This window comes from Sceloporus occidentalis, unplaced genomic scaffold (assembly GCF_023333645.1).
Source record: "Sceloporus occidentalis isolate IW3139 unplaced genomic scaffold, rSceOcc1.0.p SCAF_126, whole genome shotgun sequence".
Classification (NCBI taxonomy): Eukaryota; Metazoa; Chordata; class Lepidosauria; order Squamata; family Phrynosomatidae; genus Sceloporus; species Sceloporus occidentalis.
The window spans coordinates 2,114,379-2,176,638 of NW_028317106.1; the positions used below are offsets into that span (position 1 = coordinate 2,114,379).

At 44.0% G+C, this 62,260-nt stretch overlaps 5 protein-coding genes across 5 annotated transcripts; 1 reads left to right on the forward strand and 4 right to left on the reverse strand.

Moving 5' to 3' along the window:
* The first annotated feature begins 2,373 nt into the window (after window positions 1-2,373).
* Window positions 2,374-18,859, forward strand: LOC149281947 (rho GTPase-activating protein 44-like). Its single transcript, XM_089498840.1, has 21 exons — window positions 2,374-2,433; window positions 2,586-2,690; window positions 2,906-2,982; window positions 3,089-3,200; window positions 3,290-3,366; window positions 4,152-4,269; window positions 4,448-4,516; window positions 5,400-5,481; window positions 6,534-6,661; window positions 7,757-7,868; window positions 8,266-8,347; window positions 8,747-8,827; window positions 9,025-9,138; window positions 9,654-9,745; window positions 9,886-10,066; window positions 11,386-11,403; window positions 11,773-11,988; window positions 14,241-14,663; window positions 15,442-15,575; window positions 15,704-16,054; window positions 18,726-18,859. The coding sequence occupies exons 1-21, from the start codon at window positions 2,374-2,376 to the stop codon at window positions 18,857-18,859; spliced, it is 2,766 nt and encodes a 921-aa protein (XP_089354966.1).
* Window positions 18,860-22,284: 3,425 nt separating this feature from the next.
* On the reverse strand, window positions 22,285-25,695 carry LOC149281948 (testis-expressed protein 47-like). Its single transcript, XM_089498841.1, has 7 exons — window positions 25,603-25,695; window positions 24,985-25,057; window positions 24,475-24,569; window positions 24,077-24,138; window positions 23,507-23,708; window positions 23,204-23,360; window positions 22,285-22,337 (listed from the first exon to the last, which is right to left on the reverse strand). Exons 1-7 carry the CDS (start codon window positions 25,693-25,695, stop codon window positions 22,285-22,287), a joined length of 735 nt encoding a protein of 244 aa, XP_089354967.1.
* A 1,938-nt stretch (window positions 25,696-27,633) lies between these two features.
* LOC149281949 (ubiquitin carboxyl-terminal hydrolase 43-like) lies at window positions 27,634-42,223 on the reverse strand. Its single transcript, XM_089498842.1, has 16 exons — window positions 41,606-42,223; window positions 37,271-37,408; window positions 34,045-34,145; window positions 33,351-33,443; window positions 32,571-32,706; window positions 32,000-32,147; window positions 31,556-31,712; window positions 31,322-31,433; window positions 30,953-31,056; window positions 30,548-30,625; window positions 30,065-30,191; window positions 29,481-29,814; window positions 29,233-29,391; window positions 28,856-29,008; window positions 28,298-28,669; window positions 27,634-27,731 (listed from the first exon to the last, which is right to left on the reverse strand). The coding sequence occupies exons 1-16, from the start codon at window positions 42,221-42,223 to the stop codon at window positions 27,634-27,636; spliced, it is 2,928 nt and encodes a 975-aa protein (XP_089354968.1).
* Window positions 42,224-45,303: 3,080 nt separating this feature from the next.
* LOC149281950 (cilia- and flagella-associated protein 52-like) lies at window positions 45,304-51,958 on the reverse strand. The gene is made up of 15 exons (XM_089498843.1): window positions 51,856-51,958; window positions 50,840-51,025; window positions 49,551-49,750; window positions 49,112-49,248; window positions 48,874-49,002; window positions 48,334-48,433; window positions 48,029-48,145; window positions 47,851-47,951; window positions 47,530-47,700; window positions 47,030-47,178; window positions 46,604-46,749; window positions 46,340-46,491; window positions 46,016-46,118; window positions 45,556-45,667; window positions 45,304-45,479 (listed from the first exon to the last, which is right to left on the reverse strand). The coding sequence occupies exons 1-15, from the start codon at window positions 51,956-51,958 to the stop codon at window positions 45,304-45,306; spliced, it is 2,082 nt and encodes a 693-aa protein (XP_089354969.1).
* A 24-nt stretch (window positions 51,959-51,982) lies between these two features.
* On the reverse strand, window positions 51,983-58,248 carry LOC149281951 (TBC1 domain family member 24-like). The gene is made up of 6 exons (XM_089498844.1): window positions 57,230-58,248; window positions 55,821-55,979; window positions 53,941-54,004; window positions 53,716-53,814; window positions 52,569-52,884; window positions 51,983-52,128 (listed from the first exon to the last, which is right to left on the reverse strand). Exons 1-6 carry the CDS (start codon window positions 58,246-58,248, stop codon window positions 51,983-51,985), a joined length of 1,803 nt encoding a protein of 600 aa, XP_089354970.1.
* Between the last annotated feature and the right edge of the window lie 4,012 nt (window positions 58,249-62,260).

Sequence of the window (62,260 nt, forward strand, 5' to 3'; positions counted from 1 at the left end):
AAATGTGATGGGAGAAAACAACCACTTAGCCCTTCTCACCTACATTTCGTGTCTCTCTGAGCCCAGACCCTTCGCCTTCCATATATATTCTGTATAGACTTACCACGATTCTGTCTTCAGTCCCACATCATGTTGGGCAATGGTGCATGAGAAATGTGACTCCATATTTATATATAGGGTCTTAAATTCGCAATGGGTTATAGGCTACATCTCCGTGAAAGAGCTGAGTGAATGCGGTGTGACATCGTGGCGTGGGTTCTGTAGACTATTTGCTGAAATATCTGACACTCGTACCCCTGGTAGGACCATCACCTCGCATATGTTCAACAGAAACGTAGTTCTTGGTTGACGGCAGGAGGTTATTTAGATGTTTCTCGTGGAATTCCTCTGTAAGTAGTTACAGATTATCCATGCTGCTATCTGGTGCTAAATGAAACGTCCCTTGGAGTTTTCACTGATGTCGAACTCGAATGATATAAACGGAATATTGTTAAAACCCCATTATAAATATTGGACTGGTTGCTCCCCCTTTGCTTCCAGATTTCCACTCAAAGCCTGAGATATTTCTGTGATGTTTCTAATTCATTGCATACCTCGGGAAAGACGCCGTCATTACATATAACGTGGGGTTCGTTCATCACCACCCTTTATATCCAGATGTTCTCATAAACCGATCAAGCAGACATCTAGAAATAATCTAGATCATGGGATCCAAGCCTAACATACGATACCGTGTCCCCGTAACAGCTACAGTAAGAGGAATGTCCTCATTCATTGCTGGAGGTGTAGGATCTCATGAAGTTAATCTCCTTTTTCTGTTTGCGATTCTAAAAGCCGAGCTGCTCTGTCCGGGGGCCAAAATCATCGTTTGTTCCCAGACTTTATGTAAGTGCGCGATGCTGAGCGGTAGGGAAATGTCCTCTGTCTTCTCTGCTCCATTGGAAGTGCTGTTTCCGACCGTGTGGGATTGATACATTATTGCAAATCATAATGAAAATATTTCCAGCCCGTGGGCAGCTGTTGTCTACAATGTGTCACGATGTCATTATCTTAACATATAAACAACCTAACGAAGGATAAATCGTTCTCTCTCACAGTTTGAAATAACATATTTGTAAGTTAATTGGTGCAAAACAATTCAAATACATATTAAGGAGCAGATAATGCTAAACATTGACTGCAAGTTATATAGCGTCACTGGCTTGCGTGTGGCATTGCTGGTCTTCAGTATCAGCCTTTTTGGCTGTTTGGGGAAAATGGAGGACATTTTAGGAAACATACACATATATCGTGGGATGTAACCTTTTTTTTTTGTTTGGGGTCATTTTTAGCCTGCCATACTTCTTAAACCAGGGATATTCAACCTGGAGGCCTCTAGATGTTGCTAGACTACAAGTCCTACGATCCCAGCCCACAGACAGCCTGCCGCAGTATCAGAGGTTCTGGGAGATGATCCCTGATTTAACCCTTGACTGGTCATACCCACTCTTTGATAGCAGGCCTAGGGTTGTGTGTCCAGCATTGCGTGCAGACTCGCCCCAGTCTGTGTGTTGGGGTTGTGTAACCTGCGAAAGAGCTGCGCCTCTCCCTGTTTTCGCTTTGCAGATTAATGCGATTTTTCCTTAGTGTTGTCCGTGTACGTTTCCACAGCTCTGGGAACAATTCCTGGAAATACTCAACTTCCCGTGTTTGGTGAGCTTGAGCCGCGTGGGGAAGCTGCTTCAGGCCAGAAAGGGCTGACCAATGGCGTTTTATTTTTGTAATCGCTTTAAACAAGTGGGGGATTCCTTTGCTTGCATATCAGCGGAGAACATGGGCAATTTGGTGTAATATTAAGCTTGTTTCTAAAAAAGTAATTTTTGTAAGAGCAACATTCTTGGAATAAACCAAATAAACCAAATATTTAGTTATATATTATAGTGACAATATAGTAAATTTTTACAATATTGTCCTTAACTTTTCTTAGCACAAGATGGGCGTAAATGCAGAAGTGAAACCTAGTGGCTGTATATTAGCCTCCCTCCTCTGACACATCCCTAGTCCAGTGGACCCGCCCCCGCAGTCCCAGTGCCCTCCCCTGCAGTCCCAGTGCCCTTCCCCTGCAGTCCCAGTGTCCTTCCTCTGCAGGCCAAGTGTCCAACCAACCTATTAATATTTCTCCAGCCCTGGCAGCTTGTTGCCTGTAGTGAAAAGCTCTCTAAGCCTCTCTGAAAATAATAAAAAATTGCAGAGTTTAGATGTTTAGCGTTGGCTCTGGTAGTAGCAATATGCATCCATCCTCTATGCACTGCGCAGGCTGAACCGGTCTTCGGAAATACCATGAAATTTGTAAATCTATTCCTCTGACATCAGCCGAATCTAATGACTGCATTAATGTCCTCTTCTATTTGCAGGGCGGAGAAGACTGAGGTTCTGAGTGACGATCTCTTGCAGGTACTGATTATATATATATATATATATATATATATTGCAGAACTTCCATTTTAAATAAACTGTGAAAAATGCTATAGAGCAACTATTTTATTTGTTATATCTGCTTTGTACTGTTTGTTGTATTAGACCTGCTTCTTGTCTGTCTCCGGCAGGTGGAAAAGCGTTTGGAGCTGGTGAAGCAGGTCACCCACAGCACTCATAAGAAGCTGACGGCCTGTCTGCAGGGACAGCAGGGGACGGACACCGACAAACGATCGGTAGGCTCACTAAGTGATTTTTTGCTTTTCATTGGCTGGAGGGAGAGTGAGAAATGTGGCACTTAGATTGCTGATTCCGGCGATCAATAACTCAAATGGATTAGTGATCCCGACTGCCGCAAGTGCAAGAAATAAATTGCATCATTCTGAATAAGTTATCATAAGACAGAAAACAACCATGTTTTTATAACACGTCTCTCCATCTGCGTCTCCAGAAAAAACTACCGTTAATAACGCTGGCTCAATGTCTGATGGAGGGGTCCGCGGTTCTGGGAGATGATTCTCTTCTCGGGTGAGAACACAGAGTTTGACTTACCCCGTATTACCCCTTATTTTGATGTTGCTGCATTGTTGAGAAGTTAATGCCTTCTTCTATCTCTTTCCTTATCCTGTTATAGGAAGATGCTGAAGTTGTGCGGAGAAGCCGAAGACAAACTTGCGCAGGAGCTGGTCCACTTTGAGCAGGAGGTGGAGAGGGATGTGGTTGACCCCCTGTTTGTGTTGGCAGAGGTACGAGTGACCTTCGGCAATGCTGCAGTTTAAGCAGAAGACTACGTTATTTATCTTGTCGTTTCTGAAGTCTGCCTCCTGTCTTTAAGGTGGAGATTCCAAATATCCAAAAGCAGAGGAAACACTTAGCGAAATTAGTCCTGGATATGGATTCATCTAGAGCAAGGTAGGTCAAACGTACTTGTAACTTCATGTTCCATCGCTAGAATCCAGAACCTTAAAACGCAACTATGACGTTCCCACAAGTCAAAAGACATCCAACCCCCTCATATAGAACTAAAAAATAATGTGGTACCCCACCCCGGCCAAGTATTTCCCATAAAATAATTAACCAGGTTAGAAGAAATGTGGCTGTAGTAAGTATGGCGGCTTCATTTTGGCTTCTTTCTGTGTTACTTTAATAAGGGCCAGTATCCCCTTCTCGTGTACTTATAGCCAGTGGTATTGGTAGGTCGTGTTTGTCTTCATGGTGATCACTGCTATACACTAAACAGTGCTTGTCCTCCCAGGGCCACCAATCACTCGTATATATGATAATCTGACAATCTTTAGGTCTCTAGATAAATCCAGAGCTGGGTGACTCAGAGGAGTTGTCTGCAGAGCTCCTCGCTTCATTAAACTGCCCAATGTATTGATGTTTCTAGGCTGACTCACTCGTCTCACAAGGAACAGCCGTGTTTGGTAAAGATAGAGCAATAAAAAAATAAAAGAATTCTAAAAACCATTAGAATGAATGGACAAAAGAGCAGAGAAATAATTTTGGGTGGGAGGAAAAAGAGACGATCAGAGACGAACAATGATTTAGGCAAATAATTACTTGATAGAAATTACGGATTTTAATAAGTGGAGTAAGTGGCGCAAGGAGCCCTGTGTATTTGGGGATTTGGCTTGTTTATAGTGTCTTTTCTGGTCTCGGCAAGGTATTAATGCTGTTGGTGGTTTTGTGAATAGGTGGCAGCAGTCTGCAAAGTCCTCTGGCATCTCCAGTAACCTGCAGCCCTCGGGGGCCAAGGCTGATGCACTCAGGGAAGAAATGGAGGAGGCAGCAAACCGTGTAGAGATCTGTAGGGTGGGTATTAATACCGAGATCTGTGACACCTGTGGCATCTGCTCCCTATTGTTGCTTCCTGTACCTATTACCCCTACCTGTAATTCCTCCCCTGACCTCAACCTATACATCCTTCACTGCCCTGTAGCCCTTGTGATGTGTTCTCATATTTACTTGACTTATTGCTCTGTCTTCCCAGGACCAGCTGTCGGCAGACATGTACAATTTTGTGGCCAAAGAAATAGACTATGCACACTACTTTCAGACGGTAAGCGCATTGGGCCCTTTGGACCCAATCCCCTGTGCCCCTCCATCCCTGCCCTGTCCTCCTGGTGACAATCACCCCCACCTTGGTTAATTGGGGAGCCTGTGGACCTCCATTTTGGTTTTTTGTATTTATTTTTTAAAAACACATTTAATAATGTGCTTTGTTATAACTGGAGGGAATTTCATTTTGCAAGTTACAGGTGAGGTCATGAGCGTTCATACTAAACATGCATGCCCTCGTATGAAAATCGCAAAATGTAAAATTGCAGGTGCTCGCATATCCTCACAAACAAGTCACAGATTAGTGAAGGCATCTGAGTTAATCCTAAACTAGACTGTCCACTTGACTTTTTAGCGGCGTGCACTGCTTTTAATTAGATAAATTCTTGGTGTATTTTCATTTTAACTAAAATCCCGTTTGTACAGAAAGGGTGCAGACTGCTGAATAATTTAATGGCCGATTCTTAGAAAAGCAGCGGAGGAATAAATGTTACTTTATACCCGAGTGATTTCATGTGTGACACCGAAATATATAACAGCATCTCTGAAAAATCAATATCCATCTCAGATCACAGCTCATCAATGATTTAAAGCAGAACGCACGCCAAGTCTACGCTAAAGCGTAACGAATACACATCGCACAAGATGGTAGACGTTCCCATTAACTAGGGATAATAACGAGGATGCTAATTAATGGAATCATCGCTCCATGTGTTAATTATCCAGCGGAGTATAGGATAGACACCCTTCTGTCTCTATTTAGTTGAATGCGCAGTGACTATGTGAATGCCATGTTTAGCACGGGGCCCACAAGGGCCTAAAAGCCCCCCGGGGCAATTCTAACAGTTACAATATAATCTCCCCAATTTCCTGTTTATACCCAGCTAATAGAAGTTCAGGCCGAATACCACAGGAAGTCTCTCGCTTTACTGCAGGCTGTGCTGCCACAGATCAAGGCTCAGCAAGGTGAGTCTTGAAAATAGTCCAACTGGGGTTTCCGGATGGGGATTGGTCACATCCACATACCTGGGAGCTTCTGGGGGAGTGGCTTCGTGGGGGGCAGGGCCAGCCACCAGACAGCATCGAGTTGACGGGGAGTAGGAGAGGTATCCGTCAGGAAGTGGGTGTGGCCAAAGGTCAAAGAAGCCAATCAGGAATAGCAGGTCATGTGCATGCTGGGATTTTTACGTTCTAAGCGCAAGGGGTTATATCAATGGAATCATAGATTTTTTTAAATTTGTAATCAATTTTTTTTAATTGATGTTTTAGCGTTGCCGTCAATTTTTATTGAAGTCTAATCTAAGCGTCGGTTTCTGGGCCCAAAAAGTGGACAGCAGTGTTAGTAATATCTGGAGTGCGCTGGCTTGCCGGTTAACATATGGCTGCCTATACATTGTAATTGGGAGCAGGCTTGGAGCATTTGACATTGATCAGTAAACGACCAGAAATCCCAAACGTCTTTGTTCCTGCTGGAGAATGCTCCCCCCCGGCCTGTCAAACCTGCCCCTCTACGCATGACATGTCCCTAGCTGGCTTCATACAACCATCATTGCCAATTTCTCATTGACCTTCTAACCCTTTCACCAGCAAGCTCGTTTACAGCTAAATTACCTGTCAGGTCAAGTCTCGTTATCAGTGATATTTTTGAAATGCCCCGTCGTCACCTGCCATCCTGTATTATAATATTGGGGGCTCCTTACCAGGGAAAAAGGGTTAATGTATCTGACCTCTGTCTGCACCAAGACATGTAAGCAAAGAGGGTAATGACTGTCTCTTTTATTCCGAGAGCCTGCCAGAATGTTCTATTTTATAGAATACCTTAAGTATCCTTAAGGTTGGATGACATATGTCAGGGGTGTCCAACCTGCGGCCCTCCAGCTGCTGCAGAACTACATTTCCCATAATGCTCTTTCAGTTCATGAGCTAAAGAGCTGAAAAGCACATAAATCCACATTTCTCCGTTACCCTCTCGGGGTTAAAAAGCTCTGCATCGGTTGTATTTTCTTCTGTTCTCCCAGAGGCCTGGATTGAAAAGCCATCCTACGGAAAGCCCCTGGAGGAGCACTTAGCAGTCAGCGGCCGGGAGATCGCCTTCCCCATCGAGGCGTGCGTCACCATGCTGCTGGAATGCGGGATGCAAGAGGAGGTACTATGGCGGAGAACGCGGCCGCGGTACAGGGTCACCAGCACCCAAATACAACATGAACATGAACACGTCAAGACATGCTGCTTACACGCTATTATTGAGTACCATTGGCAGGGCTGGGCAAGTTATTTGCATATGAGGGTAACTAGCCAAACCTACTTGCTTCTCATGTGGATGGGTAGCAGCGAAACATTTTTAGTTATGTTGCCACTTCTAACACGCCATAGTGCCATCTGTACCCCAAATTTTGTTTAACAAAAAAAGAAGTCCAATAATTTCCTTTACTGGAATTAAGGGGTAAGGGCGAATGTTCAGACACATATGAGCCCTTCTTCAGGGTCCTGGTGTGCAGTATCACCTAGGGCCAAACATGGGCCGTGTAACATACCTGCAGAAAACAGCATAGATCCCATAACGACTTTAAGAAGGTGCCGGAAGCTTCCGGTGTTACAGACCCCATAGAGTCTGACAACATGCCGGGTAGGAGGAAAGTTCATACAGGGAGCTGTTTGGTTATTCAGCGCATATACATTTCAACAGCGCCTGATACAGCAATTATTATTTCCGCCGGCGCGGATAGGAATTCACATTTCCCCCGGAGTTGGTAAAACTTCTGTTCAAGTTAATTTAAGGTCAAAATTTAAAATGGACAACAAAAAAAGCTGCTTTTCCCCTTTTAAACGAGACAGCTGGAAATCATTTCCACTTCCTGTGGGGCTTTAACAAACATTCCTCCCAAGCTTTCATCTAGCGGAGCTCGAATTCACCCCTCTCGGCATGTTGCGAAAGGCGTAAACCATAACTGCTTACATTGTTACCTAAAATTGATTTAGAGGAAGTCACGATGAAAAGGTCAAAAAAATGTCTACGCAGAAAGAAAAAAAAAAAAAAGCGCCTGGAAAGATATCCCAAAAATTGCTTATAAAAGAAATCCCGCAGGGTCTGGCACGCCACAAATTGACGTGAAGCTGGCTCACAATGCTGGTGAACGCAGCGTGTGAAAGGCAGCGTGTCCCTGCTTCCGTGTCCCTTCTATAACTCCAAATGTACGCCTGATATTTATGGGTAACCCTCGCCTTGTTGTTCTGTTCCCAGGGCCTCTTCCGAGTGGCTCCTTCTGCCTCGAAGCTGAAGAAGCTAAAAGCCGCGCTGGATTGCTGCGTCGTGGATGTGGCTGAATATTCCGCAGACCCCCATGCGATTGCAGGTTAGCTGGGCCTGATAAACACGGAGCTATCACTATTCGCCGTCACCCACCTCCTGGGCTCCACATGTTATGTCATTGCCGTCATGTTGACTCTTAATCAGTGTCTGGGTGGGTGTTCTACATTTAGATATGTATCATGGGGCTCACGTTCAGGCAATATCTCTTATTTTTCCATTCATGGGTTAATTAGATGACCTAAAGTGCTTCACTAGGGTTAACTCATTGGCAGATCTGGCCGTGCCACACTCTCAAAGTGATTGACATTCATCAGAAAGTCCTTCTGCTTTGGGGTCTTTTGATGGTCTAATGAAAACATTTTGTAAGAGACGGCTCTCTGTAACCTGCCGCCTTGACAGGATCTAGATTTACAGCCGTCAATAATCGGAGTCTCTTTTAGGGGCGTTAAAGTCTTATCTCCGAGAGCTTCCTGAGCCACTGATGACGTTTGAACTCTATGATGAATGGATCCAGGCTTCCAAGTGAGTTAAAGATTTGGTATGAAGTGTCATTTTGTCTTTAACAAATCTAACCAGAAATACACATCCCTGAGTTTATTATCCAGATCTCTACGGAACATTGTATTCCAGAAGCTGAAAAAACCCTAAAAGTTATATTATTTGTGTAATAGGACTGGGTGACCTTTCCAAGCATGTGGAATCCAGATTCTTTATATACGTAGGAGACCCATAGAGAAAATAAAATGATGTGTGTAACAAATAGATACGTGATAAATGACATGTATGTCTGCTAGATGAGGACGCACTGACACTTGACGTAGAACCAAGGAAGGTCCCACCATAATGTAGATTTTTTGTTCTGCTTCCAAAAGATCCAAAGATAATCTTTGGTGGATGGGTTTTTGTTTTTCTCCTCTCCAGTATCCAAGACCAGGACAAGAGGTTGCAAGGTTTGTGGAACGCGTGCGAGAAGCTTCCGAAAGCCAACTACAATAACTTCAAGTGAGTTCCAGAGAGCCCTTGGGAGGAGAGCCGCCGACTAGGCGCACAGTTTGACCAAACCTTTTATCTATGGTCATCTTTGGCAGCCCTATTTAATATGAGTTAACCTTTTGTATCCCATTTCAATATCACATAAGTACTTAGCATGATATAAACCTCAACCAGTCTCTCAGAAGGTGATTTTGATTTACTTGCAGGTACGTAATAAAATTTCTCGCCAAGTTAACAGAGTATCAAGATTCAAACAAGATGACTCCCAGTAACATGGCCATTGTGCTGGGACCCAATCTGCTCTGGCCGCAGGCCGAAGGGTGAGTGGCGATGAGTGAAGGGGGCGTGAGGAGGACCAGACAATGAAATCCTAACCTGGCCAAGGGAGTCTTCATCGTTATGTCCTCATTTTTCCATCACACACCATTGATGGCCAGGGATGGTGGAAACCGTATTTAAATACATAATATAAACTACAAGGGAATCCAGAGAAATTGAAAGAGTTCATCCTCCTCGGGTTTTTTTGTTTTAAATTCCTAGAGATTATTAAGAAAGAAGATAAAATTTGTGGGATGAAAAGGCTATGGGGAGCCTCAAAGACCTTGCTAGCTCTAGATGAGTGATAACGTTCTAGAACATCTGAAAAATTTTACATATTTTATCTAAACCAGATTAAGTCTAAACTCTCTGCGAGATGTGGAGATACATCAGCGTACGAGCACAGGTGGATATTTTAGGATTAGAAAGAGCCAAACATCTATGACATTTAGATTCCTTCCACATAAAGACAGATAGCTCGTTTTATGTAATGTCTGAAATGCTCTTGCTGCTGCAGGAACATCACGGAGATGATGACCACGGTATCCCTCCAGATCGTGGGAATTATTGAGCCCATAATTCAGAACGCAGACTGGTTCTTCCCAGGAGGTGAGTGTGCGCGCGGGCGCTGGTTTCCTTCTTCTCACTGGTTTCTGCTGACGTATAAGTTACCCGCAGTGGTGTCCGTCCGCTTCCATTGGGTCCTTGTTAATATTTCATAACCTGTTATCTTTGTGCTCGTGACGCAGACATCGAGTTTAACGTGACGGGTAACTACGGGAGTCCTGTGCACACCAACCATAATGCAAACTACAGCTCCATCCCTTCCCCGGACATGGAGCACTCGGACCGCAAGCAGCATGACCAAACCAGGAGACCGCTTAGCGTGGCCACAGACAACATGATGCTGGAGTTTTACAAGAAGGATGGGTATAAGAATTTACCTCTTTCTATGGGATTTCAGAAATGCAAAGACTTTAGCATTGGTGCGGGGGCAGAATCAGGGTCCTTTTGTTTCTAATCATTGTTATAGCTTGTGGTTAGAAGATGCCTTAAAGGGAATTTATACTCAATACGTCACTTTGCAATTATTCTGGGTTTTTTTTTGGTCTCTCGCTGCTATAAGTGACCAGGAATGGAAGTGATCCCCTATTTTTTAGGTCAATATACAAACATTATTGTAAAACCGGTCACTCGTAATAAGCGTTAACGAAAAGCTTGTGTCCCCCCCCCCCCAACAACGTTGTAAGGATCAGAGAGAGAGCTGAGTGATGGCAGTGGAGAGCCATTCCACCCCGTAACTGTAACTCTAGAAATGGTAACATACCACATTTAGGGAAAGAATTCCAATAAAACCTGTTCTTTTCTGTAGTTACACAGAATTATTAGGATATGGTTGAAAAAAATCTTTAACGTCACAGGTTAGTTGTTACCCCCTTGAAGGTGGAGGTGTAGCCCAGATGCTGGCTCATTAAAACCTTGATTTATGAGTCCGCCAGCCAGCAGGCGAGCCAAGCGTTCATTTTCTCCCCTCCGCACACTCCTGCCAAGTATTAAGCTGTTTTATTCTGCAATCATCCAATATCGGCTCACCTGCAGACCTCGCTGCATGAGGGCAAGCCCCGGGCGAGGGAACCATGCCTCGAATTTATCCATACAACACCCAACAGTGTCACCAAAATGTCCACCAAAAGGGAAAGACACACACTATAAATGTATTTGCTTTTTTACCCACGTTCTTGTCTCCATGTTTTCTCTGGACCGTCCTGTCTGCTTTTCATGTTTATTGTCAAATCCCAGCCCAATGTAGGTGCCGGAATTGCCCCTCAACCCAACATTAGGTTAAATGCCGACTGCCCTTCCAGAAGCCCTCACCAGGTAATGGGGGTATTGTCCAGCGGAGAATCGATCGACCCCAGGAATCAGTTTGAGGACTTTCCTCGAAAAAAAACTCTAATTAATAGAGCAAAACTGTGTATAGGCTGTAAGACATTTGAGAAATGGTTCTGCGTTTACAGAGTTAATAAATGTCTGCGTACTATTTCTTGAGTCCTGCTCCAGTTCATCAAATGGGAAAGAGATGGCCAACGAATAGTATAGACCATTTTTCCACCTTGAAACCGGTCCCACTTTAAATGGCAGATTGCCCTCTTGGTACCATGTTCTGCAGAGGACAGGACCCGTGTCGCCCCCGCCATCATGCTGACTTTAAATCCCCACTAATGATCTCTGTGTTTCTGTCAATGCAGCCTTAGGAAAATTCAAAGGTAAGGTGCACCCCCGAGAACTCCCTCCACGCTGTGCATTCTCTATTTTTTTGTTAATTTTCGTTCCTTGTCCGAACATCGGTAGGAATGTACTAAATATTTTTGTAATTTAAACAAAAAAAAATACTTTTAAAAAATGAGGTCTGCCGGTGCAGTACTCTGCATCACTGTATATGGCTGCGTGCCGCCGGACGTAGCGCTGTAAGGATATATGGCGTCAATGCTTTGTTTTAACCCTTTGTTTCTATTTGTTTGCTGCACCCTGTATTATGGGAGCCATATGTACAATGTTTCTGGTTTTGTGTCTCTCTGTCTCTCTAACCACCTCTGTAGAGATGGTAAGCAGATGTCTTTGTGTTCCCCCCATAGCATGGGCGTGAGGGTCATGGACACTTCTTGGGTGGCCCGCCGCGGCTCTTCCTTAGTCCGAAAAGGCCCCTCTACCCCGCCCGCCATGCAGCCCCCCGCTCCTCCTGGGCCCGATACCGCAGCTACACCTCAGTCACCAAATCCAGACCTGTCTGTAGACACCCCCTCCCCTACTCCTCCCAGTAGCGGCTCCCAGCCAGGTCCCGAGAGGACAAGGTAAGCCCGGAAAATTCTCCCTCCTTAGCTTTGCATCAAGCCACGTCGTCTCTTTACCCCCCCCATAACAACAATTCTCAGCAAAAGACCGCTTTTAGGTTTACCTTTTCCCCAAACCTAAAAAAAAAGCATCGCATGATTCCATTGTAGCAAGAGCCCCCAAACCTTTTAATAAAACCTTTTAATGCATCTTTTACAAAACTATCACTATATCAAGGGAAAAATAGAATCACGGACCCAATGCACACCTTTCACACCAGCCGTAAAATATAATTTCTTTACGTCTGACAAATGCGGAAAAAATAAATATTTTTTTATATAGAAAAAATAATCATCAGTGGTGAGAGGTGGAGGCAGCTTTTAAATTTTGGGAAATTCTAGTTTAATTTATTATTAATATGTGTATATTAATAATAATATATTAAAAATACTGTAATAATAAAATCCACGCTCTATCTTTTATAGACTTACAGTTATAAGTATCTTATATTTAGGAGATTTTGTGAAAACAAAGAACATTTTTGAGTATTCTATATAATAAACTAAAATGTGTAATGGAACCAAAATTAGATTGTAATAATGGATAATTGTGTCAGCCCGTACTATAGCGGGGTTTGGGTTCCACCTACGTTACGTGCAACATTCTGAGCGTATTCCTCTCCCCAGACACCGGGGGGCACCATTTCTTTATAGCTCATCTCTAGTTAAATATTATAAATAATACACTATTTATTATTATTATTATTATTAAAATATCTCGGGGGAAATGTAAAATAAACAGTTGGATAGTAAACATGGGGTAGTCGCTGGACCTACAGCTTAGCCCATCGTTCCTATCTGGGAGACCCTTTTCAGTAGCCCCCTAAAATTTGACGGCTGGGACTATTGACCCGTATAGGACATCACCTAAAAGCGGCCCTGCATGTACTTCTTAATATGACAACACACCCCTATTCTGCTCTGGCATGCGCATGAGTGCAACGGTTTCGCTTTCTTATCTCCTTCACATGTCCTCGCAAATCAAACCCGGCTGGTCCTCCCCAAATGTCTTCATATTTTGCTTTTCTTATCTCAATGCACATTTAATATTTCTTTTTCATAATTTTAGTAAATATTCTCGTAAGGCTCAGCTTATCCCCAAATGAGCCCCAGTACCTTGCTAAGCACCCCGTGACTTCATGGGCTAATTAGTTTACTTGCTCGTTTGTATTTCTTTTTTTTTTTTTTTATTGGATGTTTTATAGTATTATTTTATATAAAATCCCTCTTTTGTAGCACCCTTTTTCTTGTTTAGATTCCGTTATATATAATATTACTATATGTTTTCTATTTATTATCGCTAAGCCTAATTTTCATATTGTGCTGAAGAAAAAGACAAAAATAATTGATTTGAAACTAATTTATCAATCGGTGACTAACCAAATGATGCCAAATACAACTGGTAATCAGTCTCAAATAGATTTTTTTATATATTGTGTTTAATTATAATTATTAATTTTCAAATAAATGCCAAATCAGGAAATGGGAAACATTTGTCTATAGGACACAAGAAAATTTATCTCGGACAATTAAAATGTTTCCTTTTTGTGCTTGGTTTGGCTGCTGGTAAGCGATATTTGCTTGCCGTATAGGACTTCCCATAACATAGCATCTTAGACTTAAATTTACCCATTTGTAAAATGCTTAAATTATTTTTTTCCCCCAAAAAAATCACAAAAATGAAGTCAAGCTATTTGTTCAAAATCTGAAGTTTGTAGCTTTAGATGAATATGGTAAATTCATGAAAATCTCACCGAACATTTTTTTTTTATCTTGTCACCCAGTATACACACACACCAGACGTTAAACCTGCTTTGATTTTATCATTTTTAATACCTGAAGTCTAACGTTATTCTCCCAAAAATGTATTCAACAGCATTTTTACTTAAAATGCAATTTTTTGGGTCCATGAGCAGAGATTAGAGAATGTTGCACAACTGCATGTTTTGTGATTTTGTGTTGTTTAAGCTCCGTTTTCTACTTCTGCGTGTGTCCCACTTTGCGTGCCATCAACCACCATGAAACTGTGTCATGCTAACGAATGGCTTCTCGCAGTCTCTCGCTTTCCCCCGTTCTCGTTTTACACTTCATGCCGTGTCTCTTCTCTTTTGTTGGGTTCTTCCTTGTACAAATATTTTTTCTGTTCTTTTTTTTTTCTTTTTTTTTTTTTCTGTGTGCCTTTTTTTTCCTCCGCATCCCTCCATCGAGTGCAGCGGAGATGAGATTTCGCCCCAGTGGTCGGATTCCTGTTACAGCTATCCTTCCCCTGAAGAAGACAGACCCCTCTCGTACCCATGCTCACAGCACCCTACCCTTCATCCTCACCCTCCAAAAGCTCCGCCATCTTCGAGGCCTGATGCTTATCGGTGGACTGGGTACAGCCAAACTTTGCCACCTTCTCCACCTAAGCTTGACATAAACTCAAACCCCAAACCTTGCTTCTTACACCTTACTAAGCAGAGCTCTCTCACTGAACCCCACTCTTCCGAGCCTAATGTCTCCGCTTTGTACATCAAAACCCCACTTGTCCTAACCAAACCTGACCCACCTAGTACGCCTAACCTTCCCACAATGTCAGCCTCACCCCCATGGCTCAGCTGTTCCTGTGCTCGAGACAAGGGAACCAAGCTGACTAGGTAAATAAAAAGGTTTGCTGTGTGACTGTAAGATTGCCACGACAATGTTGAACAGCTTAGTTTGGAAGGGTTCGATAGGATGACCCAATGCTTATGGTGGCAGGTAACCAATATGGCACCTGTGATGAGTTCCACAGTATAACTACGGCCTTGTGATGAAGAGCCATTATCTTTTGGAGTTTATGGTGGCTGCATGGCTCATCCACACCAAAGTGAGTTAGTTGTCCATGTCTCTGCTTCCATTCGTGATGAGATGGAAGGGTTGAACGTGTGGTTGATGGGGGAAGAGCTGAAAGGGGAGTGAAAATTAATTATCGGACGTTAGGATTTTGAAATCAATGCTCTTGAAAGCTATTATTGAGGAAGAAAACATACCGACCCAGCTCGAATAAAGCACTGATGTCCAAGAGGCTAAATGGTCGCTTTATTTTTTTTGCCAAAAAAACCCTAAACATAACATTAAGTGGATACATTAGCAGCTGCATTCTCCACCAGAAAAATGTCACAGGGTCTTTCTCATTTTGAGGGTTTTTTTTTTATATATAAAACCTGATAATGTGATGTTGATGTTAGCGGTGGATGAGTTTAATCGACCTTTACCCTTTTCAAGCTCTTGTTTAAGCCAACAGAACTTGAGTGAAATAGTGTTTGCGACAGTGACATTTCATTAAATGAAAGGGTTATATGACTGAATGCAGAGTTTCATCCAAAAAAAGTTATAGACTAACCTTTCTGTTCTTGAGTGTTTTTTTACATAGGTTGTTTGATTTCCTTCTAGCACGTTGAAAGGCAAAGAACTTTCACCTGTTTCTGGACCAAAGGGGAGTCCAAGTGCTTGTCACATTGTGTCCGCCGGTGGCATGGGTCTCGCCCAACTCTCAACGGAACAAAGTCCTCATTCTCTTAGGAAAGGTACATGCTGAACTCGAGAGATTATCATTCACGTGGATTCAGAAATGAGGATTCTGTATAATTTTCCTCATTCTGTAAGAGAACCCATCTGCTCTTCTTATAATTTGTGATATCTTATCTTTTCACAGTCTCCAAGAAGCTAGCGCCAGTCCCTCCCAAGATTACATACAACCAGACAGGAACGGCATCCGATCAATCCACGGGTCAGCCTTCTCCCGTCAGCCTCTCCCCAACGCCACCTACCACCCCTTCGCCGTATGGACTTAGTTACCAAGGTTCTTTGGCTATTACCCCCAGTCTGTCCTCCCCCCCTCCACTGACCAGCACTTTAACCAAATCCCGTCCCACCCCAAAACCAAGACAGAGACCCTCGCTTCCTCCTCCTCAGCCTCCCACATCGAGTCAGTCTGCTTCCAGTCCCCAGTCTACCGAGAACAGCATCTTAGATGGCCTCTCTCCTGGGGAAAGCATGTCTACAGGTGAGTGACTCCTCGCCGTCCCTTTTTTCCGGAAAAAGATGCGCCTACCGTATCGTCCACTGGAGCAAAACAATATGCAACAAGGATTTTAGCTGCAAAGTGTAGGAAAAATGTTTACATGAAAACTTAATGGTCCAAAATTACCAACTCAACCCAGAATATGCAGACGTTTCATCCCTTTCCTTAAAAAAAAAAACATTTCTTAACGGATCATTTTTTTGCATGTAATAAATACACTTTTAAGTAAAAATAATTAGTTTTTCTTTAGGTCTGATAGAGGCATCATCAGTAGCACAACAAAAAAAACTCAAGGTAAATCATGATTATTTTGGAAGACGCACAACAACATTACAACTAGACACACAAATATTTATTAGGTTTTGTTTTTCAGACAAACAGAAGTTTATTAATGTTTTAGGGCAAGATTGATTCATTCATAGGGAAGATTTTATATATTTTTTTTAATTAACGTAAGTTTCACAAAGCGTTTGGCCAAGGACCTCATTCCTTCCCATATCGAAAACATATCAGGCTGTTCCTTTAGAGTAAAGATGGAGTCTCATCGAGACTTAAATGTATCCATTTCTTCACACCTCCCAAGTCCCACAATCAAAGAGCACTAAGAGTCTTTTGTTTCTTGTTATGTCCCCTCTGTCTACCCTCGTTCTCCGACCCCCTCTCCTCGCAGCCGTTTGACGTGAGTGGCGCTATGTTGGATATGTGTGAGGGGGAAGCCTGCTGGTAAGCCGGAGCCTTAAGCGTATCACCCTCACCTCGACCATACGCTCCAGTCTTGAGCAACCACTGATAATTAAAGCTGATTGACAGGTTACACCCAAGACGTCGGCATGACTTTTTAAAAATATCTACATGTAACCGCTACATCCCAACTGTACTTCGCTCTTGTTTTGGGGAGTCCTGTAAAGTTAGGTCAAAATCCTTAGGTAAAAATGTTTCTTGGGGCATTAACCGGCATTGCCTTGCATGTCTGCCTAGCAAGAAGAGAGTAAAAGAAGCAACGCTTGCCGAAGAGCTAGTCCTCTTCTGGTACTCTGCCTTGGGTTATATTTTATTCAGTCTCCTGGCATCGGGAGGCAAATTAGTGAGCGGAACGTCTGGTTGTTCTTTGATTCTTTCTAGAGGAAAGCATGCTGGCCCCTTTGGGTGTAATTTGTGGTCACCACCTATGGAGCTCATATTCGTCTTGGTTGCCCATCACTGCTACATTGTTACCTCTTTATTCCTTTGGCCTGACCTCCAACCACTGCTCCTGCGCGTAGCTGTCCAGGCCAGGACTCTGATGAAATTCTGATTTCTTGGCATTTAGACTCATGAAGGCAGCAGCTGATATTCAGAGCTAAATAACACATCGTTCAACTTTTATGTTGAATATCACGTCGCTTGACATAGAAACCAATGCTCAGGCTTACTGTGTATTGTTGTTATTTTTAACAAGTTTCCAAGACCTTGATGAGTCTTAGGGCCACTTTCAATTGGGGGACATGAATTGCCATCAACTGACCCCTGACAGCTATGTGCAGGACCCTGGCACTAATTCCTCCGGAGCTGTAGCCTTTGCATGAGGTTGCAGCAGAGACGCATGGCTTTAGCCTCTTCCCGCTTGGCAAGGTCCACCAGAGGCGGTAGGGTGTGGGATGTTGTACCCTGTGTTTTAACTGTCATTGTGTTAACCGTTAGAAGCGATTCTAGAACATTGTCCACTCTTTTGTAACAAAACCCTTTCTAAGTGATGCTTTGAAGACAATCTTGTCTCATTCGTTGACTGCATAATGTACATTTTTGAACTTTGTGTTCTTCTCATAAAACTGAGTTTGTGGACCATTTCTATGGCATCTCAGGATGAGTACAAGAGTCTCAGAAAAGAACGACATGTTCTTAAAGCCACAACATTTACCTGTTGCGTTAGATGGTGTTAACCCACAGTCGACATGTAACACCTACATAGTTACATCAGAAATGGCCAAAAAGTATGTATTTACACCCAGAATAATCGTGTGACATCACTGTGTCTAATAACCCTCGTGTCTGGTTGTTTGTCCCCTGTGCAGGGATGGCAGTACAAACTATATATTTTTAATGAGCTTGTAGAACTTTATGTAATATTAGCAGCCAGGCCTTTAAACCCTTGACCACAGGTTGCTTTACCCCCTTACAGAGAGGAAGGGTTTGGGGGTAAAGCATTGTGAAGCTGTCCCTGTATATAGAGTTTGATGGAGATAGGGACATGTGATAGGGGGAGAACAGATCAAAGGGTAGGGAGGTTCTTCTCATCCCAACCAACAGAGTCTCACCCCGCCTGGTGGTAGACGTGGAGCTTCCATGGAGCCGAGCCTGGCACTGAGTATCAATGTCTAGCACAAAGCTCAGCGGTTAAGTGAAGGAATGTATCCAAGACATCACTGTGGTTTTTTTTTAGAGATTGTAACGTAACATTACCGGAAAGGTCCCTTTGTTAACTTTTTTTGGGGGTAGATTCCTTTAAAGCCTAAAACTGCTGCTTCCTCCATTTGACTGCAACCTCCTCTCCTGGACCATCTCCGGCATTAAGTCATTAATCCTAACGCCTCTCCCTGCAGACACCTCTAACGGTTATACCTTGGTGCCCAGTGGCCACTTCCTAATCCGCTTATTCCCACCTCTTCCCTTTCAGGTATCATCCATTTTGACATCCCGTCTATTCTCATTGAGATCGATACCGCTTTGAAGCGAGATGCCATGAAGCAGAGGCTGTCTGCGGAGGGCAAAACGGAGTCGGACGAGGAGTCGGAGAGCACAGCCCTTTGACGTTAGTGGAATTACTCCCCATCCCTGCCAACCACACGCGACGAGCCGCCAAACCCGTGCCAAGCTCTCCGTCTGACCCTTCGTCGTGCGTCTCACCTGGGGTGCCATTAGCAAGGATTGTAAGGAGGGTGTCTTCTTCTGAACCCAAAGGCTTCAGACTAAGGTCCCTCCAAGAGAATTCTGTGAAGTTGGAGAAAAAAAGGGAACAAACATTTTGTATTTTGTGATTTTAACCCATTTCCTCCCAGTATGGCTGGTAATGGACAAGAAACAAAAAAAATGTTTCAGCTGTATATTGAGGCGAGCTTCCACCTTGCTGCTACCCAAGCTGACCGTTATCATGTGTTTTACTGGTGCGCGAACGTCCTCCTTTAAATGCTGCGGTATAGTGGTAAGAGGCATCTCAGTCCGTTCATTGCCAGTTGCCACAGGGGGTTATTCAGCGTTGGATAGGGTGGTCAGCCTGTGAGGACTACAACTCTCAATATCCACATTTACAGAGGGTAAAAAGCTGAGAATTCCAGAAAAGTTTCTTCTTCAACCAACCGCAAATAATATGTATGTGAGTGAACCTGTCTGTAGCAGGGGACGCTCGTGGAGGTTTGCGGGGTGCCCCGCCATGTTTTGTACCCCTTCTGGTCATTAATATATTGACCCTATTTTTGATTTAAGCAGGACCCGCGGTATGTGGGGTGAGATTCCCTATCTTTTTTCTTTTTTTTTTTGCCGCCCACCCTAGCTGTATATAGACAAGGCGATGATTTTCCAAATGCAGATTCAATTTTTATTTTTTTAATTTATAAATATATTTGTATTTATGCCTCCGGAAACCTTTTCAGTGTTAGAGAATGAATTCTATATATTTTATCCATGTAATTCTTTTGGTGCTTATGGTTATAAACCTTATCGTTTTGTTTTCGGTATTAAACCACAATTGAGTCCAAATGTACGTTTAACATAAAAAAGAACATTACACGTATTTTCTTGTGCGTTTCCACTGCTTGAGGGTTCTGTATTGCAAACGTTCGTCTCCAAAGAAGTTTGTGATGCCTTTTAGCGGATCAGCATTCGTAGAGTAAATTCCATTGAATTTTTTAAAAAAAAAACCTTTTTGACTTAATTTATCCTCAGTTCTGTTTTTGTTTCACTTGGGTTTCCAATATGATACCAGGGACAGGGTTAGCTGTTAAATTATTGGCTTTTACAGACGGTTTTCTGATGTGTCTTGTTGTTAACATGTTCATTTTTGTTAGCTTTCAACACAAAAGTGTTAAAATTCAAAATGGCCGCCATATTCCGATCTGTTACGCTAACCAATAGCAACGCCGTGATGTCACATTGCGGCTTCTTATTTAATATTTCCGTGAAGCTTTTCATTCTGCTTTTTTTTTTTTTTTTTTTGGAAACCCCCCGAGGGATCTCGGCTTCTAAGCAAGGCCCTTGGTTCCCATGGCAACGTGTTTCTGTCTCTCTCCTGGCCGCGGAGGGGTTTTTCAGCCGTCATTAGTGGCGTCCCGACATCAGTTCTAGCAAAGAAAGGTCACGTTCAAGCTTAGTGTCTCAAAATAATCACATCTCATTATTTTTCCAGGTGAGATTCCTAATGTGTCTGTGAATGCGTAGAGTGGTTCCTCAACAACAAAAAAATATTTTTAAAAAGAAAATGATATGTATATGTAAATATAATATATATATATATATAGCTATATCAGTGACGGTCAACTTTTTAAGGATTTTTGCTTATGTGTGTGCGTGTGTGGGGTCCAGGAACCATATAAACCATGTCTTTGGATGATGTACATATGTATTTGTTGAAACTACTACGAAATTCTAATGTATAATTGTAAAAAACGATTAAACTACTGCTATGCAGAGAGAGGAGGCTGTATTTTACATACGTTTCTTAACATTACGGCTGAGAAGTATTGTTCTTTGCCGTCCTCTCATCTGCCGCTCGAAATATTTATCTTCCCGTCTCAATGTACCTTTCTTTTTTTTTTTTTTGCATTCCCGATTTATTTTTGCCACATATTTGCAGTCGTAAATATACATAAATTCTGTTAACAAACAAGAACCGTGCAACTAAAATTATATTTGCACGTGAGCCAGAACTTGAGAATTTTGGAAATATAATGACCTTCCCACTTGTTCACTCAAGCAGGAAGTGGCTGAAAAACAAAACAGGAAGTAAAAAGCGCAACCGTAAAGTGTTTCCCCCAGCATGCCGGAAAACAATCTGTCATTTTATATATCAGAAGCTGTGTCAAGGTATGGATCTTCTACAAACATCTTCTTGATCGTTCTTTAATAACAACTTATAGTAATTTTTACATATTTTCTGAAAAAGTGCCAAAATTGATAATTGTTTTGCAGCATGTTTTTAGAACTGTTCCTAAGCCACAAGTTGACTGAATATCTCTGTATCGGTATTCAGTCAAAATGGGATATTTGTGGCAAGTGAAAATTCTGTTTTCATGAATAATTCTGAAAATAAACTATCAACAGTTTGCCCGTTCCTGGCGGAAAAGGTTTTGTGTTGCAGCCGTAGGACAAGTGTCGTTCTGTATTCACTATGGCTGATACGCAAGCCTCTTCCACCCACATCCAAGGGGCCGGGCTCCAAAAATTAGAGAAATAAAGTAAAATGTGTCTATGAACTCGTGATGTGCGTGTCTTGGAGAATAGAACATCCATCTTGTATACCAGCAGTCATACTGGATTATGATCGTTGAACGAGTGTACAGCTGACGCAAAATAATGCGTATGCCAATCTGTGTCACATGCGTCGTTCACTTCCAACGTCCGCCATCTTTGCTCTTGTATATCTTTCAACAAACCCGCGGTAACAGGAATATTTATTTCCTATGTCGACCTGTTATGGGGGTTCCTATGCACACCTCCCACCCCACCAGAGACCTTTTGTAAACCATTTTTATTTTTGCCAAACACCCGTCACTTATGCAAGTTGTCACCCAAGCCTTTGATACAATATAACCCAGACGACACCTACCACCGGACACCAAAGTCCATATGATTTCAATATGTCCGGAGATCTTAACAGCCAACGGATTTCACGCATGTTCACCCTGACTCTCTCTATCGTGTCTGAACATGTGATATCCTGACAATAAATATATTGTTTCCGTGTATACCTCTGTAATTAAATCAAATGTTCTGAACCATAGCTTCTCCCAAAAGCCAACACTCCTGAGATGTCTTTTTTTAATATAAGATGAAATAAAAATGAAGGAAGATAAAATGATTGCATCTTTGTTTTTTGGGTTTTTTTTTTGTTTTTTTGTTCATTTTTAAAAGTATTACAGTAACATTTTGCTCTTGAGGTGTCTGTGTTGGTAAATGGGGGTTTAACGTAAGTCTGCGTCTTCATCAAGATGGAACCAAAGAGAGATTAAGAGTCGATACAATCAGCTTGATGCCTGAATGGGTGTTAAGTGGACTGGAGTTGGCCAGACACGATCTAAAAAATTTAAGAATAAAAACATTATTAGTGATTAGTAATGATTTAGCTTACTAGAAAAATCAGACTTAAGACCCAATCGTGTCCATCCTAATGAGCTTTTAGGATACCTACGCACCAGATCTGGTCTGAGCATCTCCACAAATGTAACAAGAATACGGATGGCATTTAAAGGTGAACAAAAGGTAACGCCAATGCCAGCCGAGGAATATGTGTCGATGTGAAATATCAGCCTTGTCTTAGTTACCCCCTAAATACAACATTTACCCTTTACAGAGGTCACCGAATGAAAATGTGATGAGATCCTCCACGTTGCTAAAAGGAGCTAGATGATAGTGATGATTCTTGGTTATTCTTTGCATAAGATCTAGCCTTCCGTTGCTGTTGATGAGGGGATGTTAGGTTAACGCGCCATACAGTTAGCTTGGGGTGGTGAATAGCAGGGAGACTTGTGGACGTTGCCTTTGGCAGCGGAATGAAGGATGAGGAGAGTATTGGATGATGATGATGAAAAGTTGAAGCTACTACAGCGTCGTTTGATGCAATTGCTACTACATGCAGAGACTAAACTACATGAACGTTATACTGTACCTGCCCCCGGATCACGAGGGTCTACACCACAGTCTGGTTTATACTTCCAAATACATGTCCTTTAACCAAACAAATCATTTTCACCAAATTAGCCAAGTCTTAGCCTTTCTGTATGGGTTAGTTAGTATCTGTAGCCACTAGCAATGTTCATTGATCAGTCTGAGATATATGTGAAATTACTAGACGTTTTAGGAATGTATCGCTGGATATTATTTATTAATATCCCGTTTGGCTGCCAGTCTCCAGGCCAAAGCCTTTCATTGTAAAAGACGTACCGGAGTCCATGAGAATGTTCAGAGGAGAGTCGTAGGTCTCCAGGAACTGGTCGGGAGTCAGGAGGTCCTTACAATGCAAGAGGAAGGAGATGGAAGCTTGGGGAATGATTAAGTCTGGCACCTTCTCAAACGCAGAGTCTGGAATGTTCTTAGAACCCTGTAACAGAATGCATTATTACTAAAGTGTGTCGAAACCTGACGCATTTCGCCACCCCCTGTTTGACCCAATGTCAATGTCTCTTCACTACTTCCATATGTTCTATCTTTCCCCTCACCCCCAACCACTTATCTCCCATCACTCACCTTGGGATACTTGGTAAGGTGCTTCCCAATCTTCAGTATCTTAGTCAAACACTCGCTAATGATGTCATCAACAGTCTCGTTGGCATACTTATCTCCCAAGTGCTGTGCAGGAACGTGTAGGACTTTATAGCTCCACTGGCTGAAGAGACGACTGGGGATATCATGGGACATCACAACGATTCTGGGGTCCAGCACGAGAGCCCTGAAAAATGAGAGATATTGTAAAGCAGGTGGAAGAAATATCAGGTAATAGAGAACAAATCATAGACTAAGATGTTCTAAAAACCATGATGATGCTGTGATGCCAACACGTGAATTTAATATAACTTGGCAAAACCAAAAATTAACAGTTTGTTGTCATGAAGTAACAATATTTTAGTGCTTTAGTTAATATTTTGCTTTAACTTTTTGCTTTTTTTGATGTGTTAGACACAGTACAACCACAGGGGGGTGCTCTTGGCCTATTATAATTGCATCATTCAGTAGCTTGAAACAATGTAACTCGTTTGCTCTAAGAACATTATCAGTGTGCGTAGCGAGGGGGTTGATTAACCCTTTCACACCCACCACTTTCCTTGTTTCTTCATGTTCCTCAGCTCCCTCAGTACACAGTAGAGGACGTCACTGCTGGACTGAAACACAGAGTATGTCAGGATCTACTTTGACCTTTTTATTGTTGTAGATATATCACCCAAGTCAGGGTCAACTGGAGACCTGCAGAGTTCAGTCGTATCTGGATGAGACACCTAACCACATATTACTGCCTGTTAATGGTTAATGGGATTCAGCAGCATCAGGGAATTCAGTTAATAGAAGCAAAATAACCAATTTCATGTGGTTTTCAAAAAGTGGATCTTTTAAACTGACTCGGAGAAGTAAGTCCTTGAATTATTTTTTGACAATGTCTTTTATGTATAACATATTAACTGTAAACATATCAGAGACACGTGCGATAAATCTGTTCCTACCTCCAGAACATGGATAGTGTAGGAGGGATAAAGCAGCAGGAGTCCGCTGACATAGTCACCCTGGTTATAACCCTGAAAGGTCTTCTCCCAATATTCTGCATGGGGTGAGAATGACAATAACTTATCTCCAACAAAAACCATCAGATATTCAATGTAGAAGACCCTTAATAGCAACAAGGTCAACATCGGCACCAACTTCTCCTTCACTTAGCTGACCAGAGTTGTAGGAACCACAAAAACTGTAGATATTTATAATGCATTATCCCAGAATGTCATCTGCTCATGATATCTGCTATCTAGAGTCATCTGGAAGAAAGAAATGGTTACCCTAATCAACTATGTTGCCTAAGTCCATGCATATGACTTTGCCCTACCGTGGCTATTATTATTATATAATATAACCCCCGAATAATGTGTTATAGATGACATATATATATATATGAATTATCAGTTGGACACAATCCTAGTTGAGCAGATGATGGAGCCATAAGTGTCATGTTCTTCATGTACCTCCAAGATCTCTCTTATCTGCTAATTCCGATGAGATTTTGGACACAAAGATGAGCCGATGAAGAAGTGATTTCTAGAGAGCGAGAAATAAAAAATATTTTGATTTATTGAACATATATCTGCCTCCCAGCCCTAAAAGCGACCCCAGTAGACCAAGAGGTCTACACACGTATCTCTTCACCATAAAACTGGCCACGGCGATACCCCCTTATCCAAAATCTGCCTTCAATGAAATCATAAGATATGGCCGCTGATAAGTGTGTTATTAAACCCCCATCATTTTAGGGTGAAGTACCTCTAGCAGCCGCAATAATTTTTTTAAAGTAAGTGAGATGACCAAGAGTAAGATGACCAAGTGATCCCCGTTCAGTTGGGGTAATTACCGTAAAATATAGTCGTTTAAGACAAATGAACATTAAAACATCAAGTATTATCTAAGCATCAACAAACCAAATGAGATTATCATAAAAGAACCATAGAAATCACATTGCCGTTCTAAATACAAGATATGTTTCCTTATCCCTTTTAGGAATTAAGACAGTAGAGGGAACTAAGGACTGTATCCATAATTCCAGAACAGTTGGCAGGTATGACAGCATATCACTCTTATAGACTAACCGTATCGTCTCTGGCATTTAAAACCATCCTCTTGTTAAGAAGTTGCTGAAAGAAACTTTTCCCCCCCGTTTCCGCCGCCGACTGATTCTCCATATCTCGCTTTGTACTAAAAACTCTTCCGCTTCGAAATATTAGTGATTTCCAGGCAATATAAGGTTTTCGATAATAGTTTGGGACTATCCTTAAAAAAGTGCCTTTTAAGGAGAAATTGGAATTCTATTGTCTGCCAGATTTCAAGCAAAAATAAATTTTGCGGAAAAAAAGTCAAAAACTGGGAGAAATAAAAAGGTTGACATTTTTAAAAGAGAGTCAACGTAAGAAAGAAAAAGTTTTGTAAATAAAAATTCCAGAATAGTTCGGATCTATCCAGAAAGAGCGTGGCTGGTTTGTGTGCGTTTCCGAAAGCCCTGCTGTCTCTTAGTAACGGGATTTAACACAAGCTTTTCGGATTTAACGCTCCGGGTCTCTGTTTGCTCGACGGCTTTCTCTATTATTTGTAAGACGTAGAGCTGGTTGCCCGGCAACCTTTTAAGTAAACGCTAATTAGCGCCCATTTGAATGGAATCCATCGGACGCGATATAGTTTCCCTCAATAACCCCTTCCTAAAGCAGGTTTCCCCACCAAAAAAATGATTAACATTTATTTTTGGGGGGAACGCTACATAATTATAGTATTTATAGTACTTATAATATAATGACTGCAGGGTAGTAGGTTTACGGTCAGCGGCTGCAGCTCCTTGGACTTTACGTAAACTTTACGTTGGATATGAACTTGGTAACAGTGAAAATGCGTCGGTTATGTCTGTGCAAAATGCATTTTTAATTCAATATTCAAGGTGTAACTCATTGTGTTAGTGAATAAGCCACTGAGTACGTTAACAATACCTGGGAACTCTCAAGATTTTTGCCCCAATCTCAGCGTGAAGGGGCAGATTCTGTCCTACCCCCCCCCCCCTGATCATATAAAAGACTCCCAGTTGGTGCTTTTGCTCCCAGTATGTTATGGCTGATATCCCTGCTTGAATGCAGGTGACCCCATTGAGTGTATCTTTAAATAATGACAAATCAAGGTTTCCATGACAACCGGTATTAGAGCCATTTGCTTGACACATTTGGCAAGTCAAGTATGATGTTAACTGAAATATTTTCATGCAAAAAGAGTCAAAAAATGTCCATACATTTTTTTCTTAGATTTTAATTGTTGGCAACAAAATCCGATTTACCGGTAAACAATTAATCGTCTTGCATAGAACATCTGAAAATGTGACATTTTTACATTATCAAAATAGCTGCCTCCGTAAGGCCTTTGTAAATGTATTTTATATAAAATAATATAAATTCTTTTCTGACATATTTTATAAATACTTTCACTTTTTGTATTTTTTTATTTGCCCAAAAAAAGAGCTTTTGTGTTTCATTTTAGGACGTTAAAAAAAAAACTGCAGCACTTCACAAGTAGGGTGTCCCTTCCCACAATCCTTCAGGGAACCTTAACCCCTCGGTTACTGAGATATACCCACTGAACTGTATTTTTCAAGAGCACTTAGAAGGGGGGTATAAGTCTAGGAGAAGAAGTAAAAATAATGTCATTTCTTTCTAAAAATAGTCTGGCACCTGAGGGTTTTGAAGACCAAATGTGCGCGGAAAGAAAGCTTCCTTCTCCCGATCTCCAGACTTATATTACACACATATCGATAGACTTCTAAAGAAGCGAGCTACGGCCTGGGGATAAAGCAGACGTTCTAGAATCATCCCTTAGTTCTTTGTATCAAAAGAGTACATCTGTATACATGTGTTTATTTAAAGCGAGAACCAGCAAAAACCCTCTGTTCTTCATGTAGGAGAACGTCTTGTGGGTATCTCAAGGGGTTCTAGTGGAGCAAATCTAGAACCAGGTTAATTACATTTTTTTTTTGGAGATGTAATGGAACCCACTTCCGACGATTTAAACTCCAACAAGCACATGGAACGAAACCATCAGGTCGTGGAGAGCTTTGGTCCCTCTTTGTTGACATGCTCTAGAAGCTGGACTCAGGCACTGTTTTTTTCCTGCCCAAAGAAGATGTTTGGTATGTCATCCTTTGCACCGGGCTGGACGAAACCTTCTCTGGGGCACCCTGTCTGGAAGTCTGCGAGGAAACAGTCCCGTTTTTATACAGAGAAATCGACCTCTTCAGAGTCCAGTCTGCCTTACTCTGGACATTGGATGAGCTCTGCGCTCGTCTGATATCCGTTTTGGACTTGCCTGTGACATGGTCCTCTTTGTGATGATGTGACATGATACCATTAGTCCTCCCATCATCCTGAATCCTTTTCGGTAAAGAAGTCCTGGACAAAACACTAGGAAGCTCTGAAATTTGGGGGTTTTCGGGTCCATTGAGTTTCCTGGAGTCCTTCTTCACAAAGCTTGACTGCGATTTCATTGACTTTCCTTCTTGCTGTCCCTCTGACCCAGATGTTTTTGCCCGAGTATTGTCTACATCTTTGGGAACAGATTTTTGGTTATTTTCTTCCCTTTTCACTGATGGCGGTTTGTTGTGTTGAACATTATCAGCCGTTGATAGGTTTGCTCCAGATGGAAGATCTCCAGTTGACTTTTTGTCTCTAGTTTTTGATTGCACTGACCCATCTTTTCTTGCCGGGTGCATCGTACTCAACACATTTACCTGTTGGTTAACCTTCTCTTTCTGCCTACCTCTGATGTTGTCCACTTTTGATGAAGACGTTAGTGGCCCAGGGTGACTTCCTACAGAGTTCACTGAGGCACTAGCACCTTGGACTTTGGAATGACTTGGCTTGGTCTGAGGTCCTCCAGCTCCCTTGTCGCCTTTGCTAGTGTTGGCCATCCGTGGGACAATGGATTCATTGGTATACTTAGGTCGTCTTCCCGATTCCAAATACTCTACTAGTTCTCCAGTCTCACGCTTTGCCTTGTCCTTCGATCCAAACGACCAACGTAAAGGCATCGCTTTACTGATACTCAACTTGAGTTTTGAGGCAGACGACACCTTCATACTTGCACTGCGTCCTTTTACACCACGCGCAAATGGCTTTGAACCAGGGGCTCCTGGAGAAATCAGGAAGAATTGATTACAATTTTGTAACATAACCCCCCCCAATGGGACTAGCTTACATATCTGAAAACTCCTTAGTCTACATATTAGCACCTACTAAAGGGACAGAAATACTTGTGCAATCATTAGGATGCCTGTTTGGAAGAGGTATTTGCTTGAATCAAGGAATAAGAGAATACCTTTATCTGGGTGCGCCTCTTTTTCGACGAAGACAGGGGAATCCAGAATTTGCGGCAGAGCGATGCAGTTGGTGGCGCGGGAGACCAAGCTTTCTCTCTTGCTTCCGTTCAGTCTCAGGACCCAGTGGTCTGACAAAGAGGAGCTGGTGGAGCCTGCGGTGAAAAAGTGATAAAGATCAGTTAACCGGAGACCATCTTACTATGTTAACTTATTACCAAAGTCACTCGTTATCCTATATCAGCCAAGGACGGCAGTTATATGTCTGGGGCTTCTCACGTAAACATTTTCTGTACATTCCAGCTTTGGAATTCCCATAGTTTAGGCCAGAATCTATAGGTTCTTCTGTATCTGTCATCGCACTGGTCTCAGGACCTACCTCGGACCGAGCTGCTCGCAGACCAGGCGGGGATTGTGTTTCTTTTTTGGTAGAATAGGATGTAAGCTCCTCTGGTACACACCTCGTCCTCCTGGAGTTGCTCTACATTACTGTCGTCGTAACTGTACCAGCGAGTGTCCAGCGAGTTCCTGCAGTATGCTATGAACATAGATCATTTCCGTTTGTCATAAGTCTCTGTATGATCTTAGTTTTGTATAAAAACCATCCTTAATCTTTAAGGTTCTTACCGGTATAGTGCCCTCCCTGCAGACTGCCATGGTGATTGCACACAGCGTACAGGTCATACAGTACTCCCAGCTGGCTCAGTGACGGCTTTCGAGAGGACCATGGTCCTAATGTGCCCTTCTGCACCTGGCCTCTTTTGACAACATGGGGGCCCATATCCATGCCAGTGAGTGGGAACCTGACCAACGTGGACAGTTTGTTCCTCCGGCCTCCGACCTGGCGGAACCTCTTCAGGTGGATGATCAGGATGTCCGGCAGGGTCCACAGGCTGAGTTTTACTGTCCCCTGCTGCAACACCTTACAATGCGGGCACCTCCAGGCATCATCAGGCGCCAACTGGGAGATAAATGGTTAATATAGATTATTAAAGACCAGTCCTGATAGTGATTTATATCAGGATGCTAAAACCCCAACGAGCCAATGGCATTGGGTTAGGGTCTTTTGGCTTCAAGCTGTCCTACCATGACGGGGGGACACAAAGGCAACTTAGTTCGAGATCAGATGAGGGAGATGCTAGTTGTGGCTCAAAGGCTTGAAAGCGGATTTGGATATAAATATGATCAGCGTATATAAGGTGACCAGGTACCTGCTCCTCCTTAGTGTAGAGCTGAAAGCACTCATCCAGTGTACAACTCTGCTGCTGGTGCTCGAGCTGTTGGACCCTCACGGACTCTGCGTCCTGGACCACTTCCTCCTGTATACTTCCAAACAACCTGAAGACAGAAATATACATCGTCAAGAATCTACTCAGATCTCCTCCAATCTGCCCCATCTAAGCCACCAAACGTCTCCTGGACCCGGCCCTATCCTGCCCTAAATCCTTGATTTAACTCGTCCTGCCCCGATTCTGTGACTTGCTCCCCCAGTAACTCTCTGCAAGGCGAGATGACCTGCTTACTCCAAGACCATTGTTGTCTAAGTCATGCCCCCCAGGGTAGATTTTCACCAGACCGCTGAGCCTCTAGTTCAAGTACATTAGTGTCCATAGATGTCAAATGAGACAAACCCCTTAGACTGTAAGATCTGGGGGGTCGTTACATACGGTATATAGATTGATATTCACACTCACCGCTCCTTGGTCCTCGGGTCCCATTCAATGACCAGCTTAACATGGGGTGGTCCTCCTGCACCATTGAGTTGAAGAGCCCTGCCAGACAGATGTTAAAGGGATTTAAGACACCACCTTTAATGGGTAATGTCAGAAAATTCTACCTTACAGAAACGGTAGTAGATACATGGAGTAACCTCCAAGTAGTACAGAAATACTCAGTAACAGATACCAATAATAGCCACGAGGTGGCAGCTGCTGCAAGGACTGGGAATCATTAACCTATTTGGTGCAAGAATGCCTTCGGCTGAAAATGGTACTAGTCAAGTATAATTTGGTTAAAAAAACATTAATACTCCTTCATGGACCAAACACATCAAACCTTACAAAGCGGCCGGTGCGTTTCACAAGGTTCCTGGCACTCACCTGTCCACTGCCGGCAGCTGGAGAGGCCGCATATCCTTCGGCGAGAGGTAGCTGCCGTTTGTGGGATCTCCCGCTACGCGAAGACGGAAGACAGCTGATCCATTCTGGGGAAAATATACGCCGGATTTACTAAATAAATATAATTGCAGTGGAACTCTTATAAATCTTTTGTTGCCGCATTCTACAATTAGTTTATTGCCCTCTGTGCATTTTCTGGTGGGTGACCACAATTTTAATTGTGGGGAAAACACTAAAACATATATTAGAATTACGGAGATGCCGTTTCAGCAGGTTCCACCACTAGGAAGGCTTTATAGCAACTGTGGTTATTGCTCATAACGGGGCAAACCCGATATTAGCCGCACTTACGGGAGGCTGTGAGTCAGTCTTCATCAGGTAATGGATCTTTCTCATGATGCTTTGCTGCAACTGATCCCATGAGATTGTCCTGTCTTCTCTCATCAGCAAGGGTGGCCCAAACCTACTAAATAGTCGAAAAGGAATCTCAGTGACATACATGAAGAGCAACGCACGGAAGCGGAACCACAAGATCATTATATGATTTCATTATTATTGTCTTTAAATGAAGCAGCGATGAGTTACCTCTCAGTCTGGTGACTCGCCGACTCTACGTTACACAAAAGGAGCAGGATTTTTGAGCCATGAGCCAGGAACTCTGAAGACGTGGAGCCTCCCCCTGTTAGCCTCCGTGCTTCTGGGTCCAGGCGGCGTGGAGAGGGCGGAAGGCATTGAGGGTACCCTAGGTGGGGAAAACAGAAACAAGTTTACTTTGAAAACCATAGAATTCCCAAATGTCCTGCGTGCCCGACCTCAGAGGTGTGATGGACGCATGGAGTGCAACGAAAGGCAAGAGTTTATAAAGCGTTGATTGTGAGCTCTTATATCCAGCTGTTTCTCTGACTCTGAACTGTAACATTAAAGAATACCCAGAGGTGCCCGGAAACCAGGAGAAAGCCCCTCAGATGTAAAGAATCCTTGAGTTCAATAGAATGTTTAAAAATACATCTTTCAAGAAGAGGAACCTACCAGCGGGACGTGAGTTGCCTCCTGTCTTGGGTAAGGGCAACGGGACCTGGAAGGCATAGACCGGATCACCTTCTGCAATTATATTCAAGTCTTCATCATCATAGAAAGAGCGTTGGAAGCCACTGGTGTACAACTCAGCTAGAATCACCTGGAGACACAGTCAGACCAAGATACATAATTACTAAATAAGATACATAATTACTGAATAAGATACATAATTACTGAATAAGATGGAGCGTTCTCTATTCATACACTGATAGGAGATAGAAGAAGGTCGGTTTTAGGATACTCTGCGTCTGCTTTCTCTAGAAAAATTTCCAACTCTTCTTAAGATCTAACTAAATCCACCAAAATAACGAATGGATTCCGTATCTTAACTGCTCTTCCTGCCATAAATGAGTGTTACGCTGAGCCTCAAAGCTACTTTGCTGTAGACGTAGAGGGCATCTCTGTGGTCGCTGCTTGTGAAGAGACCCCGGAAGAATGCTAGAGCTTTAGAAGATCCACGTTAGTGATATCCAGGAGGTATCTCATATCAGGTCAAGCCGGAGAGAAGACACAAACGTATTACCTGATCTGGGGGGATGCTGCCCTCGTCTGCCACCATCTGCCTCAGCGATGCCACGGTCCCCAGCAGCGGAACGGCTAGACCGATTCGCAGAAAGCGCTGCTGCTTGGTTTGGAAGACGAGAATCACGTTCAGGGCTCTGGAAACAACACAGAAGAATTGTCTACATATAGAAAGACTTTCATGAACACGATGGCCGACTCAGCTGCCACTTGACCCAAAGCTAACCCCAAGTTGACAGAAGACTCGCAGAACACAGTATCTGGGGAACCGATAAGTTGCCATCAACCCAAATGACAGCTCGAACCTTAATCACCTGAGCGGCCCGACGGCACCTATATAACACGGGTCAGAACCCCGATTCCACGACAAATGGCAGAAATGTTGTTTCTAATTAGAGAACTCCCAGCCTGGTCACTTTATGAAATGTCTTTATCAGACACTTAACCCTTTCAGCCCCTTCCCTAAAGCTGTCTGTGTTAACGGGAAGTGTGTAGGAGTCCCCACGAGTCCCGCGTTATTACGGGAATCCTTATACTACAATTATCAGCTCAGCTTCCCCGACGTGTCCTGTGTAATTATCCCTGATTGAGCTATCTACAGCCCTTTGCTCCGTCTCTCTGCCTGCAGACGGGCCGCAGAGGCCAACGCTGTCTCCCGTTCGGCCACAAACACCGACCGTCCGGCACCTGACACATTTTATTCTGGTTCATGGTAAATTATAATAAACGCCCCATAAATAGAACCCTCAGAATGAAAGGGAAGGAGGGAGGAGAGCGTTACCTGGTCTGGCGCAGGGGGATAGGTAACGACACGCACAGGAAGGGGTCGAAGGTGTCGCTCTGCTTGTGGCAGTGGGGGCAGGTGAGCGAGGACCTGAAACAGAACACACAACACGTGATGGTGCTTATATCCAGTTTATTTATTCACAGATACGTCTTATCTATCTATATATAGAGGCCGATGAGCCCGGCGAGGGGTTCTGCGTTGAGTAATTGTTGGATGTCGGTTTGTGGCGGGGTGCTCTGGAATCCCGCGGCTGATAATACCCCGAGAGAGGGGCGCGTTCAGACCCCAGACTGCCCCAGCAGCCGGTGCAATGCCGAGTAAAGAGCCAGGATCTCTAAGCGCGGCTGTTACTGTAGGGGTCCCACCGGCCAAAGGCGCGGTCCCACCTACTCTGCGGAGTGTAACACTGTTGCAACTAAATGTAGCATTAGAAACATTGTTTTAATTGTACAAAATTGATATATATATTTTTTTGATGGGAACACTTAAATGTCATGTGACACAAAGGCAGGTGCTGATTGGTTATTCCCATAAAAAAATGAAAAGGCTTTTTTTTTTTGAGTTGTTTTTATGCGACTAAAAGAATTAAAATGACAGATCTGTTAATGATTTTCTGCTTAATATCCCAAATCTTCAACACACAGGTTACAACACGTATGACATATGTGGTTATATACGGTTCATGTACCTGTACTGTGCCTGGAAATGCTCCTGCACAAAGCTCCGGCCTCCGTCCGCGGGCGACGAGGCTGACGGGATCATCAGAGTGTGCTCAGCGCCAGGCGGAGGCTGCAAAGGTAAGGGAAGAAGAGATGGCAGCATTAACACAGAGGGGGTATTTCTGCCAAAGACCCTTCAACATCTCCACGTCCCAAAGGATTAGACTTTGATGACTTAAACTAACAGAACAATGATGTCAGAACTAAAAAGGTGAGATCCGCCACATCCAGAGCCACATTAACATGTCATGGGGTTACCATATGAACATCCGCGGGGTTCTTTGTATAACTAGGTAGATCTTAGCACCAGGAGTTTCTCGTCCACCCACCTCAGGGTTAAAATTGATAGTGGTGAAGGATACTGAGACGCTGCCAGTCTGTGGGTAACAAGACGCCTACCGGGAGATCTTGGCGGGGGGGGGCAGTATCTGGTATAATTACAGGGTTAGAGGCTCTTTCTGGAATGAGGTGAAATGTATGGGATACGAGAGGCACGCAGAATGGTTTTTTTCCCACACTCGACGGGAAAATGCGTTTACTGTGTGGTTACAGGGGAGCAATTAGTGAAGTCGCTGAATTAGCAGAGACCTCATTAGTTGATTATTTATTAAGGAACAGGCGGAATGAGAGTGCGGGTGCGCTTGTGCCAAGTGCCGGGGCTGGCACGCACTCAGAATATGCCGATTCTACACAGCGATCCAGTCCTGTCTCATGGCGTCCCAAGACCATTTAATGGCGGTTGAGTTGGGCGCTCTCCAGTTGGTCATTGGCTCTGCCGGTAGATCCAGAAGTTGAGTTGGTCCTGTTGAGTTTAACGGCGGTTTCTTTACTCCCCTTGAGTGAAGTTGATTTTGTTGAGTGACAAACTGAGGTTGAGCTGAGTCACGTTTCGCTCTCATTAATAGATAAGTTGCTCAATTCTAGGTTGACCGACTCGGCCCAGCTGTTGATACAAATCAAACCTTAGATGCCTTTGAGGATCAAAGTTATTCAAGCTGCTTTGTCCACTGAGGTTGCCAAATAACGTAAGGACACTATAAAAAAACTTGTTTCTATTTAGAGAACGGCCATTATCCTCTAGAACCTGATTCAATGTTCTAATTAAAGAACGGTCATGATCCTCTAGAACCCGATTGAATGTTCTTTCTATTTAGAGAACGTCCGTGATCCTCTAGAACCTGACTCAATGTTCTTTCTATTTAGAGAACGGCCTTGATCCTCTAGAACCTGTAATTAAAGTGCATGTTTCTACAGATCTGAATGCAACCCCTGGACTCCCGCCGCTCACGGGGTTAATGAATATTCTTATATTTTTATGAATAGGGATTTTTCTGAGCTCTCTTTCCGGCTCGCAGGAACCTGGAAGGATATTTTATTTGCCTTGTAAATAACCGTCCCGGAAACAGCTTCACCTGGCAAAGCCATAAAGATCGGGCCTGGTCTACTAAGTCGGGAAGACAGAGGTTTCACTTACGCCGTTGTGAGTAACAAAGGGAGAATTAGATTAAAATAATGTGATTTTTGGTTCTGAAGGGTTAAACCCCACAGCGTCTGTTTAGCTTCCGGCTCCGGCAATCGGATTACGAGGAAGTGACCTCCATCGAGGGGGCGACAGGAACGCGGCTCCGTGTTACACGCATGGGAGAATCACTATTAGTCTGATCCGCTGGTCTAATCCTGGGATGAGCCTGGCTGGAGGTGTGTGTGTGTGTGCGCGAGTCTGGCTACCGGGCTTAGTGTCACCGCACACGCACACACACACACACGGTTAGCGGAACCCCTCCACACAAAAGGTAAATGTAGCCCATGTCTACTCAGCAGTATTCACAGACCTGGGGTAAGACAGGCATATTTGGGGGGTATAGACTGATTTATAGGCTGGATGAGAGTTAAGCCACAATAATTCAGGGACACAGAGCTGGGAGGAGTGGGTAAGACCGAGCTTAAGGGTCTGGGGCATCAGGGGTTACATATAGTGGGTAAGTATGAAACGAGGGATCTGGGGATGTGGGGGTTAAAGATATGAAGCCAGTTGAGGCGGAGAACTGGAAGAGCGGGAGGAGCGGGAGGCCGGCGCCGAGAGGGGAGGCGATGCTGTTTGCATTGCTGCTCAGCAGAACTTTAAATAATTTACACTTTCCCTTTAAGTGTTAACTCTTTGTTTGCAGACGGAACGCATGGCTCGGCGCTGCATTTTTATAAGGGTCCCTGACTCCCTGCTAATGGGGGCATGTTGTATTTCTAATGATTTGTCTCGATAGACGTTCTAAATTCTGTCCTGAAATACGACTCGTTCCCATCATTTACAAAACTAGACCCCCCCCCCAACATGCGCTGCCTCTTAATTACTAGATTCGGCTGAATGGAATTAAAGGAGCCAATTAAGTAGGATCGAGCGTCTCCCGATTTATAATTAAGAAGGGATTAGAATTGTGGCAACTCCACTCATTTCAAGGCTGAGAAAAGCGGCGGAGTCTGTTTTCTGGGTTCAGAGAGAGAAAAACAGATGGATGGGGGGTTTAACCCTTCGCTCTGCCAGAACAGCCCGGAACGCAGTGGGAAGGTCGGACCCGCCGTTCCCTGGACTTTTTTTATACGGCCTGTGCTGGTTGAAGCTCCCGTTTTTCGGCAGGGGCTGAATCCTGATTCATTAGGAGGCGGCAGGAGGTCAGGGGGACCGTCTGTCGCCGCGTAGGTTTCCATGGGATTGAGCTCATCACCCGATGGCTGAAAGTAGGAACGCATGGCGCGCACGGCATTACCCTGTGCCAAAGACCATCTCATTTAATTAGGAGTGGCTCTTTAAGACTAGTATGTGACCTTCTAAGCCCCATTCAAGGTCACACATTCTGGTCATCAAGCCACTCAGTGATGTCGACGGATTTGCCACTGAGTTCAACTTAACTGTCGATTGGGTTGAGTGCAAGAGTCAGACTTGGTGCCCAAGTTGGGTAGCTCTACTGAATATAATGGGTTAACGCTCTAGTTTTAGCCAAATTTCTCGACTTTAGGTTCTATTTCGAGTCAACAGAAAACTTGGCCCAAAACATTGTGAATCGACCAATGGCGGCGCTTTTCGCAGCAGGTCTCTGGCAGCTGATTGGACCCCAAAAGGGACCTTTTATGGGATTTTTATCGACGGAGAGAGCGGTAAAGCGAGGACTCGCGGTGGAGAGGCCACCGGGGAGGACTGACCTTGGCCGCCGGTTTTGCTTTGTGGCCGCTGGGTGAGTTGAGATCTTCGTGGACTCGGTCCAACAACCAGAGCAGGAACTCCAGGGCGTCCTGCTGCGAATTCCCCCGGAACTGCGAGCCGTACTTGGAGACGACGTTCTGCAAGAGAAACGGGCCGATGAATTCACGTATTTACAGAGGCCGCTCCGGTGTGCCGAGGGTTAACTGCGAGGGATGAGGCAGACATTCCTCTGTCCGCCGACACGGCTCGGCCTATCAGGGTCGCCCCACCTGGATTTCCAAACATTATACAGAGAATCAAATCAACATTCCTCCGGGGAGCGAGAGCCGGACCCACCCGCCGTACCCAGAGAATAAACGCCGCTAATTGCTCTAAAAACACCAAGCCTCGTTATTGCTGCCCGGCGCGTTTCGCAGGCGAATTTCGGTTATGAAACAATGGGAAGGCGGCTGTGAAAACTCCCCGGAAACCTCATTCCCACTGCTGGGGCTTCTCTGGATTCATGCAGTGAGCATATAGCGTACCTGCCAATGGCCCCTAAGGTGTCCTTTTTTGGTCCCTAAATCCCTGATGCCCCTCTCTCCTCCCCTGATGCCCCTCTCTCCTCCCCCGATGCACCTCTTTTCTAGGGTATGAGGGTTTAGCAGGGTTCTACAGTCCTAAAAGCCCCGATAATGTGTATAGAAACAGCAGGAAACGGCTTTATAAATTAAACGGGGTAAATAAACCCCATTATTCTTCTAAATGCCCCACTCGCTTACACAAATACCCCGCAGTGGGGCACAAAGTCGTCTGCCAGCGGGTTCTGGCTTTCTTTGTGTAAAACATTCGTAGACGATCTATATTTATTTAAGCCTCACAGAGAATACTGATTTTTTTCTGCCCCGGAACTCGTAATGGACCTTTAACCCGTCGCAGATGCCCTTTGACCCGGACGCCCCGCCGTTGTTGGCGTTATTTTAAGGCTTGCTGGTCGGGCTGGTTTTCTGTGCCAGAGTATCGAGGAGATTCCTGCGATCCCCGCACCGGCCGGTCCTGTTTGGTCACATCGCTCTTTTGTACGAGGGAAACCGGTTTGTCTTCTCACCATTAACCCCTGGGCTGCTGGATCAGCTTTGATCAGCTCTGGGCGGCTCATAACAGACAGGAGAGGGGCGGCGTTGGTCACTGATACAAAGTATCACGTAAATCCCATCATTCATAAAATCTCGACAGGATTACGCCCCCCCAGAGGCAAGTAAAACCAAGTTGGCAGTTGCAGAGGGAGCATCCTGGATCTGTTTCCCAGCAGGGGTGGTAATGATTTAAGTACTGGATGCAAATTAAAATCCACCTGGGGAAAAACAGGATATCTTCATAATTTCGGGACTCTATGTCTATATTTTATCTCTGTGTCCCAACCCACACCCGGTAATGCTGGACTACAACACCTAAAACTCTCAGCCACGAGCTCCTAGTATGATAACTTTACACAGTTCCGTGGGGGGCTCGTCAACCCCATGGTGGCAGAAACGGAAGACGGAGGATCAGGAAACGTCTGCAAATACCAAAAAATCCATAAACTTCAATCTACCCCGAATGATGCGGAATTTGCCCCGCTATATGGAATTACCACAGGACTGGCCCTTCTGTGGAGCTCCATTCCGGGTGACACTTAAATTCTGTATTAAAGGGAGGGGACGTTCCTCACATATCAGCCTTTAACCCCATAGTAGCTCTTTGCCCCGAGGGTATTTTGGGCTGTGCGTGCCAATGGAGGGGGGGCTCGTGCTGTGGTTGTTGTCTGGTACAAGGAGCCATTGTGTGATTATGGCCCCCAGCGTATACCCAGAGCCAAGCGTTCCCATAACGCAGAAGCAGGCTGGGCCCCCAGTATCACCAGTATACCCGGTCCTCAGGTGTGCCATAGAGTGGCAGGTGGAGCCGTTTCGTGGATCTCTCTCCCTCCAAGCTCATGCGCAGGACACGGCATATAAATGACTTCTAAACCGCCCCCGGGGTCTTCTCCACATTATATGTTCTACGCCATAGACCCCCCCCCCACCACATTTAAAGGGACAGCCTTTTCGGCCCCTCCTCGGACTCCTCTCTCCACGTTGTTTGCTCTGAACGCTTTTAATTGTTCCGTAGCTTAGAAACTCGGTTCAAAGGTCACTGTCAATGAGACTGTCCGTAAACACAGACACTCACTCCGGATGAGTGCGAGGAACGGCCCGAGGCGTCACTCAACTTCAACCGAAGTCCGCCACGCCTACCAGATAATACGCACCGCGTGGCCGTCAACATGTGAGTGTCATACCACGGGATCATACCTTCTACGTGAGAGGACCCCGAGACCCCCTCAAATAATAACCCTCTAATGTGCTTCACCAGTGGTGGTAGCCAACCATGACTGGTCAGGAGGTACAGATATTCTCACCTGTATTCTAGCAGGGATTCCAGCTGTGGTAAAGCAGGGAGAAAAGCACCAATTGGGATGCTCGGATATCATTAAATCAGAGGAGAGTATGAAGGAGTCGGCACCTGACTGTGTGAGACCGTCGGAGACAAAAAATATTGTAACAAACCAAACTATGATATCATCAGAAGCCTTCTTTTTGGCCATGCCAAGCACTATGACATCATCGAAGAGCAAGATTTTCATAGCCCCCCCCCCCAGTTATGATAAAGGGGGCCGTTCAGCTTTTCCGCGTGTACCGGGTCACTGGGGTGAGAAATCACCTTTTGGTTTGTTTGTCTTTCCAGCCTCTTTATGGAAACGGCTGCGGTTGGTTTGCGGAGGATGAGGTCAGCGCCGTTTGGCTGGCGCCCTGTTATATATATTATAACGGGGGGTAATCGTAATACGAGACGTTCGTTATTTTAGCCAGGAATTCCTGTCCACGCTCACAATGGTAATTCCAGAGCGTATCTGACTAGATTAGGGGGAATCATGTAAATTGCCCTATTACCACCATTAAGGGTAACTGGATCTGCCGGAATTAAAGGTAACCTAATCCTGGGTGTTCGTTAACAGAAGATGACCGGGAAACCTCCGGGAACGTATCGCTTGGACCCGTGTTATACATATATATATACATATATATATATATATATATATATATATATATATATATAAAGGGCTGGGCATCTCAAACATTATGGAGGAAGAACTGAGAAGCCAAAAATCTAGACACCCACAGTCTGGCCTGGACTGGCCACCTCGGTGGCCCGCTGGCCGACGGAGCCCCACACACTCAACTGATCTGCCATTACAGCTGTCACATTGCTGTCATCAGGTGGCCACTGGCCTTAAATCGCCATCGCCAGTCCGGACCTGGGCCATGGCTCACCTTTTCTACTCTGGCAGACGTTGGAGAACCAAAGGTTGACCACCATAAGTCCATTAGACCCCTAAAAGATTGTTCAGCCCGACAGAGACGACATATCTAATAACCCAGAACCACATCTACTAAAATAGAAGCTATCATTGTGAATTAATAACCCCGGTTTGGGGGGGGGGGTCATTTTAAAACGTTATTTGGGGATTGATAATGTCTTCTGGATTTTTATCCCTTTCTACTGTAAAAAACGCAACCTTGTCCCTCGCCTTCCCTGCCTCATTTATTTACTTTTTAGAACATTAAAAATCATCATTGCTGGAATCCAAAAATTCTATTTTGTAATTAAGTATCCGATATTTTTCCACTTAAACGTAGTATTTTAACACGGAAAGGTCATATATAAGTTATATATATATAAATATATAGATACATCATCCTCCTTAGGGATCAAATGCAAGTCTCCAGCCTCATATTCATCAATAAAATAACCTTTTCAACTCATTAAAAAAAGTAAAAAAAATAAAAATCAGTAAATTCTTTTTTTTTGGTTGCCTAGGAAACGATTTACACACAAAATAAAAGATACAATATGATTTTCTTCTTGAATGTGGATTCGTGTTGGCCTGGAGCCCTTTCTGGAAGTTGAAGGGGTTAAGCAGACGTGTAGAGCGCGTCTCGGCCAACTCACGTCTCTCGCAAATAATATGGAAGCGCGAACGGCAAAATCTCGCGGGGCAATAACTCGTTCCCCTGGAAAAACTGGGCGCTTTTAATTGAATTGTGCGAATATAGTGATCTGATATTCTCCTTCTACGACTATGAGTTGGGGACCTGGGAGCCGTCAACGTGCGCAGATAACTTGTGAGTGCTGTGTGTGGTCACGTGGCACTAAGGCACCCACGGCTACCACCTACAAACTCAGGGGGTAGATAAGGAACCCCACTTCTGCGGGACGGAGACCAACCCGGCTGCTTCCAGCTGATTCAAACTTTATTTAAAATGACCTCTTACCTTGAACTCCACGGACAGGTGCGGGGTGTATTCCAAGGTCCAGAGACCCCTGACCAGAATGGCCAGGGTCTCAGTGACTTCCCCCCTGGCCGTTGAAGGCGGTTCGTCCGCTGATCGCCTTGTCGCCTCGCCATTCGTTTTTATTTTCTCTAGCTCCGCTCGGTACTGGCCCATTCCCAAGAATTCGGCCAACAGGTCCGTGTTACTCAAACACTGCACCACAGCGTTCATGAAGCAGGTGTTTCCATGGTTCTTCATACCTTGGACCCCAGGAACCTTGTCATCTGAGCTCCAGGACAGCCTGTCCTGGCACCTGGCTGGCACCGGAGTTTTACCCAAGTTATTGTTACTGTCACCTCCATGAATGAGTCTTAAATCCTCCTGCGAGGACCCTTTCTTCTCTCCTTGGTGGGGTTTCGGCTTAAACCCCCCTTCATCATCTTCTAAATCCAAGGTGCACCTGTCGCCATCTCCCAGGTGGGACAAACTGCTTAAAGTCCGCAGTATCCTTTGCATAAAATTCCCCACGGATCTCAGGGACCTGCTCCTGAAGAGCTTCCGGGACCCTTGGCTCTTCTCCTTGGAGGTCTTCTCCTTGTCCACCTTGTGCTCCTCCATGTTTACCTGCTGCTGTGATCTACCTGCTATGGTATGCACGATCTTCCTGGTGCAACTTGACCAGGAAGAAAAAAAAAAAATATTTGGGATGGCAATTCCCAGCCTCCCTTTCCAAATTCACAACAACGCCAGCCTTCCCATTTCAGGGAGGCAGCCCGGCTGCCCCCATAACGTGTCCTGCTGCAGAGCCAGAGAGCTCTTCCTACCTGACCGGGAGAGGTGTGTGGTGGAAACCCATTCTGTGTCTCTCGCCGAGGCTTCTGTACGAGCTCTCGTGGCTGCCGTGCGTGTAATTCTGTTTGCTCTTCTTAGTACACAGCTCCACCTCCAGCCTCTTGAATCTTATTAGCCCGTTTTACTTTGAAAGAAGACAAGAGAAGACGGGGAGAGAGAACAGACGACGAGGGACAGGTTTATGCCGGGGGGGGGGACCTCTGCTGCTACCTCTGGTCACAATTGGCCAAGACAGTTAAAAAAAATGTAAAAAATTCTATACACCCTCTGTGATCCGTACCTCCGCCGGCAGGTGATCCGGTCGCTGAGAACGACTCTACAACTCGACAGGTGCCGGGCAACTTATCATCTTATTCGGATTCCGTTTTCAAACCGACAGTTACATTGTTGCAAGTTTTTGATACATTGGTAGATATTTTTTTGTTCGTTTGTTTTTAAGAATACACCGTGTTTAATGTTCTTGCTAACGGCTAAGCTTTATCTTACTGCGTCGAATAAATAAAAATAACATAGAATTGTAAATTACCAGGCAAGTAATATATAGAATGTTTTTTTAAATTATTTTTTAAATTAATTATTTATTTAATTAATTATAATTAATTATTATTATTTTTTTTTTTAAATAGCAGCTGGGACAGTTGAAGTCGGGGGGGCTGGGAGGGTTGCTGGAAAAATTCTAATTTGCTAACAAATATAACTTTCTGGGAAAAAGGATTTTTTCTACAAAAAGAAAATGCGAGGTGAGGAATAGCTTCAACTATTTTTAAAGTTAGTGCTTGTTCGTCAATAACCGGAGTTAATATATGGTGTATTTTGTTATCTGGCCCTCCGGCCCCTTTAAATGCTGCTTTGATTGAGGTAGAAAGGGCCTCCAAGGTCAGCCCTGTACCTGCAGCTGCCGCATGCCCTCGCCTGTTACTCAATGGCCCATTGTTATGTCGTTGGTCACATTCATCCTCCACTTCCCAGATCTGCTGCGTGAGCAAAGCGTGATTGTCGGTGACATCATCAGGAAATCGCTGCTAATTGTTTTGAGGGATTAACGGAAAAAATCTTTTACAAAAGAATCTTCTATTACCATTAACCTGCGGAGCGCCAGAGAGCTGGGCTTCGGGTCACAAAGATTAGTAGTGAATTCTGAACCAGTCATTAAAGTGACGCTCCAGCCATCATATAGACTTTAACGCAGTCCCTTAAAATTTTCATCGCATGCCCCTTTCCCTGCCCCCAACTATTTGCCCGACAGGAGATGCGATTGGCTGAACGCAATTCTTGTTGGGGCTGCAGCTTCTCCTTAAGATATTTTATATATTGTTGTTTCTTTTGCAGGTTTATTTACTACATAGTACCTACAAAGTACTTAAATATGGATGATTTTTCAGGGGACTGCTGGGGTTATAATTATCTTCACATGCAGTATGACTTACTTACTAATTTTATTAATAATAATAATTAATATTTGCAGTGAGCTGGCTACATTTGTATCATTACGTCGGGTGGTTTCAGTGTGTGGGGGGGAGGTATTCACTTATGTCTCAGAAAAGTGCAGAAATGTGGCTCCTATGGAGGGTTTCTAAAATTCTTACCTTTATTTTCTAGGATCATGTCCTAAAATTGTTTGAGCATCAATGAAAAGTTTCGCTGACACCGATGGTCTCGTTCACATTCCCAAATCCCGATTTGACAGTAAGTGTTGGGCTGAGGGTCTGGAAAGAGGTTTAAGATGTCACCGATATCTCCTGGGAAGGTCAGATTGGAAAGCTTGGGGCAGATACAGTTTTGATGGCCTTAAAATCTGTTCTGTTACCTCCCCATAAGACACTGCGGGAGGCTTTGTAACAAAATTATTTTCGTACTGTATACCAAAACTCGTTTTTTAAATAATAGAACCATAGACTTTATGCGCCATCTAGTGGCCAACCTTTAGAATGCATTCTTTACACCAGAGACACCAGAGCTTTACATAAAGCTGGTCTTCACTGGGGTCTCTGGTTTTTAGGTGGATCTAAAAGGAATTCAGCAGTGGCACAACTGATCTTTGAAGTTACCTTGGCCTGCACGCTAAACCCAGCCCTAACTACTATCTTCATGTGCAAAGATCAGGAGACGTCTAATCTGCTTCACCTTAGTGAGTATCAGGTTTGTATTGTTACATTTTCACCTGACAATTATCTGTTTCACCCAGAACTCTCTGATCATCTTGAAGTGTCATTTATTTTAAAAGTATTGGAAACAATACATCGTTTTTTATAACCTGTTAAAAGCAAGGTCGCCAATATTTTTTCACATGGGGAAGCAGTTTTGCTACGTACAGTCAACAAAAAGGTACTGTATGATACAACAGGAAGTGCATAGTGCAACGCAAAATTGCTTCCCCGATCCTTCTTTAAGATATTTACCATTTCCCCTGTCATGGGAACTCTTATATGTACTGTGTATCTATGTAGGTGTATCTAAATTTCTTTAATAGCAAATGTATTTTAAGAAGAATTAAAAACAAAACACAAACCCAGTGAAATAAATTTCTTGTTTTATTAACATTTTAAACATTGAGCTGGAACATTTATTTTCTTTGTTCATTTGGGATCTTTGTGTTGAAAGAATAAAAATTATAGTTTTTAGTGAGGGCTTTAATCTTTCTTTAACTAAACAAACTGCATGTTTGTTTTTTTTATAGCACTAATTACAAAAAATTTACACAGGGTCAGCATTTGAAAGTCACAATGTCACCCTTCACACGTGACATTCTAACCTTCTGTTGACATCTGAACTATAAATAGGGCCTACAGATACATCCAAACTTCATTTTGCGTGTTAATATACACTGTTATTACGTTAAGATGATGTTATATTGGGTGGGGGTATTTCCAGCGTAGAATTGCCCCATCGGTGCTGACACTGATGATGCACTTGGAGAAGGGACAGATCTTCAGCTGGCTGATGCTGCTGCTATGTCCGATACCAACGTGAGTCACGTCCCCCTCGCTGTAATCCCAGACTTTTAACAGCCTGTCATCTCCACCTGGGGCAGAAAAAACAGTCAGCCGGGGTAAAGACTGGGACAAGTGAGAGATGAGATATCATTGCTGTATTATTACCGGTAACAAAGTGGGCTCCGTCATTACTGATGTCCATCGCGTTGATGGCCCCAGACATGGATCCATCGAGTTCTCTAATGGCAGAACCGTCAAATACCTCCCAGTAACCAATCTGCAATGGATCGAAAAAGGTTAAAAGCCTTAACCAACAGCAGGTGAATGCTGGCCGCTGAAGCCGCACCGATACATAAAGTAAAGTAAGGAGGTACTCGGGGCTTCCCTCATCATAGACTATTACTGAGCCATTTAGATGGTAAACTCTGCAATGGGTTGGGTAACTACTACACCACCAATAATATGGCCTGTATAGCATTGTTAATATTCAGAAGGGATATTCTAAGTGATAGCATCGCGACTCATAATGGACTTTAAAAGCATGCATCACACACGATCCAGGGCTATCCATGAATGATATAAAAAGGCGGACATTCTGGAGCTGTTATTGGCTTATCAAGCAAACCTTTCTGTCGGTGCCGCTGGTGATAAACTGGAACTCCTCGGGGTGATAAGACACGCAGCGGAACAACGTATTGGCCAAGATCATCTGCTTCCGTACAAAGCGACTAAAAAGATAGAAAAAATGAGTTACTGGGATGAAATCCACCGCTAAAAACCATTAACTTCTTCCTGTCACATGAATGGACGGATTACAGAGTGCCGGGGTGTGCGTCTATTACGTGTTTTACACTCTATTAATACAATATATTTTTACGTGACTGCAGCATTGGTCTAAAGCCTCTCTTATATCTGCGAAGAGTCACGAGTCCCCTGACCAGGTCCTTACACAATGTCCCAGATGATACAGGTCCCGTCGGAGCTCGCTGTAAGACATTCCCGATTGTTGCTCTTCACCTTGATGCAGGTCACAGCGGACTTATGCTCCTTCATTGATTCCACCAGACGGCACCGGTCTTTACCGACTTCCCAGACTCTCATCTAGAAAGCAGAAATTTAACCAAGTTAACTCACCGTTTAATAGATAAACAACAACAAAATGACGTACAGCCGGCAGGAAAGAAGACCCCGGGGGTTAGGATGAACCACAAACCTGTCCCTCTCCTCCTCCACTTATAATCCTCTTGCAGTCGTTGGTTGGAGCGATGGCCGTCACTCCCATGCTGTGTGCGTTTTCTATCGTGTACATAAGACGTCCGCTTTCGGGTGTGAAGGCTCTAATTTTCCCATCGTTCCAAGCTGTAAAAATCAGATGACGCTTTGCTTCTTTATTTTAATGCTATTTGGATTTTTATCGCCATATTTATAATAACATTGGAGCGCAGGACATTACCATATGGTTATGGATCTATTTTCTAAACGCATTCCTGAGTTCTGAGTTAATTACTGAATTTTTAATGACCAGATGAACATTTATTAATTATCAGCCTGATTGTTCTCTTACGTGGGCTCTTCTTCAGTTCTTAGACTCGGCACAGATCCACTATAGAACCCAATGTGACGTGGTAGAAACGCTTACCTGATATTATGCTTTTCCCGTCTCTCGTGAACTCGATGGCGAGGCATGTCATGTTGGGCACGGTGATTCTGAGGAGCTCCTTCTGGCTGGTGTTGTGCCAGACCCGAATATCATTTTTGGAGCACGTGGCAAACAGCTCAGAGGTTCCACTGGGAAAAGGGGGGAAATTAGACACCATTGAGGGTAATGCTAATCTGTGCATTAAAAACCCCTCAAGTACACATAATGGTGCCACAACCACTTGACCTTAGAAGAAATGACTTGTCCTGTACTTCTGATTCCTTGATTCCAGTTCAGTTCTTAGCTTCAGCTCCTGTTTTCTTTATAAGACTGGAATCAAGGAATCAGACGTACAGGACCGAGCATAAGGAAATCCAGGAATGGATTACAGCAAAGGTGGAACTGTAGCGAGACAGGGGAACTGTAGCGAGACAGCAGCTCTGCAGCCTGAATGGAGCCTGACAAGCCGGGATGGCGCCGGGATCTGCCTCTCTACTTACAAGGGGAACACAATGTCATTGATGGCCTCGCTGTGGCAGGTGAAGATGAGTTCCTCTTTGAATTCGGGATACGTAAAACGGTATAACTGTGACTGGGCAGTGCCAACGAAGAACTGATGACCCTGTCCTCGCAGAGAGATCGAGCTCACCGACCCTTGGAGCTGAACGGACCTAGAAAGTAATATAAGGCTGCTTATTAAAAGTCAGCTGCCAGCCCTATGATTTCTAGACGGATGAAAATGGTGGCAACGCGGCAACAAAGTTTATCAATTTGTGAAGCGCTAGGCCGGTACAACCAGCGGCACAGATCTGGTCACTCACTTAATAGCTTTGAAGTTGGGTCCCTTGCACAGCGACAGTTTGCCGTCCCCAGATCCGACAAGAAACTCTCCTGTCTTGAGGAGCGTCAGAGCAGTCGCACCCTGGCAAGGAACGAATTCATTAGTTTCTTTAAGTAGAAACAAACGCAGGGTATGAAGAGCAGGGCTCAGTGGCTCACCAAGCTGAACCTGTCCTTCTGAGGGCCGTAGCTGTTCAGAAGTTTGGTTTTCGTGTTCATTTTCAGGATGTCTCCGGTGGAGGTTCCGCAGTAGAAACAGCTGTCATCTTCTGCCACCTAGGAGAATACGTAAACGTCAATGAACCAGCGTAAGGTGTGATGGGGTGGAGATGGGAGACGGCTCCTAGAACGGAACTGACAGAGGTCTCCAGAGGTCCCATCAACTTGCCCATGTACTGTTGGTTTAATTGGGTGGAGGGTTCAGATCAGAGAAAGAGGCGGTGAATGGCCGATCATGTACTTACGACCAGGCAGGTGACCACTCTCTTCAGCTGCCCCATCTGACATTCGGTGGGGCGCAGTTTTCTGTTTGGGAGGTCCAGCTCCCAGACACGTAAGGTCGCACTGGAGAGCGAGAGAAGGGGAAAGGTCAGACTCTATTCTCTGTACAGACGGCGGCTTCATTTGCTATCTGAGTAAATTGTGTTTTGTGTGGTGTTGCCAACGTAAAGTTTTCCTGAAACCCAACATTCTATTATCTGCTTTATGGCAAACAATGTGACTCCTTTCACCCAGCACTTCGTTATCTAAAAGGTCCTACTGGAGATTGAGTCTCAGGCATTCTATTATTTACTCCAAGGTAGTATGATTAGGATTCCAATGAATGGAATAATCTAAGAACTTTATAGAAAAAGTAATCAGAGAAAAAAGTGTAATTCAAGAAAACTAGCATTAAATGAGCGCTGCACTTCGACACGCTTGAAATACTTTTTTTTTAGTTTAACGTTAATTAAGATGCTAGCTCAATAGACGAGAGAGGCCACACTGTGGCTCCGCCGACTTACTTCCCACCGATCATGAAGATGTCATCGCTATTGTTGGAGAAGGCGATGGTTAAAGCGTGTCCAGAGCTGAGCGCTGCAACCGGGCTGCCGCAGATGGCTTCTCTCTTTGCCACGTCCCACAAGACAACGCTGTGAGAAGAAAATGTAAGCGCTTTCCACAGACAACCCACTCCAAAGAGAAGGACGTGGAAATCCACGGGGACTCCATGCTACCCACTGCTCCTCTAACGTCACATACCTTCCATCATCTTGTCCTCCGAGTGACACCAGGTAGCGCTCTGACGGAGAGAAAGCTAGAGCTTCCACTTTCACCTTGTGAAGCGTCAGCTTGGCGCAGGCCTCTTTCTTGATGTAATCCCACAAGATGATGTCCGCCTGCAACAAGGGGGAGGTTCAGATGGGGTGAAGGACACCATATAGACCTTCTCATCAAAGCTGCTCAGATGAGGTCCTCAAGAACCCACCCCGACAGTGAGGGATTTCTGCTCCAGCGGGCACGGACGGCTCTTAAATCAGCACAGACACCGTTAAAATGAGCCATCCTGAGACCGTTACTAGAATTGGAGGACCGACAACGAGACGCTCCGTGTGACGAGACTCCGAACTCGCTTATTAAACTACATTCTCTAACAGCCACCATTGTGTTCTGCAAGAGGATCACCGGAAGCGTTCCTTACCTTGAAGCCCATGTAGGTGACCTGCCCCGAGGCCAGGTACTTGCCGCTTTTGGAGACGGCCACGCAGGACACGTTGTTGGTGTGGCCCTGGAGGAAATGCTGCTTACGTTTTTGGACGCTCTCGATAATGACCGTGCACCCCAGGGGGTAGATGAGATGCTCCCTGTCGGGGTGACTTATCAGGCCAGACGATATGTGTCCTAAAGGGATGCAGATGAGATATTCAGACGGAATAGATGAGAATGGTGTTTTTTTTGTTTTTTTCTGGATTTTTGCACATTTTGCACTCGTGGTACGTTCAGGAAACGGCGTCCTGTGGCGCATTCTGCCCGAGATCACGGACATTATCTCCTAAACACTGCGAGTCTCGGCACAGAAGACAGGCTCCCCTCCCCACAGATCTCTAGAAATAATCCGTCCCTGAGACCCCCGACCATTAATAGTAACTCCCCCCAGGGAGGTGATCGGAAACCACGCGCTCGGTTTCACTCCTTTAATGAATTTATTGGCGGATGTGCCCCGGAGGATGATGGGGCAGCGTTAACTAAATGATACTAATAATACTAATAATGCTGCAAGTGCTTAAAGCCTCACGGATCGGAGCATTCCAACGGATCATGTGAGGGGGTTCATTTATTCAGTGGAAACATAGAATCTTCCCACAGATCGGCCCCATCCGGCCCCTGCATAGTCGCTGTTTCTCCTACTGTAAAGACTCAAACCTTAATCAGTCGTTGGTCTCGTCTTGGGTTCAGGAGCCGTATGTCTATCCCATGCATGTTTAATCCCCTCACTGTATTACCCTCTACCACCTCTGCTGGGAGGCTGTTCCCATCTTAGCCTCTGACCCTCTAGTGTTAGATTCTGGGCTCTTGTTGTAATTTTTCTCCTCCTTTGCAATAAACTCCCCTCCTGGACTTTGTTAAATCGTTTTATGTATTTAAATATTTCCATCACATCTCCTCTCTCTGTATATATTGCCCAGAATGCCCTTATGGCAGAGAGCAGAACTGGGCCCCCAGGGGCCAATAGATATTCCATCCACTAAAGGAATGAAACCCCATGATACTGAGCCAGTATTTGACAAAACACAGACAAGCTCGGGTTTGGGGGGTCCGGCTAAGGATTGTGAGAGTTATAGTTGAAGAAGAGGAATAGTTAACCCCTGGCTCATCAGCTTATAAGGAATACAACTCCTACAACGCCAGCCATCCACTACAGCAGCTGCAGTGCTGGGGCTCCGGGAACTGCCTCTCCCACCCCGCTGCCCCCTGCCCCGCCGCCCTCACCGTTAAAGCCGATGATGGATTCCAGTTCCAGCTGGTTTTCCTGGTCCAGGTTCTGGGACTCCATGACTGTGTCCCGGTACTCAGCAGAGCAACTACTGCACCGAGCTTCCTCCCGTCTCCTGGCAACCGAAACTCGGTCTGTTTGCCCGTCGCTATGGAGACAACGGGACCGCACCGCCCCTCGCTCTGTAGCAGCACGCGCACGCCCCGTAGGCTATCAAAAGGGCTCCAACGGCGCATGCGCACAATCTCCTCAGCAGTGTTTACTAACAGAAGGCTAATGTGTGTGTTCTGTATAATAATAATAACAATTATAATTATAATAATAACAACAATAAACTCTGTACAGTCAGGAATATGAATGATTCACAAACGTTTAGACTTTATTAAAAATATTTTTATAAACAATTATATTGTACATGAATAATGAATATAATTATGTACACGGGGCAGGCTAGGCCATACATCACTCAAAACATACATTTTATACCAGAATATCTAGAGATTGAAGCGTACATTTTACAAAGAATTTTTGGGGAGAGTATACATACTCGTGTGCGTATATCATTCTATATACATTTTATATATATATATATATATATATATATATATATATATATATATATATATATAGACAGAGAAATACAATGATTTTGAATAAATCTGAACAATGATTAAACTAGATTTGTGTTAAAGCATTAATGAAATCAATTATTTGTGTCTGTGACCTCAAAATTTGTGTGTTTTTCATAGAAAAATAAAAATAAGCCAGTAGAAACCAGCTGTTTGGGCCTTGGAGGCGGCTCGGGTAATACCTGTCTCCTTGGAGTATTACTGGGTAACAGCGTCGTTAAAAAGCCCTTTAATAACCCCCCCCCAGGCCATGTTATAGCCTTTCGATAGCAGGGGTCTGCCTGTGTTTGTTAAGGGCCACAAGTATAATGTTATGTTTTAGGTCTTGGGGTACAGCGTTCCCTCAACGTATTTAAAGTACATCAGGATGCCGGACGAGGCACCGGAACACAACGCGCCCATCGTCCGCTCCTGCCGACTTCTACGAAGACGTTTCCTCTCGGTGTTGTTGGCTTCGGTGATAAAGGGGCCGGCGATCGGACTCATCCAGGAAGACCCTCTTCTTTTAGCTCAGGAGTTTTGGAAGCCCCACACCTCCAGGTGCTGAACGTGGAAGTTTTCCTCGCAAAGTGGGGGATTGTCGAATGTTTCGCAGTGTTCAGTTCTCCCGATGTTCAGGTCGGCATCGATGTTCAGCGCTTGACCTCCTCCACCACCTGAAAAACCATAAAAGCATACTTTAAAATACTCACAGTGATGTCATCTTGGGCCAATATTTTAGGAACAGAAGTTTTGACTTCAGCTATTAAATACCCATCACAGAGAAACTTTTTAGGATCCCAAAATATGTCCAGTCGTGGGATTCACAACAACCCGAAAGGCCTCCTCAAACTAGTCCTATCTAAACGTCCTTCAAAAACCTGAAAGTTCCTCATTATCTTCTGATACAATCCACAGGTTCCTCGACACCCATTCTGTTTTAGAGTCTACAACTCTTGCCTCCATTTTGGTTAAGTAGTCTTTAACCTTCATCTTGAGTTGTCTTGGTAACGAGTAGATTGGCCCTTTAAATCCCCACCCACCGGTCACCCAACCACTAACTGTGAGATGGATATGGGAAGGTTCTATTTGTATAAGGATATTGCGAAATCTTTACCAATTATGATGCCTTGATTGTTCCCAGACATAAACATGGATGCCGTTTTAGACGGTAGCTGGAAGTGTCGGACCGACAGGAACGGGGAGAGCCGTCCAGGTTGCACTTCTCCCGGGACAGACAGGAAGTTTGACAGTTGGGATGGACTGCTAGGGGCAGAGGACATCGTCGGCGAGGATGGGCACTTAGGGGAAGGCGAGAGGCGCGATCCGTGGGAATACGAACGAGGTCGGGACCGAGGTGATGGTGGGGCAGCCTTTCCCATCTCTGGCTTCTTCACCACCACCCACTCATACCTCTCCATTTCCGGAAGAACCTGCGAGGAAAATAAAGTAAAAGCATTGAAATAAACCCTATATCCGTGCTTATATATAAATATATCTAAATTAAACGTTCAGGATAGGCATAGATAACTTTGATCACCTTTTCCTCTTACTATGGAATGTCGGCTTATGAAATCCGTACCCAATAAGGCCTGGTCATGGATTTTTAAGATGCCTACAATAGACAAACTTGTTCTGATTCCATTCTGTCTATGGAAGCGTACCTGCCTTAGCCGTAACGGTAACTAAAAAGCAACATTGTACTTAACTACTGATCAAAGGGACCTCCAACTCGAGTCGATGGAGAGGTCCGTGGACATATTTCCTCAAAACAAAAAATAACGTAACAAACCTTGATTTTCCTTTTTTTTTAACATACAGGAGGTCAAATCCTTCAGATGTTTTATTAAACAACCTGTTATTTTTACTTTAAGGATCGAAACGTACGTTCCATTTAGAAGTTGGAGATGAACCCATTACGAGGAGCCTTGTTTTTGCCCCATGAGATGCTGTTGAAACAAGTTCGAACTAACTTAAAGTTAAGTATAAACTTCCAAATGTTCTTCAGACTAATTTACCGTTTATTTTCTGTATAGGCCAGTTTATTCTGCTTTCTGCCTCCACAACACGGGGGGCTGCACAATACGAGATGGGATATAAGACTTAAACATGTATCAAGCGAGCCAATAATGAAACTTTATAGAAAGAAATGGATACGTATGATATAGTTCATTGTACAGCGTAATGAAATAGGATGGCGGTATATAAAAAATAAATAATAATAACGGGTTCCTTGGAATCCTGAAATGGATATTAGGACTTACAGTGAAGACAAAGCACTCTCCCGTGCCGAAAAATGTGGCCACTTGCCCGCAACTTTTCTTCCTTTCGCTCCAGTCCGTAGAGAGGAAAGCCCCGCAGACCTGCAAAGAGATGGGACGTCAACGTATAGGAAGCTCACCACCATGGCATGGACCACCCTACCATGGAAATGCCCCCAGCTAGGACTAGCGGGGGTTAAAATGTATTCCTGGGAACGCGGCATGTACCTCATTTGCTGTAGTCTTGATCAGCAAGATGGTCGGCTCTGATCCTTCACAATGTGAATAAAACCTGCCGGCGGGAGCGTATTATTAGCGTGTGACCGCGGAACATTGTGTTATTTTAAAAGGGACACAATTATAACAATGAATGCCACCAAAACTGGGGTTAATTTAGTAATAGAGAGGGCTATATGGCTCAAGGGCAGGGTTCTTAACCCCTGATGTGTCTCTCTGCATTAATGTGTATATTTGTTATGTAAGAGTTAACTGCCCCAATTATATTGTACAGCGCCACGTAATTTGTTGGCGCTTAATAAATAATATAATAATAATTAGACTTGGGCACCAGGGGGCTCTTCGTGTTCGTCTTCGTGCTCGTCTTCGGCAAAAAAAAAAACTTCGTATTCCGCGAATATTCGCCTGGTCCTGTCTTCTCTTCGGGCGAATATTCGCGGACATTCTTCGTGTTCGGGTTTTCTTCGTTTTCCCCGGTTAAGGTGTTAAAGCCGCTCTGGCGCCAGGAGTTTAAATGTCCGTATGAGCAACGCTATTGGTCGTCAGCAGGGGGCTCGTCTGCCATTGGTTGATGGCAGACGAGCCCCCTGCTGGCGACCAATAGGGTCGCTCGTTCAGACTGTTAAACTCCTGGTGCCGTAATTGTCCAGCAGATCCCGCTGGTCGCCCTGTTCTATCATTTATTAACTGATAGAACAGGGAGACCAGTGGGATCTGCCGGGTAAGTTGCAGCATTGGGGTTTTAAAAGTCTGCACGAGCCACTCTGTTGGTCGCTCGTGCAGACTTTTAAAACCCAAATGCTGCAACTTACCCGGCACATCCCACTGGTCTCCCTCCTTGTTCAATTAATTAAATGTCCGTACGAGCGAATAAAGTCGCTCGTACGGACATTTAACTAATTGAACAGGGAGGGAGATCAATGGCATCGGCAGGGTAAGTTGCAGTATTGGGGTTTTAAAACCTCAATGCTGCAACTTACCCGGCAGATCCCACTGGTCTCCCTCCCTGTTCAATTAGTTAGGGGGTTAACTTTATTTTTTAAAGGGTTAAGGGGCCGTGCAAGTGAGCCTATTGGTCGCTTGCACGGCCCTTTAACCTATGGATTTCCGCTCCCGTTAACCCCTTCGATGCTGTGTTAGATAACGCAGCATCGAAGGGGTTAAAGGGAGCGGAAATCCATAGGTTCACTGTCAGGGGTTACAAAGACCGTGCGAGTGAGCCTATTGGTCACCTGCAGGGTCTTCCTCTGGCATCAACCAATTGGTTGATGCCAGAGGAGGTCCCTGTAGGCGACCAATAAGCTCATTCGCACTGCCCTGTAACCCGTGACGGCGAACCTGCGGATTTCCACTTCCGGGAACTGCCGCGAAGCCGCGAAGACAAGGTAAGTTAGAAGAGGGGGGGGGAATGGTAGACGAAGACGAAGACAATCACGAAGATCTTCGTGGTGTGTGTCTTCGTCTTCGCCTACGTTTTACCGCCGCCGTCTTCTCTTCGGCGTGTCTTCGGAACGAACACGAAAACGCACTCTTCGTGTTCGTTTCCATGTTCGCCCGAAGACGAATGCACAAGTCTAATAATAATAATTATTATTATTTATCTGGAATAGTTTCTTTCCAACTGGCCGTAGACATCACAACCCTTGAAATCACCATCTCTATGACATGAGAGCTTTTCCATGACTTCGGGGTCCTCTCTGGCAAATAATGTGGCCCTTTCTTTGGCTCTTGGCATAGATTAAGCAGACATGGGTTACACAGTTAGCCGAATAGCAAATACAACATAATATAGAATCCCAAAATACTATTTTTTTTCACACCAGTTCTGCGTCGACGTAAAGTATCAACAAAATCACATCCGTAGCATCTACCTCTGTAGGCTGTATCCGTGCTCCAGGGTAGAAAACAAAAGGGCCGGAGGATACAAGGAAAATCTCTCGGGAATCCAGGACCAAAGCACCCTCATCTCCTGGGCCGTGATGATCTCGGAGTTAAAATTCATCATGTCCACCGACATATGAGCTGTCTGTCTGCGTGAGGACGGCAGAGCATTTTATTAATGTAGGGAATACAGTGAGGGTATTAAACATGCACGGGATAGGCATACGGCTCCTGAATCTAAGACGAGACCAACAACTGATTAAGGTTTGAGTCTTTACAGCAGGAGAAACGGGCAACTAGACGGGGGCCGAATGGGGCCGATCTGCCAGCAGGTTCTGTGAATTGGCCAAGGCTGGTCTACCTGTAACTGATATTTTCCTGGAAGCCGCATCGTTCTACGTTCCAAGAGACGCCCGGTCAGCCCAGGACCTGCTGTCACCTTAAACAAAGTATCTCTGCGTAGGGGGGAAAAATAATTATCGTCCGTTGTGTACGCGGCTCTGTTTACCCACATCAGCAGATGCCGTATTTAATAACATCTTGGCGGGGGTTATTTTTAGAGAAGACGGTACTTGTTTGCCCCAAAATACCTTGTGATTGGCGCCACGTCCCAGAAACGTGATTGGCTGCCGCTGATTAGTTGAAATTGTAAATAACTAATATGAGAGATTTCAGGTTCTGGATCATTAAAGTGTGTTTACAAACCAAACGCTGGGAGATTTTAGATCTTTGCAGAAGATATTAATATACTTAATTTTGGAACTGGCCTTCCAGGTGGAATTTTAAAGGTTTATGCAGAATTCCTTCTCTACATTTTAATCGGAATTGATTTTCCTTTTCTTTCTGTAATTTTAATGAATCCCTGAGCAGATCTATCCCTTTTCCTGCACCCTACACCTTCACTAAATAAACCTATCAGATTATGGTTACAGATTGAAAAGGAATATATAAGTATGAGAACCCGACCTTATACATATACCATGGGAGCAGCGGCCTTAATGATCTCTCCCTCTCTCTGTTGCCTCTTTTAAACAATGGCTCTTCATCTGTATATATACATATATATATATATATATATATATATATATATTTATTTATTTATTTATATCATGTATAGTGTTTAGGAGATTGTCTAAGTGTTAGTCCTTTTTTGACATATATTTTTGAAGAAGCCCATTTTCCGTATTGTTAAATGACTATTTTCCTCCTTTTCTCTATTTTAGCTCTTTTTTCTTTATATCAGAGCATCCTCCATGCATTGTTCTGGTCACCGACCATGGTAAAAAAAAAAGTCCGAACACTAATCACAAAACAGCTGTGAGTTTTATAAGGGGTGTTTTCATGGAACGTGGACCTATTTTTCAGTTTGATAGATTCGTGGCACGTGGAGAAGGCTTACCTTGGTTGCATGACAGTGATGCCTCTTTGGGACAAAGCTTTTCTGTTTGCCATCTGCAGGAGCCACATCTCTTTATGGGAGAAGAGTCTGATGCTGAACGCCTTCTCCAAGAGCTTCTCCGGTGAAATATGGTCGGCGATATTCTTTACAAAGCATTGGATGTCTAACTGGAGATCCTGAACTTCTGAGTCCACTTGGCTTCTGTACTGCTTCAGAAGAGCCAACGCCACTCGGTAGAGCACCTTGTTACCCTCTAGAAGAAAGACGTCGAAGACTCGGATAGTGTATTCGAAGGGCAAATCCCCAAAAACCCACATCAGCCAGTCTGAGAAGATGTCGGTTGGGTTTTCAGAATTGGTAGTGATGAATTTGTGCCCAGCTTGGCAATACTTCTTAGCTAGGTCCCCAAAGGTCATGCAGGAAGCCTCGTGGGCCAAGAAGCTCTGGTCGACGTAGCATTTATGAGGATCAATGCACGAGATAAGACGACAGGCCCTTTCGAAACATTCGGCCTCGTCCTCGCTAAAGTGCAACAGCAGGGCGACCACGGCAGGCAAGGTGGGGCAGTAGGTGATATCTGGATACTGATTTCCGATACATATGAGAATTTTTTTCACCGCCGTCTCCCCTCGAGTGTTGAGACAGTAGACGGGCATGAGACATCCTTCCAAGAAATCGGGCAAAGGGTGGTCGTTTACGCCTCCTTTGCCAAAGAGACGTTCAGAGACGTCATGATAGACAGTGGCGTCCGGTGTAAATACACGGCAGCGGATGCTTTTGATGATTTGGTTGTAGGCCTCTGCCCGAAGGCTTTTGTTGTTGGCCCACTGTCCTTCCCTAGCCATCCGTTTAAGGTCCTTGAAAAACTGAGGCAGCTCTGCCGGCGAAGAGCATCGCTGTTGGGTCAAAGATGGGAATCGGTCCCAGTCGACGAAATGGCCACAGTCGGTGTATGAGGTGGCGTCAATGTCCCAAACATCTGTTTCTGGAATAATGATAAGCGGGAGCTCGCAAGACATATCTAAAGAATTAGAAAATATGTGAAGTAAAAAAAAAAAATCATTGGGGACGGGGTTTTGCAAGTAAAAAACCCAAATAACTCAAAGACCTCTATATAAAACATCTGAAAGAAAATCATACAATGGGCTTTAGCCGTTGGTTTTTAGGAGAGAGGGTGCAGACTAATCGCCCGTCCCAAAAATGTGCCCGTGATGGACATAATAGGTAAATGACGCGAGTCGTGTATCGGACTCTAATTCTCACCCCTAATACATCCATTTTGATTTGAATTATTCAGTCATATTTCTAGTGCACTTAACATCTTCCCAAATGCAAACTTTGTAGTGTTATTCTAGATTCTATACTTTCTTTGAAGTGGTTACTTTGTTGCCCAACTTAATTTCTCCAGAATGCGAGGAGAAAAAAGGAGGCTCTGATGGTTTAAAGATCTACAATGTGCCCTTTATTCATTCACATACATCACAAAAGTGTCCCTCTTTAGTTTGCCCAGTTCCTCTTTGGTACCCAAATTATGGTGTCCCTCGTTCCTTCCCTGTGCCCATTATTTTTCTCCTGATGCCCCTCTCTCTCCACCCTTGAATCTTCTCTCCTACCCTGATACCGCCTCTTCCCTTCCCTGATGCCCCCCTTTTTTCTCCTGATGCCCCTTTTTTCTAGGAGGTCAGAAGGTTTGCTGGGTATGAAGGGATCGCAGGGTTCTACAGCCCTAAAAGCCCCGATAATGTGTATAGAAACAGAATGAAATTGCTTTATAAATAAAACGGGGCAAATAAAATCTTAATCTTCTAATAAATGCCCAGCAGTGACACAAACACCCCGCAATAAGGCACAAAGCCTGCCCCCAGCCACCTCCAAGATAAATCTGTCCCTTTAATGACGGATTTGGTTTGGAGTGTCGGGGTACTGTTAGTGTCTGTGGCTGTGGACAGTGACTCTTTTCACAACCTGATGACACAAACTGCAAATTAAGAAACTGTTACCCAAAACAACTCATAACAACCCTCGACGGTGCATCTGAGGTCATATTGTGACCTTGCGCATGTCACTGAAATCACGCGTACAGTAAGTCATGTTATCTTACACTAGCTTTTACGAAAAACATCATGTGAACGTTTCGATGTTGTCACTCTGCATGTGATGTTTTGTGAAGCATGGTGTCCCACATGTCAGAAACTCAGATGACAGAACAAGATTTTTCCCTAGAGTGTTTTGTTACTGAGAGGGTGGTAGAAAAATGGAACCGACTCCCAGCAGAGGTGGTAGAGGGTAATGCAGTGAGGGGATTAAACATGCATGGGATAAGCATACGGCTCCTGAATCTAAGACGAGACCAACGACTGATTAAGGTTTGAGTCTTTACAGCGGGAGAAATGGGCGACTAGACGGGGGCCGAATGGGGCCGATCTGGTCTGGGTTAGCTACGAACAACTACAGGGATATTAGCCAAATGAAGACATAGATAAGACCAAGACCATTTATCAAGAAATACAATCGAATCTACTTACAAAGAGTCAACGATGGGGGCTGAATGTTCTAATTTATCATTTTAATATCACAAAGGTAATAATCTGTTGATTCTGCCCCGTGACACCTTGGAACAGAACCATAAAGGTCCCCTAAATACCCCCGTGGCTGCAGAGCTTCCCTGGAATACAAGAGAAGACCCCACTTCCACGTAACGGCAGTTTTACCCAACGTTGGAAAAAACAGTATTTTATTTTTTTTTTTAAACACATTTTTATAGAAAATGTAAAGATTTAAACTTAATTCCAATAAACCAAAAAAAACCATATTTTAGAAAACTTTTTGAATTTCTTCAGTAACATAATCATAGTCTATGGAATTTTGTAAAAAAAACCCCAAAAACAACAGAATACTGTATATAATCCCCCAAATGTTTTTCTACATAATATATATTTTTTATTTTGTTCTAATAATTCAATACATTGTCACTTACACAATTTAATTATATATACGTATGTATATATATATATATATATATATATATATAAAATAAATTATTGTTATATATTTTATATTTAGATATATATAATTTATATATATAAAAAATCACAGTGTGTGTGTGTGTATATATATATATATAATATAAATTATTATTATATATTATATATTTTCTATTTTTATATATATATATATGGAATTATATATAAACATTATAAAAATAAATAAATATATATATATATATATATATATATATATATACACACACGTGCATGTCATATATATATATATATATAAAGTTCAACTAAATATAAAAAGCGGTTTGTTGCTCACCGTGATCGTTGTCGGGGGATTTCTGCCCTGTAGGTCTGACACTCATTTTCAGCCTCTGATGCACAGATGAGGTTGTCTTTAATACCAGCTGCCAGGCAGCACTTTTATGTTATAAAGCACAGGCTTCTACCAATTCCACTCCACCCCGTGGCTTGTGGGTCGGCCCACACCTGCCTACAAAAAAAAAAATTTAAAAAATCCCTACTTTTATTTTTGTTGTTATTAAGATCTGACAAAGATAAAGATGGGAAGGGAGGCGGATCGCTTGCTCCAAGGGCAGAACATTTATTGCAAACAGAGTTTGGTTATTTGCATGTTCTCTTTCTTCCTAATCGTGTGGGCTGCGGAAAAAAACATAAACCGTTTCATTCATTCACCTTCGCGAACTGCCCTTGAAGAGGGGGAAGTTTCGCAATTCTTCTCCTTTAATCTTTTCACGGATTTTGCGAGGGCGCCCCGTCACTCTCCCTGTTTCCGACCTGTCGGACTGGGTGGCTTTCTCTTATCTTCTCCATTTCACAAGCCACGTTCTAAAACAGTATTCACTAATATTGCGCAACCTACATAGCTGATTGTACAGCGCTACGGAATAGGATGGCGCTACATAAAACAATAAAGAATAATAATAATAGTAATAGAGCTTTTCTTTAAACAGACTCCAATCTATCGCTCAGATATGGCATTTCTGTTATAAGATTTATCTGCTGAGCAGGGGGGGTGGTCCACGATTTTGCCATTAGAGTGTAAGCTCACTGGGACCGGGTGAGCTTTTAGAAAGAAAGAAATAGTATGCCGGCAGATCGGCCCCATTCGGCCCCCGTCCAGCCGCCCCTTTCTCGTGCTGTAATCAGTCGCTGGTCTCGTCTTAGATTCAGGAGCCGTATGCCTATCCCATGCATGTTTAATCCCCTCACTGCATTACCCTCTACCACTTCTACTGGGAGGCTGCTCCACTTATCTACTACTACCCTCTCCCCATGTAAAGAATCGCATGCTACTCTTTAGTTTGTAGAATCCTTGTATACAGTCTGCCGTACGTTTCTCACTGCACCGTTAGACAGTAAGCTCCTTGTGCAAGTTATTGAATCGGGTTACAAGGAAGGACAGGATTCTTTACACCGAGTCCAATGTTAAATCACCAGAGTGCAAGCTCACTGGGCCAGAATCTAAATTCCCTGAGGGATGCCTTTGGAAATGATGAAGGTGATTTAATTGTAATTTCGTTACGCCGGCTCTGCTTTCTTCCGTATTATTTTGTGTAAAAGTGAAACAAAAGTGTAGCAAAACATCTGTGTTTTAAAACACTCCAAGGTGTCGTCTCATATTAAACCCTACAAGCGCCTGAGCTGTGAACTCGTTACACCGAAAGCATTCGAATGACTCTTACTGGTTTACTAGTAGACACCCAGAACCTGCCTGTATTACTCTCTACCACCTCTTCTGGGAGGCTCTTCCACTTAACTACCACTCTCTCAGTCAAGTACATTTTGCCCAGATCATATTTTTTCCAGTGGTTTCTTAATTGCCATGTGGCACAAACGCACACGCCGATGGGCTGTAGCCATAGAAACCGAATAGTCTTTTTTAGAAACTTTCCGTAGTTTCTATGATTAAAACCCCTGGAAGAAATAATAGAAATACAGGTGTTAAAGGTTTTTTTTTCTCTTTCTTTGTTTGTTTTGTAAATTACGGCGCGATGTCATCAAGGGGGGTTAC

Coding starts and splice junctions, on each gene's coding strand:
- LOC149281950 (XM_089498843.1), bottom strand. CDS start 51,958: ATGAGTCCGATCGCCGGCCCCTTTATCACCGAAGCCAACAACACCGAG. Junction 51,026..51,855: donor GATGGGCGCGTTGTGTTCCG/GTGCCTCGTCCG, acceptor GTGCTGCTACAG/AGCGAGGGGCGGTGCGGTCC. Junction 48,146..48,333: donor GAGTGGTCACCTGCCTGGTC/GTAAGTACATGA, acceptor GTATTCTCCTAG/GTGGCAGAAGATGACAGCTG.
- LOC149281949 (XM_089498842.1), bottom strand. CDS start 42,223: ATGGAGGAGCACAAGGTGGACAAGGAGAAGACCTCCAAGGAGAAGAGC. Junction 34,146..37,270: donor AAGCAAAACCGGCGGCCAAG/GTCAGTCCTCCC, acceptor TTACCTTTGCAG/CCTCCGCCTGGCGCTGAGCA. Junction 33,444..34,044: donor CATTTCCAGGCACAGTACAG/GTACATGAACCG, acceptor GTTCTGTTTCAG/GTCCTCGCTCACCTGCCCCC.
- LOC149281947 (XM_089498840.1), top strand. CDS start 2,374: ATGTCCTCTTCTATTTGCAGGGCGGAGAAGACTGAGGTTCTGAGTGAC. Junction 5,482..6,533: donor ACAGATCAAGGCTCAGCAAG/GTGAGTCTTGAA, acceptor CTGTTCTCCCAG/AGGCCTGGATTGAAAAGCCA. Junction 9,746..9,885: donor AGACTGGTTCTTCCCAGGAG/GTGAGTGTGCGC, acceptor CTCGTGACGCAG/ACATCGAGTTTAACGTGACG.
- LOC149281951 (XM_089498844.1), bottom strand. CDS start 58,248: ATGTCTTGCGAGCTCCCGCTTATCATTATTCCAGAAACAGATGTTTGG. Junction 52,885..53,715: donor GAGAGTGCTTTGTCTTCACT/GTAAGTCCTAAT, acceptor TTTTCCTCGCAG/GTTCTTCCGGAAATGGAGAG. Junction 52,129..52,568: donor CAATCAAGGCATCATAATTG/GTAAAGATTTCG, acceptor ATGGTTTTTCAG/GTGGTGGAGGAGGTCAAGCG.
- LOC149281948 (XM_089498841.1), bottom strand. CDS start 25,695: ATGGAGAATCAGTCGGCGGCGGAAACGGGGGGGAAAAGTTTCTTTCAG. Junction 25,058..25,602: donor TAAATGCCAGAGACGATACG/GTTAGTCTATAA, acceptor CTCGCTCTCTAG/AAATCACTTCTTCATCGGCT. Junction 23,709..24,076: donor AACATGAAGAAACAAGGAAA/GTGGTGGGTGTG, acceptor CTCATTTTTCAG/GGCTCTCGTGCTGGACCCCA.